Source organism: Nothobranchius furzeri, chromosome 9, assembly GCF_043380555.1.
Source record: "Nothobranchius furzeri strain GRZ-AD chromosome 9, NfurGRZ-RIMD1, whole genome shotgun sequence".
Classification (NCBI taxonomy): Eukaryota; Metazoa; Chordata; class Actinopteri; order Cyprinodontiformes; family Nothobranchiidae; genus Nothobranchius; species Nothobranchius furzeri.
This window is the reverse complement of record NC_091749.1, coordinates 55,456,526-55,528,614: the sequence shown is the minus strand read 5'-3', so window position 1 is coordinate 55,528,614 and position 72,089 is coordinate 55,456,526. Positions and strand designations below refer to the sequence as shown.

General features: G+C 41.6%; 1 protein-coding gene across 1 annotated transcript; it reads left to right on the top strand.

The window, feature by feature from the left end:
• The first annotated feature begins 12,396 nt into the window (after nucleotides 1-12,396).
• On the top strand, nucleotides 12,397-45,054 carry LOC107381287 (AN1-type zinc finger protein 3). The gene is made up of 6 exons (XM_015952882.3): nucleotides 12,397-12,707; nucleotides 25,574-25,614; nucleotides 26,098-26,280; nucleotides 29,905-29,970; nucleotides 31,125-31,340; nucleotides 44,690-45,054. The coding sequence occupies exons 1-6, from the start codon at nucleotides 12,625-12,627 to the stop codon at nucleotides 44,842-44,844; spliced, it is 744 nt and encodes a 247-aa protein (XP_015808368.3). The 5' UTR covers nucleotides 12,397-12,624; the 3' UTR covers nucleotides 44,845-45,054.
• Nucleotides 45,055-72,089: the final 27,035 nt, after the last annotated feature.

Here is a 72,089-nt window from a genome sequence, read left to right as displayed (position 1 = left end):
AAATTCCACTACCTCCGCTCCGCTGCGCTCCGCTCCGACACGAACGCCGGAGCAAAATCGGTCCCGTTCTAGTCAATCAGAGCAATTCCACTACTGCGGCCGTGCTCCGGCAGTGCAGCGCCGTGCGCCGCCCTCTGTTCCGGCGTCCGGCAAAAATAGAATCGATCCTATTTTTGCCGGACGCCGGAGCACCTCCGCAGTAAATGGACAAAAATCACAACGGCCCAACAGGAAAAGGAGCAAGTACAATTTCCGTTTTTCACAATAAATCGATAAACAAAAGGCGTTTTTTGTTTCATATGCACAGGTTTAACAACTTTTAACAACTATCAATGGCGGCTGAACTTTAAATGCACAAAAATAAGCCATAAATACAGTTTCTACGATCAAAGTAGTCACACTTTGTTGATCCAAACACTGCTGATGTCTCAACACAACTGATGGGCAGATTAAACAGTTCATGCCGATGCTTCTCCCACACAACGGGTGTTTGGATCTAACTTCCGCGTTTATTGCTCGGACTGTATCGCAAGATCTCGAAAGTCCCGCGCATGCTTGTTTGCCCCCCTCAGGTCTCCGCACCGGAGCGGAGCCGTCGTAGAGCGGGTACCAGTAAAAATTGAGTTCGGAAGCGAGCGGCTGCGGAAGGCGGGGGCGGACCGCAGCGGAGCGGAGCGGAGGTAGTGGAATTTGGGGGTTACGGTAATCATGGCAGGAGAGGAACACAGTCAGGCGGGCAGGGGCAGATCGTGACAGACCCCCCCCCCCCCCCCCCCCCCAAGGGCGAATACCAGATGCCCACAAGGCTACAGGAGACGGGGACTCGAAGACTGGACATGACAGGAATGAGACTTGGCTGGACGTGGAGACTTGGCTGGACGTGAAGACTTGGCTGGACGTGAAGACTTGGCTGGACGTGAAGACTTGACTGGACGTGAAGAGGCGTGGGACCCAGGCAGAGAACTGCAGGAGCAGGCGTGGGACCCAGCAGAGGCTGCAGCAGCACGAGACCTGCAGGCATAAGCCCCACAGCGTGGACCAGGAAGTGGATGAACGGCAGGAGCGACGCGAGGAAACCCAGCTCGGCGGCAGGTGCTCGACAACCGGTCTGAGCAGGTGCACAGCACGATTCGCTGAATCCCAGGCAGAGGCTTGGGTGCAGGGAAGCAGGAGAAGAGCGGGGAGACCAGCCCTACCACCCCGGAGAACGATGGCGTGCGTAGGGGGTGTAACTCCTTCAAAGCTCCAGGATCCGCGGCTTCCATGACACAAACGGGACGGGGGCAGAAAGCAGGAGAGGAGAAGGGCTCGACCACCGCAGGAAACGAACTGGATGCGCCGAAACCCACCCAGAGGTTTGACCACCCCGGAGAACAGGTAGGATGCGCCAACACCCTGGGCCAGAATCTCCTTCTGCTAAAGGGGGAAAAAAGTAAAAATAAATCCTCCAGGGAGATGTAGAAGAGCTCACCACGGGTCCAGGTTTGGTCAGTTCATTCTGTCACGGTGTAGGTGGTGGAGATGGCGGACCATGTGTGGATGAGCTGAGCAGGAGGTAAAAATCAGGCTTCAGTAAAAGTAAAAATGGTTTAATGGCAGGATGGGATGAACAGGAACACCAACAAACAACAACAATGAACTGACAAAGGACAGGGGCAAAACAGGCGATTTAAATACAGAGGGCTAATTAGGGAAACATGGGCAGGTAAATGAGGGACAGGTGAGAACAATAAGGGTAATCATGGCAGGAGAGGAACACAGTCAGGCGGGCAGGGGCAGATCGTGACAGAGGTGAGTCAGACTATATCTAGTCGGAACCTCTCAACCTCACACACCAACTCAGGCTCCTTCCCCACCAGAGAGGTGACATCCTATGTGCCAAGAGCCAGCTTCTGTAGCTGAGGATCAGACCGCCAAGGTCCCCGGCCTCGACTACCACCCATCACACACTGCACCCGACCCCTTTGGCCCCTCCCACGAGTGGTGAGCCCATGGGAAGGGGGACCCACGTTTCCTCTTTGGGCTGTGCCCGGCTGGGCTCCATGGGTGAAAGCCCGGACAGTTAAGTATAACTCTGGTTTTATTGGGCTATTAACATTTAAAGCTGGTGTGTCGTTTAGAATTGGGATTTTAAACCAAAACAGTATGTTATAACTGTAATTAAAAAAGCATTTTATTTTTTTCAGAAATTTCTGAATGGAAAATGTAAATGTACATGAACAAAAAATCTGAAATTGCAGAGATCAAGCATAACATGAATTACAACTAGGGCTGCAGCCAGGGTCCGAAATTAACACTCGCCACTCGCCAAATGCGAGCAAATTGCTCCATTTGGCAAGTAAATTTTTGAGCTCTACCTGCCACCTGGCTGCAACTTTTGTAATCGAGTACTCTAATAAATTACCCTTTTGTGTTTTTAAACCATTATATCAAATAGCATGTTATAAAATATGAAAGACCTCTTAAAATGAGCACGTAATTGCCAGTTATTCTTCAAGTATTATTCAAAATTAGTTTTCAAAATTTCAGACAAAAACGAGGAGGATACCTGTTTAAGTAGTGCTGCGAGCGGCTGCGGCCCAAGCAGCACCAGAACCGCTCACGGCGCATGCGCAAACATGGCTCGCCAGCTGTTTCCCTATTAACACACGTCCGTTTTCATTTCACACAATAACAAGGATTGTCAAGAAAGCATGTTTGCCGTGGTTATGTAAACTTATATTGATCACAAAACATTTACTTTTTTCGTTTTCCTCTCATAAATACCTGTGTCCTCCTGCAGCAATCCCAAGGGACAACAGACATCAATAACAACACAATAAAAAGTCAGACGTGTTGTAAGAACTGCTATTTTTAGCACATTTTTAAGTCCGACGTGTTGCTACCAGATGCACAGTGTGAGCTGAAACTGAGTGCTACAAACTAAAAAGTCGCACAGTGTCCGCAGAATATATAGAAATACAGGCCAAAATGCATTATCTTATAGAGGCTCCGAGTCCGCTTGCAGAAGTGACATTTACATGTGGATGTTTCCTGGTCAGGTGCTGCAGCATCGAGGATGTGGTGTTGTGGTAGGCTAAATCCATTTTACAGTATTTACACTGGACTACGTTTTCCACCTTGGTCCCACACCTTTGACATTTTCTGTCTTTTTCGCATTCCACCAGGGTCCACGTTATATTCGCTACTCGCGTGTGCCGTTTAGTGCAGTGTGTATGTGCGTCACTTATTTCAGTCCAGGTGAAACATGACCCATGGGCGATTGCAAAGCCATGAACTAATTAAACATGAATTAAACGAAGCCTCGAAGCAGAGAATTAGATTTAAGGCTTTTTTGTACTTGAATTATTCGAGGTCCTCAAGGAATGGTTTCAGCCCTAATTACAACCTTGTAATGATTTATTTACATGTACAACTTTCAGTGTCTGAGTTTTCGTGGCTATTGTCTGTCAATATTCAGGTGTTTTAAGCTGTTGTGGTATTCTGCAGAGCAGTTCTTGTCCTGCTGCAGACTAAACTCTTTCTTGCACTCTTAGCACATCCAGGGAGTGGTTGGTTTTTTTTTGCACAGTGTCCCTGTTTCACCTCTGACTTGCCCTCTGTGCTTTGTCCATTCCTTCTCCACTGGTCCAGGGGACAGGGATGTGACCTTGAGTGGAGGTCACTGGAGCAGGTACGCAGATAGGGTGGGGGATGGGGGGGATCTGTCCCCCCAAGATTCAGATAGACTCCTATCCTTTATTTTCGTAAACCATTGGATGAAATTACACAAACGTACTGAGCTCTCGCTCTTGCAATTGTTTGTGTATGTGTACGTGCATGCATGTGTGTGTATGTGTTTGGGGGAGGGTACATTGGAACTTTGTCCTCCCCAGTTTGAAAATCCTATTTGCGCCCTTGCAGGGTTTTCATCCTGTTCACACTGCTGCTCCTGGAATGGTTGATGTCTCATGGCCTCCTTCTGCTACTTGTTGCTGATTTGTTGTGGAGCTGGTGGTGAGAGGTAGCTGATAGCCAGGGGTTCTTCTGGGGATAAATCTGGGTGTCATGGGTCAACGGTACCCGAGTCTGACTTTGTTGTCCAGGAGTCCAGAAGATGTGGAGCGTCTCCAGCAGCATCCTGTCTCTGATATTGCCTATTGCTGGTGATGGTGGATGGCTCTTCATCAGAAGAATCTCTAAAATTATAAATACATCAGATTTAGATAAAACATACTCAAGTGGTAAATACTAGAAAATGAAAATTGTAAAAAAAATAAAAATACAGAAGTAAAGCTAGAAATATATTTGAACTGTAGCTAAACTTACTGCAGTTGCGATGGCAAACCATCTTCATCCACACCTGAATCCTCAACCACAGATGTACACGGACCTTTTGTTTTCCTGGAAGTAGCAGTAATAGTATTTAATAGTATAGTAATAGTATTAGCAGAAACACTAGACAACAGGAACGGGAATGTGTTTAATGCAGAGATACTGCATCTGGAATAGAAAAACAATGTGGGCACATCTTGCTCCTCATCAACAACTTTTGAGGGAAGTTTCCTCTTTCTAGAAGTTTTCCTGGTTTCTGGTTTATTTACAAAAACAAATCTAACGTATAAAATAATAAAAAGCCTCAGTGAAAAACGAAGCTGAAAAAAGACAAAACTACGGGTGACCGAACGAGTACAAAAAACGGCAAAGCAATGTCAAATATAACTAAATATAATCTAGAATTACTAAATAAAAACATAAAGTAGGAAATTTACTGAAAATAATTCTTATTTACACCAGTAGAAGAGATAGAAATTGAAAATACGCATCCAAAACAATGCCTCCACTCCTCTAAGCACGGCACATGGCAGACTGTTTATTTCCTGGTTCTACGGCAAGGACTTGCGTAACATTACCGTAATGTATTGTATACCACTGGAAAGTACATCGTCTCAGCTTTCAGAATCTGTTGATTGTGCAAACTGATGAAGAGTAGTGATGTGACGTTCACGAACGAATCAAATCTTTTGAACGGGTTTTCAAAGTGAATGATGAGAGCCGAGTCCCTGCAGAGAGCCGTTCATCTTAACAAACCTCCCCGGAAGTCGGTCAAATTCACCCGCTCAAACCCCAACCACTGCTGTGATGGACGTAGGAGGAACCATAGACATGTATATAAACACGTGTTTGTATACATATTTATGGGAGGAAAGCTAACCAACCTCGTGCGCCCTCACGGACACTGCAGGAAGACGTCTTTTGAACGGCTCTTTGAGGTAAACGACCGACTAATGAACAGCTCCCATGAAAGAGCCATAAATCCCATCACTATTGAAGAGTTACGGTTAAGTATGAAAGCCAGTTTGTGTGGCCATCGACACAACCGCAGCAGCTTTGGGGGGCCCTAGTGGCTTGGGGGCCCTATGCAACAGCATAGGTTGCGCATACAGTAGGAAGAAACGGCCATGGTTATGATCTTTCCCCTCCTTGTCAAAACATTCTTCTTCATCTGTCAATGAGCTTTTATGCGTCTGAAAACAGCATATTGATAGAGAGACGCAACACCACTTAGCATCGTTTGACTGAGTTCAATCAACAAAACAAAGTCAATACATCACTGCATGCCCAAGTGTAGCAATACTCAAAATAATGTGGGAACAAAAGCACTTAAATAACGATGCATCAAAGGTTAAATCAGCTGTCTCCAAACTAATCGACTAGTTACACAACTCATCCATTAAAATCATGTGAAGGAACTAATAGACAGCCTGCCTATTCAGATCAATATTGCTGTTTTCACAGTTGACTGAACGATGTAATCTTGTTTTCTGACCAAACCTCTGACAATCAGCTTGTCCTCCAGTCGATAACAGGCAGCCTGCTATTCTGGGATGGCACTAAAAGATAACAAAGACTGGAGTTTATGGACCAGTGTGTACACATAGATTTCTCACACAATCCATCTCAAGCATCTGGCCAAGAGGCTCCTTCTCATATTAGAAGCATTGGATCAGCTCTCCCCACTGACACATGGACTAATGCAAGTGCAGTGGAATAATCAGGGTTCGCGGTACAGACTCTGATTTCTACTGTATCTATAAATAAAGACATCTCACTGGTTACGTAAGGACAGCGAGACGTGGGATATTGATTGGCTCTAACTGGGTTTCCTTAATCATGAGCTAAATTTACTTCAAAATTAACATTGTTAACATGAATGTGACTTTATGTTCTCCAGAAATGTGTTACATCTTTAGCTTTGCAGCTGAAACAGTTGTATGTAATCAACCAACGTTTATTTGCTCAACCGAAGTAAAACCAGTTTAGTAGGCATTTTCATGTCACATTCATTTTACATGACCCACAAGGGGACCAAAGTGTTTCACATTAATAGACAGATATTAAAAGTTTGCAAAACATAAACAAGCAACAACATTGAAAACAGAAACATAAGCTGATGTACTGAAGTTGAAGCAGATTTAAAAAAAAATTTAAACTCACATTTCATTGCATTCTTTCAAGGCTGCAGTCCTCCCTCTCATCATGAGTGACAATGTCCCTTGGTGAATAAAAGCCTGCCTTGTATGTCAGAAGAACACATCATTGCATAAGAAATAAGACCAACTTTGTTTGGATGATTATTCATTATTGTGGCAAGGCTTCTGGGTAATAAATGTTATTAGCTGGATAAGTTACCCTTGCACTGAGGTATAACCTTTAAGGATTATGCATCTGTGAAATGAGCAATGTAGCTAAAAGCGTTCACAGATTGCTCTCAGAAATGTTTAAAATCTCACAGCTATATTATCCAGTTGGTTACACTCTTATTTTGAGCTTCAGGTACTAACGGGTGTGCTCCAGTCACAGATGTACAATGTGAGTGACAGCTCCTAGACAGCTACTGTACTACAGGGACCAATGCCAATGTACTGGTTGACCAGGAATGGGATTCTGTTCCACAGTGATATGAGACCAGGCTGTTGTCCAGCATGAGGGACCAAGCTGTTGCAGCTGTATCGTTCTTCCACACACTGCTAAGGTCCCTGATAATATGAATAGAGTCAAAATGGCTGACATGTGGTGCTTTTTCCTGATTAATGTGGGAATGTGCAATCATTCAATCCACCCTGCAACTCAAAACAAGAATGAAAACCAACAGGAGAGTTTAGTTGCATTGCTCATTCCACATTTGGATGGACCTTACAAATTACTCCTATAGAAGTGACTGATCAGGCTTTCCAAAGATTTTGAATTTGTGGCATATAAGATGGCCTGTGTTTGATAAAGTGCTTTGCAACAAAACTAGTCATTCACCCACACGCACGCACACACACACGCACGCACACACACACACACACACACACACACACACACACACACACACACACACACACACGCACACGCACACGCACACGCACACACACACACACACACACACACACACACACACACACACACACACACACAGGTGATGATGAGCTACAAGAAAGAGGCAAGACTGCCAAGCACAGGCGCCACAGTCCCTCCGATCAACACTAGCAGACAAGGTGGGTTAAAGCAGCTAGACGGAGAATCTCTCTTATCCGATGGCACCATCTAGTGGCTGACAAGCATTTCACACAAAAAGTCTGTTGATTCGTTTTGTTAAGGTGGCAACTTCACGTTTATGAACATGATTCTGTAGTTGACAAACAGAGCTAAAACATGTTGTTTTACAAGTATTATGCTCATGTCATGTTGTGTTCTCATATATTTATATTTTAAAGGCTTACTTGTCCGTGAAAAGTTCATCAACTCTGCATCAGCTGAAGTACTTCCTTAAATTTGAAGCACGTAAGCAGTAGTCAAACACCATTGGTTAGTTCTGATCGGCGCTCAGTTTCCTATTGCACGAAGCTCTGCGGGGCAGGGGGCGTGCTTAGCAAAAAAATAAGAAGACATATTGGTTACATCATATCACAGTACATGATAAGATAATCACTTTTACAGATTTCTGAAAAATCAGTCATCATTTCTGAAAGGGGAAAACTCCAGAAAAATATTTTAAATGTCTTGCCCAAGGACACAACAACTAGAATAGACAGGGCTCGAACCTGCAACCCTCCAGTTACACTTATCTCCTCTACAATCATCACCTAGTAAGGTAAAAGGCAAATAAAAAAGCATTTACATGTAATTTAACTTCTGTGGTCCAGAAAGTGGAGTTTTTAACCCATGTTTGATCCAATGTCTAATTAATCCCTTAGGTTTTTACTTTAGTTGCAGAAGAGAGGGTATTCGATATACAAGGCAGAGGGGGTCTGTCTTTGAAGTGGTGTTCTCCAAGTCCCCAGAGGACAAAAGAAGCTTTAGGCTGGACTCAGGCTGTGGTGGAAAGAAACAACCACTTTTCTATGAGAGGGACCAAAGCTGGAGTATTGTGTGGTTATGTTTGCTCTCTGAACTGCCTCCATTATCTAAAGAAAGAAAAAAATATATGTATTATGTCCTAAGGCCACAAAATGTCACCAGAAAAATGACCAAAAGTTGGCCTTGATAGAGACTAATAATAAAAAAGAAGTCTGCTAGTATTGTTCCACCAAATCTGAAATAATAAACTAAAAAACTGATTCTTGAAATCCTCTGCGGTATGCTCCCTCCTCATGTCTAACGAGCTGATGAACTAGCTTCATTTTACCCAGTGCCTATTTCTCCATCCCTGCAGACAGAAGATTCTTCTTGGCAGGTCTTACTTAGGGGAACCCAAATCTCCAGGCTGCAAAATAAAGAGCTGCTTTCTCCTGAAAGTCATTTTGAGGTGAGAAACAGAATCCAGGGGTGTTCTTTCTTTTGGTGTAAACAGCACCATCAATATTTGTGACCATTATACCACCCTACTCTCACAGCTCAAACCAGACGGACTGCAGTCATCAGTAACATCACCAAAACCTTGGTTTCTAACTGTTCTGCAGACAGATTTGTTGAAGCATTTACAAAAGATGAAAAACGAAAGTGTTTACGTATCTTAAATTAATTTGAAGCAGTCTGAACCTTTTAACTATCTCATGGCAGAAGTGGTTAATACATAAACAGCGCACTTTGACAACAACAAAACAATTACAGATTACAGAAACACGTTACAGATCCAATGACATGATGCAGGTAAAAGATTCTGAGCATAATGAGCATTAAACATCTTCTGCATGTTGAAGAAAACAATAAGCCTTCACACCATAATGCATAAGTCCCTGTACCTCCAGCTGCATGCTATCAATAGGCTATACTACAATTGAATAAAACCCAATATTTAAACAAATGCATATACACATGCAGCTCACTTTGATAATCATAGATTTTAAAGAAAAGTGGATTGAATTTTGATAAAGGACTTCAAATTGTAGTTCAGCTCTTCTAAAGTGGATTGTATAAAAGGTTACAAACAATGAAAGGCGCAGTATGTAATAATTTGGTGAGAATTTTACAGTGAGAAAATCCTAAAGCGTCTAATGCTTTAGTCATTTTAGAAGGAAGATTATACCGAAATATATTTTATATCTAACTGGCTGTGGGGATTACATAAGTAGTGTTTACCATCAGTGAGTGTGGGGTTGCTGTGTCTCCTGCGAGCTAATACCGCCGTGTTGACTATTGTAATTTGACGACGACCATCAAAAAAAGCTCCTGAGTTTTTTTAAGTAGTTGCAGTAACCAAATTTTACCACAGGATATAATGTTTACTTGATTTCTACAAAATGCTCTACAAACAACCACAGTTCAGAGAAAAAGAGATTCACTCTGACCAGCTAAAAAAGCTAGCACAGAACCGGTTTAATACTAAATTAACTATAATCTGAAAATGCCTTTAAAGGGTAACTGCTCAGTTTTGGCTTGCTTTGGCACCCCCTAGTGTCCATTTGCAGAACCAAATTCAAATCTCCTCGCTGTGTGTTTGGCTTTTTAACACCTTAATCTAACAGCTGAAATGCCTCCCAGCCTTTCTTAGTGTCTACAGGAGTGGTTCATCACTAAATTGAACAAATTAGCTGTGTTCATGATCTAAAACATGCAGGAAACACGTTGGAAGCAGACTGCAGCGCCAGGTATGTCAGCTCAAATATTTCTAAGTACCAACAGAGCGACCCACCAGTCTGAATTTCCAAGTGGAATATTCTGGCCACAGGGGGCGGTAGGAGCTGGGTGATCTTTCATTAACCCTGTAAAGGATGATTTTGGCACATATTTGCACAAGAAAATGATTTTAAAATATTAAAAAGTTGCTAAGTATCCCTTTAAAAGCACACAAAGGCTTTTAAAATTATAATAAATCTCAACACTGACATCGACGTCACATTACACAATTACTTTCTGAAAGAAATATGGAATTCTGACTGAAAGTGTTGCAAACCTTTTGCTAAGTCCTGCTGTAAAAAAACACAGTTGCATGTAAACAACAGTGAATTTGCAGTGTATAGGGCGCCTAAGTCACGTCCATCTATTTCCGGACCATGCGTCGAAGAACGTCAAAGAACGAAAAATTAATGCAAGTCAATGGGGCTAAAAATGCTATTTCCCAGTCCCGTTTGTTATGTGCCTTGGAGTTCACATATTATGTCCATTAATTTTAAAGACGCATTATGATGCCTAGAATGTGCTTCTTTTTGAACGGGGTGAAAAGTTATTTTAGGTTTTGTGTGAAAATACATCAGGACTACAAATGAGCATCACCAAATTGTCTTATAACCAGACACGGAGAAAAGCAGAGGTAAAGTGGCTTTAAGTTCGGCTGACTTCAAATCCTTCCTTCAGGAGGAAAGAACAACCTGGCCGTGTGGTAGCCACTCTAGGGGAGAGGAGATTCTCCGGTGCTGTCATATGTGCAACGTACCGACATCTGATTTGTAGTCATGCTAATTATGAACTTTTACAAGCTGATAAATCTCAAAGTACGTGACTGGCGTGGTCGAAACACACTCCACTTACTTTTTATTTAAATTGAAGTACAGCATATGTGTGATTCAGGGCGTAAGGCAAAACGGATTAGAAAATAGCTCTTTTAGTCCCTTTGACTTGAATGAACTTTTTGAGTTTCCTGTGACCTATGAGGTGACTGGAAAGGGAGGAGACTAGGCTCCTTGTAGATTTATAAAACACATATATGAAATTTTGAAAATTGAAGGATTTTAATGGTAGAAATTCACTTTGGAAAATGTCCCACTATGACTAACCAAGCCATTCAGAATTAATCTTCATTTTTTTCAGACTGAGCCTTTTAAAGCAGCTATCTTTAAGAAATATTAGATCAACTGTTCGTAACTTTACCAACACAGTCACTTCAAAAGATACGAGCTGTCACATCAAATGTGGAGAGACTTAAAAGTCATAAATAAGTCATGCATAAAACATAAATAAGCTTATTGTTGAAATAATCACAAAAAGTTGAATTAAATTCCATTCATTAATGATGTATATGCCAGCTTGAATTCTGAGATCAGTGAGGCATTTGGGTGGAGTAAAATGTTTGAGTTGAGATTAAGTAATTTTGAAAGATCAAACAACCACTCGATGGATTTAATCAGTTATACAAACCACCCAAACTAACACTGAGGTTTACACAAGCGATTTTTAATCAAGATAACAGAAAGTAATATTTGCAAAAATCAGTTTAGAAGTTTAAGGCACTCCTTTTAACTTGTATTTTTTATTTGACACAGTATGTTTGATTTTACAGTGTATCTGTCATAACCACAAAAGCTAAACTCCTCCATCTTTTCAGATAGAAAATAATACAAGCTTTACCTTATTTGCATACGTTTGTGAGAATAAGCATGACAACAAAGTCTTAATTTTCGTTATAGATTTTGATTTATAACATTTAAGGATATCGTTATTTTTATAATAAAAGTTTAATAAGGCTTTCAAAATATAACATAAAATGTGGTTAGTGCCACTTCTCATTCAGACAATAAAAACACGCCGAAATGCGAAAAAATAAAATAAAATTTAAGCTTTTTAAACATGTATTTTTCTATACCTTCAATTCGGCTTTTCATTGGACAATTAAAAAATGGTCATAATGTCAAGTAAACGTGAATGTCTTACAAAAACATAATGATATTGTTGAAAAATGTTCCCCTACTCTCACTTTTTCTCGGGAGCGAGATTCCTTATCACGAAAACGAGGGATGTCAGTTTAATCTTTTGCTCGGATCATACCATTTCTTAACTCCACCTCGAACTAAAAAACATTACAGGGATTGCTAGAGAATTAAAGTAACACGTTATCCTCTAAAACGGATTTAATTTTTGATAGCAGAATTAATGCAAACTGTTGAGGACAAACACATCAGTCAAGGTTTAATTTTTTATTCCACCGCGAACCCCTCCTCTGCATTCCAGTGGTTTGCTCTTCACTCCAGCTGATCGGCCCAGTGTCCCCCGGTGGCTCTGACCGTCGTGTGTTTTTGACGCTTTCAACGTTTACTTTAGCTGCTTTTATTTCACTATTCCGTGGCCGCTCGTGACGGCAAACAGTCCTTTCAAAAACGGAACCCGTAAGGATTAATCTGGACCCAGTTTGGACTTCTGAAGCCAAGGTGATCTGAATACAGAGGCCTTCACTCCATCCACGGATTCACCTGCTACGCGGACAGCTCGTCACGGCACACCGACATGGGGGACACGGGAAGTGAAGGCAGCAAGCCTTCGACCAACGTCAACGTTATACCTCCACGCTGTCCCTGTGGCTTTTGGGGGTAAGACAAAGAAAATTAGTCGGACGGCCTGCTGTCAAATTCTCTTTCCTTTACCAACAGTTAGCAGAGTCGTTAGCAGCTAGCATTCGCAGCCCTAACAGGGATGAGCTGCTTTTCTTGTCATTACCCCCCTCCCCATTGTTTTGTACCATTAGCTTGTTGCTAACACCAGCTGGCCTTGGTAACCTTATCCTGTAACAGAGGCAGCTAATAGGAGTGCGATGAAACCTTGCAGGTGACGTGACAGCTGTGGCATCGTTAATATATTGAAACCTAATAAGCACTATACATTTATATTATAAATGAGGGAAAATCGAGTGAACGAAAACAGCATTTATTTAGTTAGCTCAGCTAAGATATGCTCATTGGCTAAATACTCATGGATGTAATTTAAATTTTTCTGGAATTCGTCTGGAAAAACATCTCCTTTTGCCCCCCTTTATTTGACTTTCTGCCCCCTTTATTTTGGTCCAAGATCATTACTGGGCTGGCCCTATTAAAAACGTTCTACACCCCTGCTTAGTTGACTTAATGAAGTGTTTTTAAGCCAGTATAAAAATGACTGAAACACATATGTACATATTTGGCATCATTGGCCAATATCTTTGATTTAATTGATTTGTTAAGAACATCAAGATGCATTACAGTGAACATTATAATAAAGTAAAGTTTTCTAGTGCAGAGAGGAGACAACCCAAAGAAGCACTGATTTGATCTCATTTCAGAGAAAAATAGAACAGATCAGATGCACCTAATAAATAAAATTACTAACAAACTCAGGAATCTGTTTCTTTGCTTCATTGTTCTGGTGCTGAAAATATCACTAATCTGGATCAAAGGAGATACACAGATGAATGCACCTTATTATTTGGAAATGAGTGGGTGTGGATTACATCAATACATTATTTTAAATCTGGAATTGATATGGATTGATCAGAAGTTGCTATGTGTATTGTTTATTTGAAAACTATTTACAGAGCAGCCTCAGAGTTGAGATAAAATATTTTTTATCACAATATTAAATGAACTATTTTTCAGTAATAAACTAATTTGTCAATAAAATCAGAACATTAATATTTAAGTGCATCTGAACTCATGCAGTATGAACTAGGAAATATGAAATACTAGAACCAGACACAACTTTTTAATTTTTTTATTTTAATTTGATTAAACAGATTCTCTCCTAATGCTGTTGGCATTTTCCCTACACACAGTTAAACAAAACAATGTTGATTAAAGTGTGTGTGTGTGTGTGTGTGTGTGTGAGAGAGAGAGAGAGAGAGAGAGAGAGAGAGAGAGAGAGAGAGAGAGAGAGAGAGAGAGAGAGAGAGAGAGAGAGAGAGAGAGAGAGAGAGAGAGAGAGAGAGAGAGAGAGAGAGAGAGAGAGAGAGAGAGAGAGAATAATTTTTAAAAACCCGTCCAGATTGGAGGCAGTGACCGACGCATGCACGAGCCGTTTCCAGCTCTGTCTTGTCAAATGCACCACGTACGTTACGAAAAAGTAACTTTAAATCTTCAACCGAAAAAGAGGCGAGCTGAAGAAAACCTAGAGAGAACTGAAGAAATGTGAGCAACAGTGAAGCAAGCAGAGAGATCCGTTACTGTCTGTTTGTGTGTGTGGATGCATGGGCCGGACTAAGCTCCTGGCTGCAGAGTTTTGTGTAGGGAGGGGTGGGCGCTCTATGTGACTGGCCAATCACAGAGCATGACGCCCAATGAGGATTTTCCTTCAGCACGATTACAGATATTTACGAGTTTTACTCATTTCATGCTCGTATTCGTCAAAAATGCTTTATCCGTAACGGATACTCGTCTGAAACGAGTATCCGGCTCATCCCTAGCTGTAACCACCCTGCCCTGCCTCTTCCTCCGTGCTGCCTGCCGGCTGTGATCACAAGCAACAACAGAGTAGTTCCCACTGCTTCTTTGGGAAACAGTGCAAAAAATAAAAATAAAAAATCAATAAAACTTGGGATCTTGTAGGCGTGGCGCTGGGATTTCAGCTGTGGCGGGCCGCTACGGCTACGCCTATGTAAGGGAAACACTGATGTAATTGCATCTATTGAAGATCACATGGGTCATGCACAGTGGAGCTATTAGTTATTAGGGCAAACACAGCTGAAATCTAACAGTATTGGCTCATATCAGTGATTATCCTTAATGACTCAGTCTCTGGTTGCTCTTTTATGAGTATTATTTTCGGTCTACAGTCGCCGTAACCCACGCCTTACTTATGGGCCATTCCCATCTGTACCTGGTCGGCCCAGCCCGGATAGCATAGCTTTCTTTCATATCTTGGTGGCCTGCCTTTTTTCAGGGTTCAACGAGACTGTTTTTCAGCCCTCTTTCTGAGGTGGTCTGCTTCAGGCTGACCAGGGCCAACACACCCACTGCTGACTGATAAGCCGGCTTATCAGTCAGCAAATTCACACCTTCCATTAGAGCAAGCCTCTGATTGGTGGGTAGAATCAGCCCACATTGGGCTTGCTCAATTCATTATCATTCATTATCAAGCTGATTACCTAGAAGCTGAAAATGTCTCTGACTGCATTCCTTGCATACCTAAGCAAGGATGTGTGGAATCAACCGGGCCAGGCTGGGGCCGACTGGAGCTATCCGGGCAGGGCCGACCAGGTACAGATGGGAATGGCCCAAAACTCTCCACTTTTTCAACAGAATCGCTCGTAACGGAGTATTTACTAGCATAGCAAACCAGAGCGGAAAAAAACCGGAACAACATTCCTCTCCCGTTGAGCCCGCCTTCAAAATAAAATGGTAACCCCTTAGTTTACTATTCAAACCCTTGCAATATGTTTGAGGTAATTTGGCCACTCCAACTTTCTGTAGATGTTTCCTCATTACACAGGGGAGGGAGGGGTTTGACTCGTCTCTGCACAAGCAGGATGGAAAACAGAACTCCGTTGGCGTTGAACGTCCCCAAATAATTAAAAACCAGGACACCAAATGCTAAATTTAGAGCAGCACGTTTACCCGGAGGCTCTCAGATTGAGCAAACTTGTGAGAATGTATGTAATTGCCGTTAAGAGACGGAGCAACATGTCGCTAGCATAGCGGCTAATCGCTAGCATAGCGGCTAATCGCTAGCATAGCAGCTTATCGCTAGCATAGCAGCTTATCGCTAGCATAGCAGTTTGACCAGTTATATCGATATAAAGATATAAAGTCATCTTATATCTTGTTTAAAAATTATACAGATATTTTAAAAATATCGATATATCGCCCAGCCCTAGTATTAAAGTAAAATAAATGTCATTTGACTGCAATGTTTCAGATAATTTATTTAGTAAATGTTTTTCAGGATCTCGATACCAGTGGTTAACAATCTTGATCCTGGAGGGCCAGTATCCAGCATGTTTTAGTTGTTCCTCTGCTCCAGTGGCTGAATCACCTGTGCAGCAGATCATCAGGCTCAACAGAAACCTGTTAATCACCTGCCAATTGAAATCAGGTGTGTTGAAGCACAGTTAAAACTAGAGATGCACAATATATCGGCATCAATATCTGTATCGGCCGATATTAGTCATTTTTTAACATATCACTTTTGGTCCGATAAAGAAGACTGAGCTGATATTAACAACCAATGTCTTTTCATTTATTTATCTGTTTCAGAGAGGGGGTGATGTGTATTTGTTTACTCATGTAACAGTGACTGTAATCATCTCAGAAGCGTCAATGTTTGTGGTGTGTGTATATACTTATGTAAATTCAGCTTTAATAATTTTCAGTTGATACAAAATCTGCTTATTTTAGAAGCATTAATGTCAGTACATTGGTATCGGCAACACAACATCAGTTATTGGCCATAACAGTGATATTAATATCGGTATCGGCCCAAAAATTTCATATCGGTGCATCCCTCGTTTTAACTAGAATATTTCAACAGGAAATTTTTGGGTCAATATCAATATCTAATATTAATATCACTGTTTTGGTCACCAGTAAAGCTGGAGGAGAAGCGGTTGTTAATATTGGCCCAGTTTTACTAATCGGACCAATACCGATATGTTAAAAAATGACTTACATCGGCCAATATGATATTGATGCCGATATATTGTGCATCCCTAGTTGAAACTAAAACATGCTGGATACTGAACCTCCAGGACCAGGATTGAGAACCATTGCACTATACTAAAGAGGTATATCTGTTGATGCCAAATATATAAAAAGTGTCAAGTAAATTTTGTTCTATCTCAAGTTTTATTGCTCTTACATTTGTCTTAACATCAAGAAGACTTTTTTGTATCTGCCTGTTGGAGATCTTTCTAAGTTGAAAATACCTCAATTCAGTCAGGCAAATTTAATAAAAAGCTTCTAATTGGACAGGTTTTCTACAGCAGGTGGTCTACTAGTGGTTGTTGACATTGCTGTTACTTTATAAAATCCCTGCGTTTTAATGTTAGAAAATATGTGGTTAACTTGACCTTTTATTACAGGTTAGCGTTTTGCCAGGTTTCCTAGATTTTGGGGAATACAAAGATCAGTAGCATCCCTGATAAAACAATTCCTCATGCTCATATTTTCATTTTCTTGAATTATTAAGATAATTATAATAAATATTATGTCTTTAGTCACACACATTAACCTTATTAGATTTAACACAATGCAATATTCATCGTTCAATTTACAGCAACTCTGTAAATATCTACAGTAGGGCTGCACAATATATCGAAAAATTATCGTCATCGCCATAACAGGACGTGCGATAGGCCCATCGCAAAGCACGTCAAAAACGGCGATAAATGTTTGGTTCAAACATTTCCATCCGTGTCATACATCAACTTTTTGTAAACCAGCTCTGTTTTTTTACGCGGAAGTATTATTTGACCAATCAAATGTAGCCCTTCTGATATGCAGCCAGTCAGATGGGTCCGTTCACGTAATACGCCCGCCCCCTACGTAGACCCTTAGGATGGAACGCAACACCTGAACTGAGTTAGCGGCGCCATTCCCTTGTTCGTCATGCTGGCTCAGATTAACGAACGCACTTTGTACTGAGGTTTCTGGAATCAGCGCTGCTTTCAAACGTGAACGTGAGTCCGCTCGGTGTCGTTAAGCAGCTGATAATAACCGGGCTGACTCCGACACGTGCCGGTCAACCAACCCACCTCCCTCCATGTCGCTAGTGTTCCACCGGGTGGTGATGTTAGCCCCAGGCTTCGGTTAGCTTCCAGCTAAAAGGCTACAGCACTCTCCTCCCAGTCCCACCCTGCTAAAGAGGGCCTGGAAAAGTGCCACCACACATCAAAGTGATTTTTCCTTTATGAGCTTTTATAACCTTGTTCATCAGGATAGTTGATTTGCTGCTGCACATAAACTGTCAGTCAGAAGCTCTGCTAGCCGGTTGTCTTAGAGGAGCTAGTTCAATTTGTTAGCTTGTTATCAGAATCATAGTTGCAGTTTCATCACCTGAGCTGCTTTTTAAGATCTAGGTCAGGGGTGTCAAACTCATTTTAGCTCAGGGGCCACATTGAGGGAAATCTAGTCCCAAGTGGGCCGGACCGGTAAATTAAAAACAACTTCAGATTGTTTTCTTTGTTTTAATACAATCAATATAAAACAAAGCTGGAGCCTGAGGACAGTGTATCCAAAATAGTACAAGTACAACACCTAAAGTGAACTTGAAAATTAAAAAAAAAAAAATCAATAAATTAAAAAAACATTCCTTAGTGATTCAAAGAGCTTACAGATCACATGGCTAGATCAGTTTCATGCAGCACTTAAAGTATATTTGACTCATTTTACTTAACATCTTTTAGCTTTCATCAGCACATCAAAATCAGAAGTCACATCCTGAGTGGCGGCCAACTTCAGGATGTGATTCAAGTTCTTGTGTGAGCCTTGAGCGCAGCTTTGTTTTATTTATACTCATTACAGAGGAAACTTGCTCACAAAGATAAGTTTATTTTCACTCTACATTGTAAAGTATGAAAATAAAGTTTACACAACCATCTCGTGGGCTGGATTTAAACCACTTGCGGGCCGGATGCGGCCCGCGGGCCGCATGTTTGACACCCCTGATCTAGGTAAACTTGTTCAATTTGGGGTTAAAAACAAACGTTTTCACATATTTTCCATGTAGTTTTTTTTGCCAGTTCCTCTTTTGAAAGGTAGACAATTGTTTTTCTCTTTCCCTCAGAAAATCTTAATATTCTCCTAGTTTGGCCCAGCATAGTTCACTTCCCAATTACAGCAACAGCCTTATATCATAACCACATAAGTGGAGAAAATGTTCAGTAGTAATGAGAGAATTTGCTGTTGCATTTAAGTGATAACTATTATTTAACATTTAAACTTATTTTCTGATTTATTTATTCAAAAAAACCTGGTACGGGATGCTTTTCTGTATTTGGAGCATCAGGAAAAGTTTTATGGTAGAGGTGATGTTTTAAAGTCACTGAGAAACTGCATGCATGCAGTTTGTTGTTTTGCTGCTAATACAGTAGCAGGCGCAGCTGCATATTTTTGCAATAAGAATGTTACGTTGTAATGGAATTCATGCATTCTTCTTCCTGTGTTTGAAAAGATAAGATACCCTTTGTTTGGTTTAGTTGTTATTAGCCATTGTTGCTAACCCAGACATTCTAGTCGGTACTAGGGGTTGCATCGACTAGTCGACTTCACTGCTCTGTAGTGAATATCTTTCATAGACTAGTCACTGTTGCGTGATAATGACCGACAAGATGCAGTCCTCAGAAAAGACAGCAGGTGATGAGCCCCTGCGCGTCGGGAGGCGACACGCTGTGCCAGTGTCGGTGTCTGATGCCCTCGGTAAAATGGACATTTGACTGAATTGTGACCTTTACCCTCTTGCAATTTAACCTTCCCCTCACCCCCATCCTAACCTTAACCAGCTTGCACATGCAAAGCTCTGATCGTTGACACACTCCAGGCTTCTGCGTCCTGAGCACGGCCACAGTAACATTATGAAATAAGGTGTCGCCACCTCAAAAACAAATTTAACAAACAATCGTTCATGTTGGCTCATTTCCTTTTATGTTTTCTGTCATTTATTTGTGCCTGATGCTTTTCGCTGCTGTGCAGCCGGCGCACACACTGCTGTTTTTTTGGTCCGTAGTTCTTTTAGAACTGCAGTTCAAAGGTAACTCATAATATATGAAGCCAGGTAGCATTTTTTCTTTAGGACTGAGAGGAGATGCAGGAAGATAATAAACAGAGACAGGACAGAAAAATAGTCAAATAAAGTCGTTTTTGTACCTGGTGGTTGCAGCAAACAGACACCATTGAAGTTAATCAGAAGTGAGGAACAGAAAATGAAATTATTATTTTAATGTTTAGATCAGCAAGAACTCTGAGAGGCTGCAGGCGCATCAGTGAGTTTGCGACCGGTGCACAGGGGGAGGGGGGAGAGGGCTGAAGCAGGGGAACAGTAAAGATGCAGAAACTACCGTTGTTAAAAAGATGTTTTTAACTTTGAAAATGTGGGCGCAATTTTAATTGTCAAAAACTCCAGCGAACCAAACCGCTTCAGGTGTATGATGTCATCAACGACTAGTCAGTCGACTCGATTTTCATTACTTGACTGTCGACTTAAAAAAAATTAAGTCATGCAGCCCCCAGTCAGTACATCCCTCTAACTGGGGAGTGACCGCACATTGAAGAGACACTGATCTAAAGCTTCAGGCCCTGTCTGTGAAAACTCCAGAATACTGAAAGGTTCACAGTCATCCCTCTTGCATAGGCATACCTGCTGCAGGTTTACTCCTGTTGAAACAGTTGCAGGATCAGAAAATCACAGAAAGCCCTCAGGGAATGCTGCTCATTCTAGCCTTTGGTGAAGCAGCAGAACAATGGTTCAGCCTTCAGAGCCAAATCCAGACAACCATTCTGAGGCAAAGACTGAACTTTAGTTTCTGAAGAGGTCTTTTTTATGCTTTCATGTTTCAGTTCTGATATTTGTGATCTTATTCTTTTTTTTAATTTTACCTTTGTTGGAAGAGAATGGAAGTTTATGATAGATTTCTACTTATATGTACATTTTTGTCAAAACTGACTTGTGCTGCATACAAATGTAAACAGTCAGATGTCCTGTTGTAATGATTTAAAATGTTCAAAATGGCGTTAGTGTAGACCTTGGGTTTTTAATTAGTTTTTTGACTTCTGTGATTCTAGATCGATTTTATAGAGAACGCCATCATCATTTTAGTCCACACTAATTTTTATATTAGAAGGGTGGACTAGGTCCATAATCTTATGATCTTGTTCAATGAAACTGTTGGATAGTAATGCATGGTATAACCAGTATATGGTTGATATGATATAAATTTAGCCATAAGTAGAGATTTAGACTCCATCATCCAACCTCCATTTTGCATGAATGTTGTCAAGCTGCGTCAACTCTGGACGAAAGCAACAGCTGCTGCAGCGCAGAGCACGAGTGAAGACGTGCTTGCAAAGATGACGGGGTTACGTTAGTTAGACCTAGTTTGGGTTTAAGGAGTCGAATGGTGAGAAGAAAAACATCCTCAGTAAAATATGCTGGGTGACAAAGTCGTATCTGCGTTAATAGCTCGTTAACGTAAATTCCCTTATATGCTGTTCGTTTTTTTAACATGTGATTAACATTTCATCAGGTTTTCATCACATTTAGCTTGTATTTTATTTAAAGTATCTTAATCTTTATTCATTTCATGAGAATTTTTGTTTAGCATTGTTTGGAAAAAGAACCCTAATAACGTAAAAATACATTTTTTTGTGATTCTTCATTATACACAGAGCAAAAAGAGCTTGTTTTTACCTTAGTCAACATGTTTTGGCATCCACTGCTGATTTTGTCAGAGCAAATGCCGATGTGCGTGGCGTCCCTTCCTTTTATCTGCGATAAAAGGACGATATCGCCCTCTACTGCCTGCACCTTCTCCGTTGATGACAAAGTCCCATGAGTGTTCCGACGTGTAAACTTCTCTGTCGCCGTTCATGGTCCTGGGACTTGGTCTCTTCATTTCAATCGCTTCTTTGATCCATCTTTTGAAATTCTGTTGCTCTGTGTTTATTATCCATGTGCTGTCCCAGTCCATTGTATGATTTTCTTATGTCTAGTGGTCTGTTACGGCAGACTTTCTGCATCTTGATTTGTGTTGAACCACACCTTTAAGATCTTTAAAAACAGACTGAAAACACATTTTTAATCCTTACCTTTTATGCAAAATGCGTAATAACAGCTGATGTTATCATTTGTGTTTTATTGCTTTTAGTAATTATTTTAGATTTTGTTAATGCCAGTGTTGGATATGGCATGATTAATAAAATGTCTGTTTGACAGAAATATTTGTCATTGGAATTTTAGAGATTCAAATTGCGTCAAACTTTCTTGTGTCACTCTACTAAGGATGACATCTATTTTTATTTCTTATTACCAGCTGTAGACCAGCGATGAGAAAGTTACGAGAAGCTCTGATCAGGCTTCATTCAGGCTAATGAATGTAGATCAGGCTGTGTCATAGTTTCGTCATCCTTGTTCTTTTCTTAATGAATTTGCACTTGAATATATTTTTAAGGTTATTAACAGGACATGATTTGCTGTTTACACAGTTTGCTTTCAGTATGTGTCCTAGGATGATTTCTGGCCCTCATCTTAATTTGCTTGTTTCCTCTTTTCTTTTTCAAATCTGCACACTGACAGACATCCCTCAGGTTGACTGCAGCAGACCCTACATTTAGAAACGAGGACAAAGGTGTGCAACGAAGCACAGAAAATAAATAGAATGTGACTGATAGCAGCGACCGTCACACTCGGTGCACAGACAGTAAGGTTGTGAGCTGGAGAGGAAAGGAACAACAATTTTTCAGAGGAAAATCAGGCCCATCTGTTTCAAAGAGCTGTGCTTCTGAGATTGTACAGGCTTCGCTGATCACCACCATAACAATTATGTTATTTCAAAGAAGAATAAGTTAAGTATGTTTAGGAAACCGTAATAAAATTTTCATTGTCTGACTTGAATGGCTGAACAGCATCAAAGCTTTTGTAGTTGCTAAACGGGGCAAGGTAATTAAGTTTTCATTTATGGTTTGTGGCTAAAGCAACAGTTGGATTTGCTCATCCTCATTTAAGATGTGTGCAGTGCCAACACACATCCTGCATGGCTTTTCATTTTCATCGGAATAAAAGAGTTAATTAAACCACAGCTTCATCATACTGATTGCTCATTAGTTACTGATGGTTACATTTTCAGCTAATGTAGGTTTGTTTGACCATTGACTTGATGTACTGTATGTCCATTCAAGGTAACTGTGCAGTAATGAACAACATTAGGATTGTAGTTCTTGAAGGAAGAAAGTCAGTGTGTTTACTTCCACACAGGGCTGGGAGATATATCGATATTTTTAAAATATCGATATAAGTTTTATACAAGACGACTTTATATCTTTATATCGATATAATGGGTCAAACTGCAATGCTAGCGATTAGCCGCAATGCTAGCGACATGTTGCTCCGTCTCTAAGCGGTTATTACGTGTATTCTCACAAGTTTGCTCAATCTGAGAGCCTCTGTGTAAACGTGCTGCTCTAAACTTTGCATTTGGTGTTATGGTTTTTAATTATTTGGGGACGTTCAACGCCAACATAGTTCTGTTTTTCCATCCTGCTCGTGCGAAGCCGGAGAGACGAGTCAAACCCCTTCCTCCCCTGTTTAATGGGAAGCATCTATGGATAGCCGTGGTGACCAAATTACCTTTTTTGTGAGCAGATTATTAGATCTGAAAAGAGGGCTTTAAATGAACCTTTTTTATGTGATTGTAGGGTAAATACTGTAAATTAAAAAAAGGTATTTCCGGTCATGCAGTGTGTTTTTCTAGAACAAAAAGTGTGGAGTCTCAGTTCTTATTTTGTGTTTCTAAAGGTGGTACAACACCTCCTCCCAAATCGTCCCTTGAGTCCTGTTAGGGTCGTTGCTGTTCCGGTTCATCTGAGAGATGTTTTGGTCACATTCCTGAAGGTGCGAATTGCTGTGAAACTGGATTTCTCCCCTGAAATCTTACTAGGATTAGCGTGCCCTGGATGATTGAGTACCTTCACCAGCATGTTGCAGTTAAATTTACTTGATAGTTATAACAACATGGCAACAAGAGGATGAGCTCGTTTTTAAGTCAGTAACCGATTTAGTAAATTTAAGATGTTTTCTTATCAGGCAAACTGACAAAATATATTTGGTATATTAGCAACTTATTCATCATGCAGCCGTCGGCGAAACGTAGCGTCAAAAACAGGTAACAAAACCGTTTATGTGTTTTAAAAAAGAACGACAACATGGAACTTATTCATTTTCCTATTGATATTGGAAGCAAATCCAATAAAACAGATCAGATTGTGATTTTTATTTTATTAGATTTTTTTTTCATTTTTATGTGTTTCAGTAGTTTCCTCATCTTACTCTAATAAACAATACGTCTACCTTTAGTTATCTGCTTATGAAACTGTATCCCAGTCAGTGTAATTCCCAACCAGGATTCCTAATAGGGTCAGATGGACCCCGGGTGTTTTATTTTTTTCTTGATTTTCATAACCTTTTCTCAGTAACGTCACTAATACAGACGTGGCGAGTACTTCTGTAAGCATTTGAAGGGTCTTGGCCCAAATTATGCCCCTTGCAGTGTCGGTTGGGTCCAATGGACACCGTGTGCACTGTTTCGAGTTTTACTTGCCTTTCTCAGTTTCTTGACTACTCTTGTTGCAGCAAGCCCTCTCTTCATACCCTAGTGAACCAGACCAAATTCTTGATTTGCAAAGTTTGGTCTAGGAACGCTCCGTTGGAACCTCTGCGGTCCCTAGCAGCATTCTCGTGGGCCAATCACAGCTCTCTGTAGGGGTTTCAAGCCAATAGAGCGCTGTCTACAATGGTGTACCAATAATGGCACTCTATCCACTTTTAGGGATGCACCAAGTTAACCGATACCAATGCAGTTGCTTGAAAATGGCTTCACTGTAATTTGTCATTTCTGTTCACCTAATATTTTAGTTTTGTGATGATTTCCATTCATATATTTTACTTTGTATCTACCTCACAGTCTTTTCCTGTTGAAAGCAGAGAAGAAAATAAAATCTGTATTCCAAATCATTGCCTTTTTTTATATGTTAGAAGTATCTGTATTGGTAATCCGTATCGGCGAGTATTCAGATCCAAGTATCTGTATCGTATCGGTTTGGGAAAAAGAGACATCGTTGCATCCCTATCCACTTTGTGGGCCAATCAGGGCCCTCTATTCGTCTGATGGGCGGGATGATGCGACGGAATGTAACAAGATGGCGAGAGTTCGTTTGAAATGGCTTTTACATCAATTTTGGTCAATTAGGACTTGGGCTTTATTTGAATCAGGAGCAGATAGATGTATTTAAGTCCTTTGTTTAGAAGAAGGAGTTATTTTTCCCTTCTTCAACAGTGGACTTCCTTGTTTACTGACATCCGTTGTGGTGAGCATGTCACGTTGTGCGTTGCCAGTAGCATGTGGAGATTGTTTGAAAGACAACGGTAGAACCCACCCCACGACCGAGAACCGCCACTGAAGCGTTGCCAGACTAAATAATGTATTTATTTAGTCTAAATAATACATTTAAAAAAAATAAATATATTTATTTAGTCTGGCTTGCCAGGCTACTCTCTTCAGAGTTTTGACTGAAATATAATTTATTTATTGTCTATTTTATTTCCAACTCATCCACATTCCTAACAGCGTCCAATGGACCCCAGATGATTTTTTCAATTTGTGATGAGTGAGCACCACCTCAACCCTGCTCAACCATCCCCTGTCCTGGAGGGGTCATCCAATAGGGCAATGGGGGGGTTAATGTCTTTCTATCAGCAATTAACAGTTTTCTCTGTTTTTCTCCAGGTCAAGCAAAACTAAGAATCTCTGCTCCAAATGTTTTGCAGGTGAGTTGTTCAGATCAGTATATTTGATTTAAGTGTCTGACGTTTAACACAGAGCTGACACATCTTTAAATAAATGTCTTTATTTAATTAATATTTCAATTTTACTTTGCAAACAGCCATAAGATTTGTCTTTTGTTCTCGCACAGGAAGAAAAAAATGTAATCCAATGTGAAATGATTATGATCTCTGTCAACTGTCTTAATAAATGAAGATGCACAACACAAATCAGTGCTACAAGGCATTGAAGCAGATCATTTGCTTTCAGAATTAAATGAGCAGTCATCTACTGGACAGCTAAAATGAACAAACATGGATTATAATTACTTTCTCACTAGAAAAGAATAAAATAACATACATTATTTGCTGTATGCATTCCACCTTTTGCACAAGTTGCCTTTCATTTCATGTCCAGAAGTTGGTTGCTGATTTGGATTATGTAGACCAGAGGCGCTAAAGCACTACACTGTGTCGCTTTCTCTTCAGACATTCAGAATAAACAACCAAATGATGACTGTGCTCCAAAGACTTCTTCAAGCACCAGCAGCAGTCAAACAGACATCTTCTGTAATGAAACAAACAGCAGCATCAGTCAATCCCTGATGTCAATACCCAACACTTCAGAGGACTCTTTGCCAGGAGACACTGGAGAGGCCTCTGTTCAGAAAGGCAAGTTGAGTCTTAATGAGTGACGATTTATTTTCTTTCATAGAGATTGTATAAGAAGGTCTGCTTGGTTTTCAGTGGTTTTCTTGCACAAAGCTGAAAAGTCAAAGTGAGTCATGAAGAACACACCGTTATTACAGGTGCTGGCCAGTAAATTAGAATATCATCAAAAGGTTGAAAATATTTCAGTAATTCCATTCAAAACGTGAAACTTGTACATTATATTCATGCAATGCACACAGACCAATGTATTTCCGATGTTTATTACGTTTAATTTTGATATTTATAGGTGACAACCAATGAAAACATAAAATCTGGTATCTCAGAAAATTAGAATATTCTAAAGGCCAATGAAAAAATGTTTGTTTCTCTAATGTTGGCCAACTGAAAAGAATGAACATGAAAAGAATGTGCATGTATAGCACTCAATACTTAGTCGGGGCTCCTTTTGCCTCAATAACTGCAGTAATGCGGCGTGGCATGGACTCGATCAGTCTGTGGCACTGCTCAGGTGTTATGAGAGCCCAGGTTGCTCTGATAGTCGTCTTCAGCTCCTCTGCATTGTTGGGTCTAGCGTATTGCATCCTCCGCTTCACAATACCCCATAGATTTTCTATGGGGTTAAGGTCAGGCGAGTTTGCTGGCCAATCAAGGACAGGGATACCATGGTCCTTGAACCAGGTGCTGGTGGTTTTGGCACTGTGTGCAGGTGCCAAGTCCTGTTGAAAGGTGAAGTCTGCATCCCCATAAAGTTGGTCAGCAGCAGGAAGCATGAAGTGCTCTAAAACTTCCTGGTAGACGGCTGCATTGACCCTGGACCTCAGGAAACAGAGTGGGCCAACACCGGCAGATGACATGGCACCCCACACCATCACTGACGGTGGAAACTTTACACTGGACCTCATGCAACGTGGATTCTGTGCTTCTCCGCTCTTCCTCCAGACTCTGGGTCCTTGATTTCCAAAGGAAATGCAGAACTTGCTTTCATCAGAAAACATAACTTTGGACCACTCAGCATCAGTCCAGTCCTTTTTGTCCTTGGCCCAGGCGAGACGCTTCTTGCGCTGTTTCATGTTCAAGAGTGGCTTGACACACGGAATGCGACACCTGAATCCCATGTCTTTCATGAGTCTCCTCGTGGTGGTTCTTGAAGCGCTGACTCCAGCTGCAGTCCACTCTTTGTGGATCTCCCCCACATTTTTGAATGGGTTTGTCGTCACAATTCTCTGCAGGGTGCGGTTATCCCTAGAGCTTGTACACTTTTTTCTACCACATTTTTTCCATCCCTTCGCCTGTCTGTTAATGTGCTTGGACACAGAGCTCTGCGAACAGCCAGCTTCTTTAGCAATCACCTTTTGTGTCTTGCCCTCCTTGTGCAAGGTGTCAATGATTGTCTTTTGGACAGCTGTTAAGTCAGAAGTCTTCCCCATGATTGTGGTGCTTTCAAAACAAGACTGAGGGACCTTTTAAAGGCCTTTGCAGGTGTTTTGAGTAAATCAGCTGATTAGAGTGGCAGCAGGTGTCTTCTATATTCAGCCTTTTCAGAATATTCTAATTTTTTGAGATACCAAATTTGGAGTTTTCATTAGTTGTCACTTATGAATATCAAATTTAAATGTAATGAACATTGGAAATACATTGGTCTGTGTGCATTGCATGAATATAATGTACAAGTTTCACGTTTTGAATGGAATTACTGAAATATTTTCAACCTTTTGATGATATTCTAATTTACTGGCCAGCACCTGTAGAGTATTTCTGTAGGCTGTAGTTGAATACTTCTAGAGATCTGCTAGCTGAAGCAGTTTACGATACTAAAGGATGCCATGACTGGAGCAAAGGCTCGAAGAGGACACCTACAACTGCCCTGGCATCTGTCATCTCTATACAGTGACACATTTATTTGTAGACGCCTATTCAGCACAGGACAAAATAAAAGACCAAATTGATGTGTGGAGGTGTTAAAAAAATCTACTAACCTTGTCCATTGTTAAAGTGAGGGGTATATTTGAATGCACCTAATTTAATTTCTTTTAAGCAGCATATGCCTTACAAGTAATGTATGAACGTCTCAAAAACGGGTAAAATGAAAGCATTTGATTCGTTTTGTAATGCCTTTTTTTTCTTCCACAAAGTCAGGGCCCCGTCCATTAAGGCAGTGCACTATATGAATGATAAAATAAAAGTTTAATGGTAGCAGTGTTTTTCCAGCCACACCAGGGGGGGGGGGTATGTGTCTCCTGTCTTCTGTGAGACAGGATTTTTGAGCTGTGATGCTGGAGTTTCAGTCGTGGCTAGAACACTGGGTTCCGTCTGGAACGATGGTCTGGACCGCACGCTGGGTGTTGTGCTAACCTGCAGGGAATATCGATGACAAAGTTATAGATACATTCACTAAGGGCCACCAGAAATGTTGCTGGGTTTTTTGCTAGGCACTTTTGGGGAAAGGAAAATCACAAAGGACTTGGAAACGTGTTTAGAAATTGCGACAAAGTTGCTAAGTTTGCAACACTGTGTGGAAGGAGCGCTTTGCAACTCGCAGCGCAAGAGTAACCCACCAAGGAGCAGCAAATATTCCACAATTTCTTTTTAATGATCGTGCCGAGCCCAGAGCGTTAAAATTCAAGTAACCGACCAGCCCTACTTGAACATATGCTTGCATCATGTACCGGTTTTTGTTAGGGCCACATAAAAGCCAAAGAGTAGAAAAGATGATGAAGCATTTCTTGCCTTTGGCTTCACCTGCACAACATTTAGCCACATCCTACCTGTGTGAGGTGCTTCTGCTGTGGCCTCATTCAAAACCCACAGGGGCTGCCTCAAGACTTCATCTGCAGCAGCAAGGAGGCTCACACCAGTCACTGTTGCAAAATAAATCTTTACATTTTTATTTATTGTTTTCCTCTCAAAGTACTTTTCATGCTTTTAAACTCATTTTGCAGTGGGGCATGGGCACGTTCTTTTAAAACAGACAAAAGGATTGGGTCAGAAATGCGTTATAACACAGATGTTCAAAAAGATGTTTTATGCTGTCAGTCTGGTGAAACTGTGTTCTATCATAGTGTTTACTGACATCTAAAATACATTTATTGATCAAATCACCTGTGTGCCAGTTACTGTTGTCAGAATTAGGTGGGTCATATCACAGATTTCTAATGTAAACTCTGTCCTGCTGTCTTTTTTCTTGCTGCACACATAGAAACTGTAATCTTCCATTCAGATATCCATCATAGTTGCTGTGAGAAAAAAAACTAAGCAACAACATCACAGCATAATTTTGGATTCCTCACAGTCGAATCATGTTTTTTTCATCCTGGTTCTGTGTGGGGAAATGGAATCAGAGTATCTGAGCAACCATGATCAGAAATTCCCACAACTTTTGTCTTTAGGCTTCCTTGACTTCATGCTGGCCCTAACAAGTGTCCCACATGTCTTTCAGCTTTGGGTTATTCATTCAGTATAAAAAAACAGAATGGGTACTTTTTGTCTTTTAACCAATTGAGAGCTTTTTAATAGGAGATTATTCACTGGAAAGGTGATCTGATGTGGGACATTCAAGTCTGAGGAGGAAGAGAATTCATATTGTGTCATATTTTCTCAAACTTCTGACTTTGTCTGTTTTTCCAGGCGTATGCAGCACAGACACAGCCTTGGGTTCCCTCTCCACTCCCACAAAGCGTTCGTATGAATCCGGTAAGCCCCGGCTCTACCAGGAGTTTTCAATATTTTATATTTTTTATTCCTCACCTGTTTATTCTCAAATGTGAGAGACCGTTTGAGGAGTTGTAGATGGATACAAAGTCCTAGAGCTAATGAATATAAATTCTGCTCGTGCTACAAGTCTTTTGTGCTGGACAGAATTCAGAAGCTTCAGTTATAAACCACAATCATTTTGTTTAAGTGACTGAAATGTACCAAGTTAACAAAAGTCTGTTGAGAAGGAAGCTTTGCTATTGTTGAACATGTGCTCGCTCACATTCTCGCATACATGAGGGATCGATGAGGCAGGCTGGTGGGACATGGGGGCGGGGGGTTATCTGACTGCCAAGCATGGCCTAGTTCTCAGAGATTTATTGAGCGCTGATCTGCATTTTGGCAAAGCTGGGGAAAAAGTCTGCTGGATTGATGAGAAAAGCTGAGTTGAAATTCTAGCCAGCCAGCCGAAGCTTGCTACAGGCTCCTACTGTCCCTGATACAGACGTGTAATCTAAAGCAGGAGACCTATTCATATCGCTGTCTCTTTTTCTGTTTCTTTTTTATTCATTAAATACAAAAACAAAGGAAATGTTTTGACCCAGTGTGTCATCCTCTTCTGTCTCCCAGTTGTGGACTGGGCCATGCATGTTTTGTTCTTTTAAGGTTGACCATCCTGGAGTTTTTTTTTTCCCCCTTCTTAATATTCATTTCAAAGCTGCAGCTCTGGATTCACAGGAAATAAATGCTAGCTTGATGGTCATGTGGGCAGAAGGCGCTAAATTGATAGCTAAAGTAAATTCTCAGCAGTTTTTGAAGGTTAATTAACTTTCACACGGGTTAATCTGTAACAGAAAACTGATTTGTAGGTTGCAATTATTTTTCTATTATTATCTAAATGACGTTTTTGTCAATTAGTGGGGTAAAATCAGATATGTAGGAGACTTAAACAGCATTTTAATAGACTAGTCCAACTTCACTAGAACCTGAATGCATAAGCAAGATGTCCACTTTCAAGACATCAAACAGTATGTCTAGTTTATCCAGCTAATGGGGAATCGTGTTCTACCTGATAGAGGATCTATAAAACCTCAGTTGTGCAAAGTTGTGGCCGTAACGTTTTTCCTGTTTCTTATGTGCTTGTGTGTTTCCAGCCTCAGAGTCAGAAAGTGACGTTTCACCAGAGAAGCGGGTGCGAGTGAGTGAGGTCCCAGAACCTGAGGAGTGTTCATCAGCATCGTCATCTTTGTCAGCATCATCACTGCTACCTTCGTCTCGCGGCGGCTCTAAGCAGCGGAGCCGCAAACGGTGCCATAGCTGCCAAACTAAACTGGAGCTGGTACAGCAAGAACTGGGCTCCTGTCGCTGTGGTATGAAAACACTTTTGCACTCTTAAAGTTTATACTCGCGTGGAAAGGCCTTTATGCTAGCAAATTATGCCTATTTATGTAATAAATCATTTTTATATTAGTATAAATAGCTCTACAGTATAGATCCAAAAATACATACATGCTAATTTGGTCATATCTTTAAACAAAAAAGAGGAGGTTCCCTGTTGCCCTAGATATTTATTTTTCTGCCTTTTCTGCTTTTATTTAGCCTTTAGGGACTATTGCAGTAATCCCAAATGTTTTTTTTATTGCACATAAAACATAAGCCAATTACCACAAGCACTAATGCAGTTTTAAACCAATACTTGGCTTGCTAATCAACTTGTTTGCATACAAATTAAAGTGCTTTAAAAGGCAAAGCTCTTCGTTGCTTAAAGACCAATCTGCTTAAACCAACACAATAATGCCTAAATTGCAAATTGACTCCCCCCTCTCTTTTATTTTTTTCTCCAGGCGCCAATGCATGTGTTATCCATCCTTAACACTCTAATGCGTGCTATCAAAATATACCTTTCACACACCAAAAGGGGAAATGGGGGGCAATTATAGTCATTTCTGTCTATCGTGGTAATTGCAGATTATTTTGCTAATGGTCCTGCAGAATGTTCCACAGTGTAACGCAAGAAGATTTGATAATGAGTTGAAAGCATGAATGCTTTTCAAATTGTAAATGGGGTAGAAAAAGGCAGCTCCTGCAGAGAATCTGATCCAGTGATGTAACACTCAGTTGGCAATGGCATCTGCTCTTACACGATGCCTCTAAGATCCATCTTTCTAGGGATCGACACAAGGTGAAGGCACTGAGATTAAGCTGCTAATTAAGGCATTTGTTCTGACATATAGACTCAAAAATAGCAGGACCTGAACCACTGCTGTTTTCAATCACTATGCCAGCACTGGTCCAAGAATCTCAATTAGAATTAGAAATTAGAATACAAGTCATTTTAATCATTTAAAATTGCGCAGAACAAAAGCATAGTAGTAAACCTTAGGAAGGTACATACGTGTTCATTTGATGTCTGTATTTTTCTGTTTCTCTGTTGTTTGTCCAGCCTTTTGTGTTATTAATTTTCAAAGTTTAGTTTATTTTTCCTAAAAAAAACATATCCACGGGCTTAATTTATAAGCTACTTGTTGGTCAGAAGTAGCTGCTAGCTAGCAGGCTAATGCAGAGTTAACCTGTTGTCTCAGGAGAGTGAAAATGTCAGCCGTTTGGATGCATTTTAAACCGGACAGCAAAGGCATTGCAGCAGCCACTTAGTGTTGGGCATGTTGGACAGTTTGCGTGGCAGAAAAGACAGAGCTTCGAAGGTGATACAGTGTCCTAAAAGCTAGGTGAAACTCAAAATTAGAATATTGTCCAAAAGTGAATTTATTTCACTTATTCAAATTAAAAGGTGAAACCTAATATATGAGATAGACTCATTACATGCCAAGCCAATACATTCAAGCCTTTTTAATAATGGTGATGATTATGGCTTACAGTTTATGAAAACCCCAAAATTCAAAATCTGAGACAATTAGAGTATCGTGAAAAGGTTCAATATTCTAGACTCAATGTCACTCTAATCAATCCAAAAGGGTTCAAAGGAGGAGAACTGGACTTCTTTGGTTTCTTGAAGACGTTTTGCTTCTCATCTGAGGAGCTTTGTCAGTTCTGACTGGAATATGGGAGAGTCAAGTTTATAACCTGTAGCTGTCTATTGTTATTTAATGAGCAGAAACTACTGTGGGTACTTCTCCTCTCTACCACCGATGAGTTGTTAGCCTCTAAATAGTGGCGTAGCATTTTTAAGAAGTCCAGTTGCCTTCATTTAAACCCTTTTGGATTACCATGCTCTTGTAACGGAATAGAGTGATGTAACTATCTAGAGTTGTATTTTAATACACTGTAAGTAGTTCACTTTTTATAATCAGAAGAATAGGCTGTTTTTATCATCAGGGAGTTTAATTAAACACTCTGTATTGACTTTGAGACAAGAAAAGAGAGAGAGATGGGATCGTTTGAGAATCTTTAATTTCGTAATTATAAATTCTAAACAATCTACCAGGACTAACTCTGTGATGGATGAAAATGGATGTGGATGTTGTGTTGGTGCGTGTGTGTGTGTGTGGTTGGTTCAGACTCCTTAGGCTGACGTCATTGAATCTGGTAGTCTTTGTTATGACTAGATATCACGAGGCTTATAAAGTGATGACATGAGCTGCTATTTTGCCGTGTACGTCCCCAGTGGGGGGCCTCCCAGGTAGATCAGGAAATGCCAGGTCCAAGAACCTCGGATGTGTACTGGAGCTGTCGGAGCAGCGGTCGCAGCACGTCAAAGCCCGTCTGAAGGGTTGACCCCGGTACCGATCGGCAGCGTCAGCAGGTGCTCTTATTTTGAAAGGATGTCGTCTGGTTGTTAAACGACGAAAATCTCCAACTTCACAGTTCTTAGTTTAAAGAAGAAAACACATCTGGCCAGGCTGTGCTTTTCTTTAGGATGACGGTGACTAGAACTGAAGTCAATATAACTGAGTAAAGACAGTTTCTCCTTACAACCATGACCTAGATGACCTTCACCAGCACTCTCTAATGAGCTAATTACTCCAAAACACCTGCAAAGGGTTCCTGAGCTTCTAGATGGTTTCTCAGTCTAAGTCAAATTGCTGACATAAATGGATGTTTGCACCATATTCTAATTTTTCATATTTTGTTGTACTTGTGCTTCTTATTCTCCACGCTGAGTTCACTGCTGCAACGTGGACATGGGTCTGGCATGAGTTACTGACATAGCTCTACAGGTGTTAAGTAGGAAAGAGCTGGCCAGCTCTAATGTACCTGCTGTGTCACAGGAACCTTACATCGCTCATTACAGCCACATTGTGGAAGAAAATTACTTAAAATAAAATCAACAATGCTACTTTTAAATATATTCATAATATTAACATGTTTCTTATAAATGTACTTCTTAAATGAGACAAATACATTAGGACATGCCATAAATACAGAAAGAAACGCATGAAAAATGTACCGTATTTTCCAGAGTATAAGTCTCCCCGGAGTATAAGTTGCACCGGCCATAACGTGTATAATGAAGAAGAAAAAAACATGTATAAGTCACACTGGACTATAAGTCACATTTTGGGGGGAAATTTTATTATTTTTCTTACAAAATCTGAGACCAAGCATTTCACATTGCAAGACAAGTACCGGTAACAATAACAGAATAAACAACGCGGGTGCATCAGCGCGCCACGGTCTCCAGCAGAGGATGGCGGTGTTTGAAACCCTCCTAGTGGGACAGGGGAGCTCATTCCTGGGTCGGAGCCGGCCCGCAGCAGGTGATGGTGGGGCAGAGGAGCTGAAACCTGGGCCGGATCCAGTGCACAACGGCGCGCAACAGGCTCCAGCAGGGGATGGCTGTGTGTTTTTTATTCACAGCGGGGCAGGGGAGCTCATTCCTGGTCTGGCGCCGGCCCGCAGTAGCACAGTATAGCCTACATAATTTGGTATATAAGTCACTCCGGAGTATAAGTTGCAGGACCGGCCAGACTATGAAAAAAAGTGCGACTTATAGTCCGGAAAATACGGTAATCAGAACATCTACAAAGCAACAGTAAATGGTTCCAAATGTAACAGTATTTTATGCATAGAGCCTGTTGAGATCTATCTAAACCAGTGGTATCCAGTCCTGGTCCTGGAAGGCTCCTACCCAGCATCTTTTAATGGCTTTCTTGCTACCATTCCATGATAAACCTGTAAAACATGCAGGAATGTGACTAGAATTGCTCACTGATCTAAATGAAACCTGGCAGCAAGGTTTGTGCAGTGGTGCAATGGTTCATATTGTTGACTCACAGCAAGATGATCTTGGTTTGAATTAGGACCGGCTTTTGGGAAAATTCTACAAATATTTAGAGTTCTCTGACTTCTTCCCACAATCTGAAATGTTCATGTTTGGTTGGTATTCATACATTTTTCTTAAGCCCGGATTTCACTGAGCTGTGATCATGGCGACTGGCTGTAGAGAGAAAATATCAGCTTTTGAATTGGAATCCCTCTGATTTAGAACACACAGCATTTTGCACATAGAGCCCACGACATTATTGCATATTGATCCAGTGGCGGTTCTACATGGAATTACTCCCTGGGCGAGGCCCCCTTTGAGCGCCCCCCCCCAACCGCCCCCACCACCACCACCACACCACCCCACCTGCACGAACACACACGTTTTCTACAAACAGGCATGTTTTATTAGAACGACTACTGAACATTCATTTTTCTAAGTTGCACATATTTACATTAATTACTATGAAGTTGTCAGAATGTAAAGCACTATACATTATATACTGTATCAAAATATATAGAATCAAATATACAAAAACAACTAAACTAACTAAATATTAAGAATACATGCACATAATATATAATAAATATTCTAAATAGCAAAAATATTTCACACATAACAAACTAAAGATAATCACTATACAGCACTGCACTTACAACAGAAAACACAAACTAAAATTAAAACCTAACCTTGATGCAACATCATCAATAATGTCATCATATGAAATCTGCTCCCCTACTGAGTGATTGATACTAATCAGAGCCAGGTTAGTGAGCCGCCCCTGAAACATAGGTGACCTCAGGTATGACTTGATCAAGTTTTGAAAAGCTCCTCTCAGCTTGAGCCACAGTGACTGGCAGAGCAGTCCAAAAGTTGGGGTAGATCTCCAATAGATCTTTATCATGATCCATAATATTTTACAATTGCCTCTGAAATTGTAATTTAAACTGACATAAAAAACTGTACTCCTCCTTGAACCGTCACCTTATCGTGGTGGAGGAGTTTGAGTGCCCTAATGATCCTAGGAGCTATGTTGTCTGGGGCACTTAGTGCCCCTGGTAGGGTCTCCCATGACAAATTGGTCTTAGGTGAAGGGTGAGACAAAGAACGGTTCGAAGGATCTTTCATGGCGGTTAAAATGAAGAGTCGGAGTACCCGGCCCGGAGGGTTACCGGGGTCCCACCCTGGAGCCAGGCCTGGGGTTGGGGCCCGTGAGCGAGCGCCTGGTGGCCGGGCTTTCGCCCATGGGGCCCGGCCGGGCCCAGCCCGAACCGGATACATGGGCTCGTCCAACTGTGGACCCACCACCCGCAGGAGGAACATGAAGGGTCCGGTGCAATGCGAATCGGGTGGCAGACCAAGGCGGGAGCCTTGGCGGTCCAATCCCCGGACAAGAAAACTAGTTTTTGGGACATGGAACGTCACCTCGCTGGCGGGGAAGGAGCCGGAGCTTGTGGCAGAGGTTGAGCGGTACCGGCTAGATATAGTCGGACTCACCTCGACACATTGCATTGGCTCTGGAACCCGAGACCTGGAGAGGGGTTGGACACTCTACTTTGCTGGAGTTGCTCCGGGTGAGAGGCGGAGGGCTGGGGTTGGCTTTTTGTTAGCTCCGAGACTCTCTGCCTGTGTGTTGGGGTTTACCCCGGGGGACAAGAGGGTAGCTTCCTTGCGCCTTCGGGTCGGGGAACGGGTCCTGACTGTTGTTTGTGCTTATGGGCCAAATATCAGTTCAGAGTACCCACCCTTTTTGGAGTCCCTGGGACGAGTGCTAGATAGTGCTCCATCAGGGGACTCCATTGTCCTGCTGGGGGACTTCAATGCTCACGTGGGCAATGACAGCTTGACCTGGAGGGGTGTGATTGGGAGGAACGGCCCACCTAATCTGAACTCGAGCGGTGTTTTGTTATTGGACTTCTGTGCAAGCCGCAGTTTGGCCATAACGAACACCATGTTCGAACATAAGGATGCCCACCGGTACACTTGGTACCAGGGCAGCCTAGGTCACAGGTCGATGATAGATTTTGTAGTCGTATCATCTGACCTGCGGCCGTATGTTTTGGACACCCGAGTGAAGAGAGGGGCGGAGCTGTCAACTGATCACCACCTGGTGGTGAGTTGGATCAGATGGCAAGGGAACATGCCGCGTAGACCTGGCAGACCCAAACGCATAGTGAGGGTCTGCTGGGAACGCCTGGCAGAAGAACCTGTCAAGACGGTCTTCAACTCCCACCTCCGGCAGAGCTTTGACCACGTCCCGAGAGCAGTGGGGGACATTGAGTCCGAGTGGGCCTTGTTCCACTCTGCGATTGTCGAGGCGGCTGTTGCTAGCTGTGGCCGTAAGGTGGCCGGTGCCAGTCGTGGTGGCAACCCCCATACCCGCTGGTGGACACCAGAGGTTCGGGGAGCCGTCAGGCTGAAGAAGGAGGCCTACAGGGCGTGGCTGGTCTGTGGGTCTCCGGAGGCAGCAGACAGGTACCGGATAGCCAAGCGGGGTGCAGCAGTGGCAGTTGCCGAAGCAAAATCTCGGGCGTGGGAGGAGTTTGGTGAGGCCATGGAGAAAGACTATCGATCGGCTCCAAAGAGGTTCTGGCAAACTGTCCGGCGCCTCAGGAGAGGAAGGCAGCAACTCGCTCACACTGTTTACAGTGGGGATGGGGAGCTGCTGACGTCAACTGAGGCTATAGTCGGACGGTGGAAGGAATACTTTGAGGAGCTCCTCAATCCCACCAATGCGCATTCCGAGGAGGAACCAGAGCTGGGAGGCCTGGGGATGGACTGTCCGATCTCGGGGGCAGAAGTTGCTGAGGTAGTCAAACAACTACACAGCGGCGGAGCCCCGGGGGCGGATGAGGTTCGTCCTGGGTATCTCAAGGCTATGGATGTTGTAGGGCTGTCATGGTTGACACGTCTCTACAACATTGCGTGGTCATCGGGGGCAGTTCCTAGGGAGTGGCAGACCGGGGTGGTGGTCCCCATCTTTAAGAAGGGTGACCTGAGGGTGTGTTCCAACTATAGGGGGATCACACTCCTCAGCCTCCCTGGAAAGGTCTACGCCAAGGTACTGGAGAGGAGGGTCCGATCGATAGTTGAATCTCAGATAGAGGAGGAGCAATGTGGTTTTCGTCCTGGCCGTGGAACTGTGGACCAGCTCTATACCCTTGCAAGGGTGATGGAGGGGGCATGGGAGTTTGCCCAACCAATCCACATGTGTTTTGTGGATTTGGAGAAGGCTTATGACCGTGTCCCCAGGGGCACCCTGTGGGGGACACTCCAGGAGTATGGGGTGGGTGGCTTTCTGTTAAGGGCCATTCAGTCCCTTTACCAGAGGAGCGTGAGTTTGGTCCGCATAGCCGGTAGTAAGTCGGACCTGTTCCCAGTGAGGGTTGGACTCCGCCAGGGCTGCCCTTTGTCACCGGTTCTGTTCATCACTTTTATGGACAGAATTTCTAGACGCAGCCGTGGTGTGGAGTGTGTCGAGTTTGGTGGCAGGAGAATCTCGTCTCTGCTTTTTGCGGATGATGTGGTCCTCCTAGCTTCATCCAGCTCTGACCTTCAGCTCTTGCTGGGTAGGTTCGCGGCCGAATGTGAAGCGGCTGGGATGAGGATCAGCACCTCCAAATCTGAGACCATGGTTCTCGACCGGAAAAGGGTGGCTTGCCACCTCCGGGTTGGGGGAGAGGTCCTACCTCAAGTGGAGGAGTTTAAGTATCTCGGGGTCTTGTTCACGAGTGAGGGTAGGAGGGATCGGGAGATCGACAGGCGGATTGGTTCGGCGTCTGCAGTGATGCGGACGCTGAGCCGATCTGTCGTGGGGAAGAGGGAGCTGAGCCAGAAAGCCAGGCTCTCGATTTACCGGTCGATCTACGTCCCAATCCTCACCTATGGTCATGAGCTTTGGGTAATGACCGAAAGAACGAGATCGCGGATACAAGCGGCCGAAATGAGTTTCCTCCGTAGGGTGGCCGGGCTCAGCCTTAGAGATAGGGTGAGGAGCTCGGACATTCGGGAGGGACTCGGAGTAGAACCGCTGCTCCTCTGGATCGAAAGGAGCCAGTTGAGGTGGTTTGGGCATCTGGTCAGGATGCCTCCTGGACGCCTCCCCGGGGAGGTGTTTCGGGCATGTCCTGCCGGCAGAAGGCCCCCGGGTCGACCCAGGACACGTTGGAGAGGTTACATCTCCAATCTGGTCCGGGAACGCCTTGGGGTCCTGCCGGAGGAGCTGGTGGACAAGGCCGGGGAGAGGACGGCCTGGAGCTCCCTAGTTGGGATGCTGCCCCCGCGACCCGGACCCGGATAAGCGGAGGAAGACGAGACGAGACGAGACGAGATAAAAAAACTGTAGACTACCAAAAATGCCAACTTTTACAGAACAAACCAGGTAAAAAATAATCAGTGCAGCCATCTGCAATAAATAAACAGGATAGTTAGTGGTGACTGGGGAGTTTTCTTCTGCTTGTAGAGTTGATTTATTTATTATTATGTGAACTTGATCAACATGTGTTTGTTGTTGTTCAGGCAGGCCACGGGCTGCAGCGAGCATTTAACAAATCCTAGTTTGAATCAGTAAAAAACGCTTCAAGGAATTTATTCAAACCATTTGAATATTCGTTTCAATATTTCAGCCTATTAGCTCTGTTAGCAACTAGTTGACAGAATTTAACCGTTAAAATCCCAGTTAAGTGGTTCAAAAAATTGAAAACATGCATCATGGGAGCGAACATACCTTTATCTTTCTTCACTTTTTTTCTTTTTTATTCCTGAATCGGGCACCTGTTGGTTTTAGCCTTTTTATGTTCATCTCTTCTGTTTGGCTCTTGACTCAATAAGTTTCCTTTAGTCAGGACTAAACAATTTGACCTTGATGGGGGGGTGACCACAAAATCGTTTTGTTTTTCCTTTTTTTATTCGGCCATTTCACACAATTCAGAAACACCTGAAAGAATGATAGGCCTGTGTTTATGATATTATGAATGAAATGTGGAAGAACATCAAGATGTGATCGACTTTAGCCATGTTGATACAGTTGATTCAGCCCCTACCCTCTCAATTCATTTGGACCCACCAGAGGTGAATTCCCCCGCCGCACCCCTCCCCTTCCTCTTCTTCATACACACACACGGTGCACGGAGCGCCTGCAGCTGAAGGGGGCGCCAACTTGCTGTTTCCAATCCAGACACTGTCATATGACAGATAATAGAAAACCTCGGTGAGGCGCAGATTTCCTTTTTTTTTTTTTTTTTACTCAGCGCTTGTGCGCCCCTTTTGTGTCATGAAAAAATGCCGCCCCGGGCAACTGCCCTGTCTGCCCGTGCCTAAAACCGCTACTGTATTGATCAGAATAATTATGCAAAAATTCTTGTTGCAACTCAGGCATCTTAATATCAATTTACTCTCATTTTGTTCACAGTTTGGTCACCAACCGCTCTGAAAGTTGTCTTAAACTCCAATTTAAAAACTTTTTCTTGATGATGCAACACCTCTGGGAAAAGTCAGAGCCTCCTGCAAACATTTGAAGACATTTTGGAAAATCCTCAGTTTCATTTGCAAATTGTAGCTTTAGGCATAAACGAGAGAATGGATGTTTAAACGGGACCAAAAACAACCTCGCTAGTAAGGAGAAATTGTTGTATTTGTTTTAGCTTTCCAGTGATCTGTGTAGCTTTCCGGTGATCTGTGTAGCTTTCCAGTGATCTGTGTAGCTTTCCGGTGATCTGGGAATCAATATAGTACAAACAAATTAGATTCCATCCTTGTACAGTGAGAAAAAAAAAACAACAACAAATAAATGGAAAAAATTCAAGAAAGTTGCCAGCCTTGGCAAGTTGCCACATCAGGTTCACCTTAAGGTCAGAATATGCAACACGTGGAGAAATTGCAAAATGAACAGGAGCTACATCTCGAACTCTATAGGCCTCATTTGGCAGGTCAAATGTTAAAGCTTGCGTCAGTACAGATAAAAAAGCAGAGCATTGCAGTTTTGGCAGCCACAGGACCTGAGCATCTTGCGGGCTGGCCACGCCCCCGTCTGTATACCACAGTATTCTGGAGTCAAACGTTGATCCATCTGTGTGACAGCTGAAGCTTGCCTGAAACCAGGTTATGCAGCAGGACACAGATCTCCATCCAACCAACAAATCAAGAAAATGATGGCTGAAGAAGAAATAATTGTTACAACAGATTGATCAGAGTCCAGACCTCATCCTAATGAGCGCTGTAGAGACCTTAACAGAGCTGTGTGTAAACAAATATCACCAAACCTCAATAAATGGAAACATCAGTAAAAGAAGTGGGGATACTGATGGTGTCATTCAGAAGATTGTTGCTGCCACATCTGTTTTAAGCCACCAGGTTTATAGTTGGCCTTTTTAGGAGAGACAGTATAAGGTGTCGTATCACGATTTTTTGCAGATTTAAAAAAATCGGATCTTTCTTTTTCATTACGACTTTACAAATGTAGGCGTATCATTACATTAATAAGACCAGGTTGGACTAAATGACCGAAAATAAGATTGTTCCTGGTTGACTGACCTCCCTATTAAATAAAAAGAGGCTGTGGCTGCTGTTTTCTTGCCTTTGCATGTGCTGCTGCAGAAAACATCTCCCCCTAAACAAGTTCCTCTCTGTTGGGGACCGTCAGTGTTTTGCTCAGGCTGGTTTCACACAGTTTGTGTACTTGTTGCATGTGTGACACATCATGAATTTCATTTCTGCTTGTGTATTTACTGAGCCACGCGTCTCAGCCGTGACTCGAGCAGATCTGCAGCCACATACTATTCATGATTGTGGTGTGGTGCCTATGTTTTATGCATGACACAGGTGTCAAGGAGACAGTCCACAGCAAAATACAGAACTAAAATATTTCATGCTGATGAATTTGTCCTCAAATTGGCAACAACCCACCTTTCACCATAGTTTTGTTTGCATGCAATGTCAAACCTTCGTTTTTCACTGTCTGAAGCATGACAAAACTGAACATTTATGCATATTTATAAATGATAACAAAGACGAAATGCTATTTACTAACAATAAGCAGGCAGTAGCAGTAGTGAAGCAGTAACAGAAAGGTCAGCATGTTTAAAACACACATGCAGAGTGCAGGTAAACAAAATACAGGCACACACGATTGTAAAGGGGTCCAAGAATTCAAAACCACATTTACCTTGTTAATTGTAGGTAGGGTTGCAAGGATTAACTGGTTTGACTATTAACCACGGTGTGAAACGCCACCTGTAACACCTGGTGCTCCAGGGGACTGGGGAACCTGATGTTTGGCTGTCCGCCTGCAATTTCTCTTTGTTTATATGTAGCTTTAATTCAGCTGGCTCTGTTTTTATCCAAGTTGCTGCAGTAAACGGGGAGTATTAGTGGTGAAGTAGGACTTAATGGACTTAATGGGGCTAGATGATTTGCTGTAGCAAGGCCTAAAGGAAATAAGCTGAAAGACAATGTTTGTTTTTAAAGCGGCGTATCATGCAGCTCTGTCTTTTCCACCATGCAAAACATGCACACATTACAAGTAACCATTGTGCTGCCTTTGCTGTCCAGTAGGGCTGGGTAATAAATCGAAAATGTATTGTTATCGAAATATCTGACTCTTATCAAGAAATTTTCCCATGTCAATAAATTTGATAATAAAAAATGAAGATAGTCTGTGTAGGTTGGCAAAATTAATTTCCCTTTAAGAAGCTGTACCATCATGAGTCGTGTAAAAATGTGACTCAACGTAATACATGTGACAGCCCCATCTAGTGGACAGCTTTTGTTTCTGCACATACCTGTAGTTATCGTTCATTTATCGTTATCGAGGTGAAATCCTCAATATATCGGGATATTGATTTTAGGCCATATCGCCCAGCCGTACTGTCCGGTTTAAAATGCATCCAAACTGCAGATATTTATTACAACCCATGGTTGGTGTAAAAATATAGGATAATAGCATATCACAGAGGTTGTGTGCAAGCTGGTAAAAATCAAACAAATGTTTAATTATAAATAAGGATTTTAAAAACACAATGTTCCATTTCCTAAATGTTCTGTAAATACCAGTGCTGTAAAGGCTTGTTACAGCTTTAAAATGTGGATTCTCATTTAAAACGGTTATCTAAAAGCTCTCAAACATACCAAGACGAGGTCCACTGATCAGGATTTTAACCAAAGGTCCAGTTTGTGGCCCAGAGGAAGCCTTCACACATGATTCCTAATCTCTTTTAAAACTCTAAAAGCACACTTGCGTTCACACATTCAAACGATCGCTACTGAAACCACTATAAACCCTTCAAACACCCTTGGAGCAAACATTTAGACATGGACCTCTCTGAGGTCAGGAGATGGCGCCAAAGGAGTTACAAGCCTCCTAGGGCAAGGAGCCACCAGCCGTAACACATTTTTGCTCTCCTGAGGCAACATGTTCGCTCTGCATTAGCCTGCTAGCTAATTAGATTGGAGCATCCATTGCCACAGACAAACAATTTAGTCTGAGAAAAGCTGGTTTAACATGTCATTTACCCACACTCTTACATTTGGATGTCCCAACCCACTTCAACGTTTGCAATATACAAATGTTGGTCACGGTAATGCTAACCACAGATTGCTAGGCCGAGCTACTGCTAACCTCCTGTTGGACGTGAGGAAACCAAAAAAGAAGAATGCTGTAGCCCTACTTACGTCCCAACACCTCCCCCACCCCACCCCCAACAATACACAGCAGAAATTGGACGGACACAGCGCTTTTTAAGCCTGCTCCACCTGCTCCTGCTGCTTACCTGCCCCCCCACCCCCCCACCCCACCGCCATCTTGGCTAACACGGATGACACATGGCAGCAAAGCTTATCGCTGGCCTCTCCTCTGCTGATACAGATGAGAACTGGTAGCGAAGCAGTCCATTTGTGCACCCCCCGTTTCCTGTCCGTCTCTCATTTATACACATGCTTGTCGGAGGCTATTTAGAGGCTCAAAGAACAACTTCCAATTGAAACAGCAAACCCTTTTTAGGACGCCTTTAAAATGTTGCCACCTTTACATTTGGGACGTGTCTGAATTGATCAGTCTCTTGCATCAAGTCAGCAAAGAGCTTGGTGGTAAAGTTGATTTAATTTTATTTAGTGAATAATGTATTTTGTGTTGTTTAACCGTTTGCCCTACGTTCCCTTCTTATGTGCAGTTCAACGTAAGGTTTTAATCACCACTTATTGAATAGCAGCAGTATTTCTGTATGCATGGATGAATAAGTTTACAATGAAGTGAGCTATCAGCTGCCTCAGAGCCTTTCAAGCTTACGGTGGTGGCGGGACTTGTTAGAAGTGCTACAATGGAGACCACGTCAGTGAGAGATGCTAGTTTTCTGTAGAATAAAATCAGAAGCAATGGAGTAGGATAGATTTTACTATCTTTTATCTACTTTTATCTGTCATATACATTAGCATCTGTCCATGGTTATGTCTGCCACAGTCTTGTTTTGCTTCAATATTCTCCTTTTCTTTTTTCTACCACCTTAGGTTACGTCTTCTGTATGCTTCATCGTCTTCCTGAGCAACACGAGTGTCTCTTTGACCACCTGGGACACGGACGTCAGGAGGCCGTCCTCAAGATGGTGAAACTCGACCGTAAGGTGGGCCGATCCTGCCAGCGCATCGGAGAGGAGTGCTCCTGAGCGGCCATTCCCTCCAGGAAAATCCTCTGCGTTCAGATGGTCTCTCAGTGCAAACAGGGATATGATTTCCGCTTCTTATTTCGTACATGAGGTTTTTTATTTTTTATTTTTTTGCTGGAAACAAACCTGCCTTCTTTAAGTTTTAAGTTCAGCCAGCTCATTCTTTAGAATTTTGAACAATTCCCTCGTTTGTTTCCTGCTCCTGTTGGCTTGATCATATCCCTTCTGCTAAGATGCCTTTTGGAAAAACAAGCAAACCTAATACAGACGGAACAATCTAGAGTGAAGAAAATGATTTCTTCACTTCCTTGGGAGCTTTTAACGACAGAAGTCTGAATGGTGCGAAAGTGAGTAAAGCTTTGTCAAGAGAAAACACAATGCTTCATACAGTTGTTTGTTTTGGAAACCAGACTGTACTCTTTACCTCAGAAATAAAGGAACAACATGAAACTTAAAGAATGATTAGGAGGAGAAAAAGGAGAAGAATCGGTCATCCTTCTTGCACACTTTGGCTTTGGCGCTGTTTATAAGACTATTCTCTTTACCTCAAAATCCAGACCAGAGCTGCTTTGAACCCTGCGCCAAGAATGGACGTTGTGAGGCCAGCCAGCTCACCAGCCTCGTTTCATGTCTAACCTCCACCCCGGCCATCCAACGCTTTTAATCCGAAACCGTTAATCACCCACCTCAGGATTCTGAAGCTCCACATCCCTGGACCCTTCCTCTTCTGCTTCACGGATTCTATTCTATTTTTTTTTTTTGTTCTGATTGAAGGTTTTTCTGGAAAAGTGTCGTGACACTGATAGTCTATACTCAGAACTTGCAGCCTGGGTCAAACTCAAACACAGAGTCACCGTGCAGACAGGAACTGCTTGTCCTTGGATTCACACAACGACCTGTTGTCAATGTCAGGAAGGGACTGAAGATTTAATTAGCTTTTTGTTTTGCACCCACCCCTCCTTTTATTCACTTTAACCTTTAAAATGTAGGCATTTCCTCCACATCTGATTTCTTCATGAACACGTGTGGCTTGTGCATACTGGATGTACTGATGAACACATTTACAGATCGTTGGACTGTGTGCATTAATAATAACCAGGCTGGACGTGGAATGTTTGTAATGTTACATGTTAACTACACTTTTGCAAACACACGGCCTGACCTTTTGCGTTGTCCTACGTGCTCAGCTGCTGTTAAACCTGAGCACACACGTGTACAATGAAACATTGATGTATTCTCCTACCGTGGACAGGAGCAACTGTAGGTAAATAAGAGGCTCTTAAGGTCACCCCTTCAATGTTTCACAGCTTCACTGCTGATGTTAAAGCTAAAAGTCTTTATCCCCAATGTGTTTTTGTTCCCCACCAGCTTGATAATCATATGCATTTTCCTCATTTTCATTTTATTTCCCTTAATCCGTAGCTTTTCCTCCTCCTCTCACCCTCGCTGCCTCCTTTTTCATCCTTTGTTTTGAGGTAAAGAAGGAATTACAGCTGTGATGAGCATATAGTTACTTTTTGAAATATTTTCTTGGTGGACTTTGGAAAAAGAAAAAAAAAAGCTTGAATCTCGTGTATCTTAAAGAAAACCTTGTTTCGATTCCTTTAAGTTTCAGATTTACATTTAGGCACTGAGTTGTGTTTCTGGTTGTAACGCAGTTCTAAAAGTGGGAAAATGATTGTGTAAGATTATATATTTTGTTTCATTTGCTTTACTTTTGCTTTCCAACTCCTTTTCCTTTACTGAATAAAAATAAAACTGGGTTAGACAAAACATGGACATCTCTGGTGTACTCAGTAACATAGTTTATGGTAAAATAATTTCTATTTTTCCACGTTTCATCATTAGTCGGCATATTTTTAGGTTCTGCTTATTGTCATATTTTTTTTGTCAGTATGGGAACAATACATATCTGATATAGTATTGATTTAAAATGAATACATTTGTTTGTTGAGGTTAAGCCTTTCTTCAACATCCTGCTAGTTTTATATAAACATCAGGCTCATTTCCAGCGAGAGTTGGACTCTACCAAGTCTGCCCTTTGTCACCGATTCTGTTCATAACTTTCACGGATCGGATTTCTACGTGCAGCCAAGGTGTTGAGGGGATCCGTTTTGGTGGCCTGATGATCGGGTCTCTACTTTTGCAGATGATGTGGTCCTGTTGGCTTCATCAGTGATCGGACTTTAGCTAGAACAGTTTGCAGCTGGGATGAGGATCAGCACGTCAAAATTCAAGATCATCGTGTTGAATCGGAAAAGGGTAGAATGCCTTCTCCAAGTCAGGGATGAGATTCTGCCTCAAGTGGAGGAGTTTAAGTATCTCGGGGTCTTGTTCACAAATCAAGGAATAATCGAGCGTGAGAACGATGGGCGGATTGGTGCTGCGTCTGCAATGATGCGGGCGTTGCAGCGGTCTGTCGTGGTGAAGAGAGAGTTAAGCCAGAAGATTAAACACTTGTTTTACTGGTCGATCTACGTTCCTACCCTCACCTATGGTCACGAGCTTTGGCTAGTGACTGAAAGAATGAGATCGCAGGTACAAGTGGCCAAAATGAGGTTTGCAGGGATGTCAAAGTCAAATACACAGAGGGCCAAAAAAACAAATTGGCTATAAGCCGAGGGCCGGACTGGTTCAATGTTTATTAAAACATATTGAAAGGATTGCACATAGCCTATTGAACCAAGACCTAACACAGTGTATTATTTAATGATTAAATCAATAATCGGGAAAACATTTTTCAGCAGGCACACAGACAAGAACAAACTGCCTTCAAAGAAAAATCACATGTCCTGTACATTAAATTAATAAAGTAATAATTTCTCATGGCTCTGTCAGTAAGTTAAAAAGAAAAAATTTTCAACAGGCAAACAGCAAAAAAGCAATTTTCCTTCAAAAACAAAATATGTTCCTTATATCAAGAAAAATGCATAAATGAAACTGCATGCATTATAAACTGAAAATGTAATATTGTGCTGCTCTATTATCCTACCAATTACTGCTTCAAATAGTAAAATGAAAAAATATAGAATAAATCTATATAAAATAAAATTATTTCTACTGTGAAATTGGTATTTTTAACATGGGAGTCAATGAGGATTTGCTCGCTTCTGACACCAGCCCCCATGCAGTGGATGAGAGTGGAACTGCAATTTTTGGTACTTCTGGGTTGGGCCCAATTTTTCACCCGCATTGTGGGGGCCTGGTTCTAATACTAATCAAATACCATCCCGAGGGCCATAGATAATTCATTCGTGGGCCGGATTCGGCCCGTGGGCCTTGACTTTGACATGTGCGCTCTACAGGGTGTTTGAGCTCTCCCTTAGAGACAGGGTGAGAAGCTCGGCCATCTGGGAGGGGCTCACAGCAGATCTGCTGATCCTCCATATGGAAAAGAATGGGTGGAGGTGGCTTGAGCATCTGGTTAGGATGCCTCCTACATGCCTCCCTGGTGAGGTTTCCTAGGCATGTCCAATCTGGAGGAGACCTAAAGGAAGACCTAGGACACACTGGAGGTGCTATGTCTTAGCTGGGATTCCCACAGAGGAGCTGGCTCAAGTGGCTGGAGAGAGGGAGGTCTTGTTCTCCCTACTTAGGCTGCTGCCCGGGCCCCGTGACCTGACCTTGGAAAAGAGGAGGAAGATGAATGGATAAACTTCTGTTTAATACAGACACACAAGAGCTGCTACAAAGCACCTTTCACGGGGTTCATTCATGCTCATCTAGATGAAAACCATGTCCACTAATGGTTAAGTCAGCAGACCTCAGATTGCTGCGAACAGCTCCAGGTCAGATTTACACAATATCATTAGAATAGTTGAAACCATGTTCTGTTAGTGGAACTTGTTTCTTAAACTTAACTAAATGATATATTTTAAATGTTAAATGTAAACTTTGCATTTGAAACAGGTTGCACTTTTCCAAAAATAAGTGTCCGTGAACATTTGAACTGGAAATCTGCAGCAACTTCTAGAGAAGGTGTACGTAATACTTGCACATGCTAATGTAATGTTTCTTAAAATTCTAGATAAATCGTGTTAAAAAAATCATATTTCTATAATGGGGGATTTGCCTAAACATTTATTTTCAGATGGAAAGTACATATTTTCCTGCTTTCCTCCTTATTTTTCTTTTAACTGGCACATTTTCATTTGTAATCTTTTAAGCCCTCCTCAGGCTTTGTGAAGAGAGCCCCTCTTTGTTTTCTTAGTTGCCGTCTGCGCTCCTCTTTGTGTTTAATGTCGTCTCGATTATATTCTGACATCCCACTTGAAGAACTGTGCCAAAATTGGGTGGCAACAAGGAGCATGAGATCCGTGTTTGCAGGAGGCTGCCTGGTGTTAGAGAGGGATTTGGGGGATAAGACGTTGTGGCCGGTGGTTAGTAATCTTCTTACAGCTCCACAAACATAACAGCCTGCCATTCTTTCTGCCTTGATTGGCTACAATCAGCTATGCACACAATCTGTATATTGAACACTGACTTGTCAAATGCCATCTCAAGCTTCTCTCTCTCTGCCCTGTAATTTTTTAGGCTGCCATCACTTTCTCACTCTTTTGCTTTGCTTGTTTGCTTCTTCTTGCAAACTTAGCTTGAATCAGAAGAGAAAATTAAATAATGGTCTCACATCTACAGTAAAAGCAAAAGATGGTAAAGTAAACAGAAGATTGCTTTCCGTTTTAATGCATCACAGGATGTTTTCCAGTCAGAGCGCGTCTTAAACAATGTTGGATTAAGTTCACTTGTTCTTATTAAATTAAATGAGCACTCAGCAGTGTGAAAGCATGTCTGTAATTACATCGCATCCACTACATCCACTTAAGCACAGGGTTTCTCTGTCATCCAATAAGCTCCTAAATGACACAGATGTGGAAAACTAATCTTAGATTTCAATAATGCAACGAACTTATTTTAAAATAAGGAGTGTTAATGCTTCTGACTTCAGTGCTGTGCAGTGAAACTGAATGTGTATGGCTGAGACTGTGCTAAAAGGTGATGGAAATAGCGATGGAAATAACTTGACGTGCATTAAAGGGATTTGTATGATTCCTTATTTAAAAGAATAATATATAAATGTTAGGCTATTTAAAAATTCATTGGTATTATTTTTATGATAAAGGAAAAAGACGGTGAGTTACAATATTTAAGTTTAAGATTCCATGATTTAAACAAACGGGTTGCTTTATTACCACGGACTACTTGAATTTTTATAAAGTACATTTAAGATTGTTGAAATGGGGGATTGTGGAGGTTTTCGTTGTCATCTTACCTGCTGCAGACAACAGTTTGGAAAATCAGAGAAAGATTTCAGCCTTTTAAAACAACTCATATCATCAGGCTTTTTATCACAACAGCTGCGGAAGGGTTTACAACATCGCTTTTACGTCAGGAAAAATTCTTCAGATTCTTGGAAGGGACTTTCAATTTCAGGAAAGGTTACGATCTGGTGATATGTGTGGTGGATATTTAAATTTTTGGAGAATAATAGATTAGTTCTGTCTGGACTGATGAGCTAACTGCAGAGGCATTAACATTTTATTAGTGCAGATTCCACCCTGTAAAGGCGTGGTTGGCTGAAAAAAAATTTTTTTTTTCTGATTATAATTGGTCACTCTGAGTTTTTCATGCAGGCTGAACATGAAAACAGTCTCCTACATCTATCTCCTGCATTAGCTTCTGATAGAAAATAGAGGGTGTATTGCTAGGATTTGAAAATCCTCACATTCCTATGTCACACTGTGTAATTGCATTAATGGCCTCACCCATCTTGGCTTGCGCCCGCCCACAGGAAGACTTTTTTTTTGGTGATGGTGGCTTTGCAACATGGCTGAACATGCCATAACCGATCAGAAGCGAGGCGTGTGCATGTCATCAATAATGAGTAATCCTTCTGTTTTCAGCCCACCTCTGCGCCAGCAAACTTCTGCATTTCAGAACAGATGCATCATAGCTTTGTTTAATTGACTCATAAGGCATTGATTTACAATAGAGAACACTGCAAATGTATAGAATAAATGAATAAACCACACCTTTAACATTTTAGACCAGATCATGTGAATGCTATTTTATAAATGTTATGAACCTTTATGAATATTCATAACAGCAAATTTTGCATTTTAAATTGTGTATTGATATTTGGAGGGAAATGAAAAATGGATCCCTTTATCCGTCCTAAGTCCAATTTTGAACAGTAATACTTGTATTTATGTGATAAAATTGACAGTAATGCATATGCATTCTTGCCATGGTCAGAGAAGATAGAATGAGAGGTCAAGCATCAATGCCAGTTATGATGGGAAAACTGAAATGTTCTGATCAAGTGGATCCTTGGAGCCTTGCTGCAGGGTTCTGGACCAACTGAATGTGGTCAAGTGTTTTTTTTTTTTTGTTAAAACGTGAAACGTGTGTTACAGTAATCTAGACGGGAGGAGATAAAGGCATGAATAACCATTTCAAGTTCATGCCTTGATGCCAACCTTCGCAGTTTGGAGATATTCCTTGGACAAATGGTCAAGCAAGTACATTTTTCCATGTAAAAAGCAAACCTGTATATTTAGTATGGGGTGAGGTGCCGGCCGTGATAGAGAAGCGGCTTTACAAGAGTTTCATACAGAGGGAGAGTTTGTCATTGCTGGTGCAGAACATAAAGCTCCGGACAAAGTGAAATTACCAGAAAGCATCAGTTTGTATAGGACATGGAAAAAACACTTAAAATCTGATTTCTGAATATAATCGCTCACTCTGAGTTTTTCATGGAGGCAGAACATGAATATAGTCCCCTACACCTATGTGCTGTGTTAGCTTCTGAGAGGAAATCACAGTCAATGAGGCAGTTCTACACCGCTACCATCGAGTCCATCCTCACCTCATCCATCACCGTGTGGTATGCTGGAGCTACCACCAGGGACAAGAAGAGGCTGCAGCGTGTCGTGCGCTCTGCAGAGAAGGTCATTGGCTGCAAACTCCCCTCCATTCAAGATCTGTACACCTCTAGGACATTGAGGCGTGCAGGTCGGATAATAGCTGACTCGTCTCACCCTGGACACAGTCTCTCCGACTCGCTCCCATCTGGCAGAAGGCTCAGATCCATTTGGACCAGAACCTCTCGCCACAAAAACAGTTTCTTCCCCTCTGCTGTTGGACTTTTGAATGAACATCCTAGGGCAGCCCACTCAAGTTGATTGGTCCCAGTCACGTGACCCGATGCTGTGCTTGAACCATTCAACAAACACTCAGATTAATACCTACACGGAGTAGATAGCTGCTTCTCTAATTCTTGCCACGTTTTACATTAATAATTTTATCATGAGTGTTTTATTAGTTCTTATATTTGCTTATCTCTTAATTAATTTTTTTTCTATCTTACCTTCTGCACCAAAATACCGCAGCAATTTCCTAATGTTGTGACTTGGCACACATATGGCAATAAAAACTTCTGATTCTGATTCTGATTCTGAAATAGACGTTGAAACTTTAGGATTAGAAAATCCTGACAGATCTACGTCACACTGTCACTGAACATTCATGAACCGGGCTGTTGTTGGTTTAGTGCCAAGGAATCAGCAGAGAATGTCTCAGCTAGTAGGAGCTAACCGTTAGCATTAGCTACACCACCACACAGAAAAACTCCTACAGGCTTGTGTTATTTGTGAAGATAAAACATCCACTCTGTAAGACAGTGGTAGACTTGTGTTGCTTCAATGATTCAGAAGGTTTATTTGTCACATTCTCATTCACATAAATACAACTTGCAGTGAAATCCAGTGTGAGATGTGCAAATATAAGGAAATAAGACTCCAAAACCTGCCGTCTGAAGCTCAGTTGTGATGTGGCTCTCTTCTAAGTCCTGTAAATGGTGCTCTGGTGTATTTTTTTGCCAGAGTACGATTTACAAGACATTAATTCCTACTAGTGACCACTGCAAGTGTATCCATTAAACGAGTATTCAACACGTTTAAGAATGCAAAGCTAAAACTAATAATTTGAATTATCTATAGCTATTTACAGCTCAGAAAATCTTAATTGGTCACGTTTCAACAGACCTCCACTTCAAAATATTAGAACTTGCACTTAAAGTGGAGATTTTAACATTAAACAGTTCCTTCACCACATTAATGAAAATTAGGTAGCTCTTGTTGCTACCATCCTGATTTCTTTGCACATATCTTGGAGTTGGAAAACACGAGACAGCAGTATTTGACATAGACATTTGCTGAGTTCTGTGCTCTTTGACTGCCCTTCCATTTTAATATTCTTTGAGTGTAACTCTATATCTCTAGACATATGAGAAATAATCCCTTTTCATACCATAGCTAATGACTCCAGTATCATCCATTACCATTCCAACTACCAAAAACTGACAGTATTCTGCAGGGGCTTCCAGCAGGCCTTCTCCTGACATTTGGTCAGGTTTAAGAGGAAATTAGCTGCTATGGTGAAAGATTCAATCCCAATATAGCCGTTACTTTCTGATTGACTTTTTTTCCTTTTTGACCTTTAAGGAACAAGCTGACTGCACACTTCTCCTCATCTGCTGGCAGATTTCAACAGAGCTAGGCAAAGAGTGGTGGGATAGAGAACTTTAATAAAGAATTACCAGGGAATCTGTGGATTTGTAATGAAGTGAGAACCTGTAAAAGATGACGAGCAAGGAGAACCGATCTGTCATAAATCTTCGTAAATATGAGGTTAGTTTCCGAAAGCACTAGTTATTCAACCTGATTTATTTCAAATGTGATTGAAAGAAATGTGCACAACCACTGAATATTTTTGAAGGGGTGTCTCTAGAGAGCAGCATCGCACAATCTGACAAACAGTTTCAAGTCACTTGCGCCAGCTGTGAGTGAAGACCATTCGTTTTGAAGGATTGATTCTTCACTGACAGCACACTTCACTGATTTACCGGGTTTCTTTGGTTTGGAAATTCTTTAACATAGAGCAGATGTGTTGTTTGGTTCAGAAGGTGGCCTGTGGTGCCAGAAGGTCTGCCATCATTATATGGTGGCATGACATACTAGAGTGGAAAGTTCATGTATGTGTGCTGCACCACAGGCATAATCTCTGAGATGTAAGATAAGATATAAAGAAAAAGAAACAAAGAAAAACTTTTTTTATTCCTTATCTTGTTAGTTTTTGTTAGCTCTCATTGATCAACTACAGCCTTTGTTATCATTGACCACAATTTTCTCCTACATCGTACGACACAATTGGGCTCCAGATGGTCTCCATTGAAAAGGCAAATCTAGGAATCATACAGTTGGCTGCAGAGTTCCTCAAGGGTTGGTCATCAGTCCAAATCTTTTCACACTGTCTCTACTACCTCTAGGACAACTAAAAGTGGCTTCTTCAGTTTCTCCATCTACTTCAGCTTCAGCTATGCTCACACTCTGCCTGGAGGAGATAAAATCATGGATGGCCCCAAACTTTCTTCAGTGGAACAGCTCAAAAGCTATCGCCTTATTTTGATTGCCACCTCTATCAGCTCCAATCATCCTCTGTCACTGCCGTAACCTTCTCTGGACAACATAATCCTGTCTCTGCTGTGTTTGAAATGACACCCATCTCACCAGCTGCTTTTGTAAGACACACCGTGCCAGCAAATCGGTGAATACTGCTGACACAATGGCCCAATCCCAATACTCGCACTGTGCCCTACGGTCTTCTGTGAAGTGCACTTGGAGGAAGTGCTCATTAAGGCTTCGAGTGCATGGTACACAAGTGTGCAAATAATTTCCGAATTGGAACAGGGAGCATTAGCGTCATCGACTACGATGCATTCCGGGATGCTGATAGCTGTGCTATTTTTTATAAACCTTTATTAACAACTTTCAAACAACCAAACAATTATTTGAAATATTTACATTCATTGCTGCTTTGTCTACAACATCCAGAGCATCAATTAATTGTCTTAAAATGAACTACTTTCATTTAAAAATACATTTTTTTCAAAAAGGCGCTTGAGCCTTTCTTCTGTAGCAATGGACTGTGAGTAATATCCTGGGTAATACTCGCACCCCTGGCCAGGATCGCGCAACTGAAGGGCTTAAGTGTTGAAGTGCGGGTATTGGGATTGGGTCTATGTGTCTTATGAAAGCGCTGTGAGGCACCTCTACGCTTGGTAGTATTATTCCCACCACATTGGCCTTGTGAATGAAGAGTATGCCTTAGCGCAACAGAAGGAGGTGTCATGATCAGGTGTGGAATTACTGTTGAGCTCCGGCTGAGAACCATATTTAAAATAAAAGTGAACATGCGCAGTAAGTCTTGGTTTTGGAAACAGAATCAGCTGAGGTGTGAACCTGGAGCAATGCAGAGCTCCAGGAGCTTCTCTCCGTTAGAGCTGGAGCTCAGATCAACAGAACATTAATGGGAACTGTGATGGACAGACACACTAAAAACCTAAGGAGCTCAACTTCAATCGCAATAGAAAGCAAGTTATGTTCAAGCTAAAAGGAAGTCCACGGCAGAGCAGAGACCTCCCCACGCCCCCTTTATACCGCCATCGCGTAGTTTAGTTAAAAGAGCATGATCGCGCCACATTACCGGAATGGTCTGAACACTTAAATAAGCAAAGGCTCCCATGTGTCAGTTCAACTTTGCGGCGAATTGGCAGCTGTGTTTTATAAAAGCAGCCACCTTTGTTTTCCATCACCCGTCTTTGCAATAATCATTCTTTTGTCTCAAATGTATCACCAGCTTTATCCAGAGGTGTGACCAATTCACTACTTTGCAAGTCACAAGTCTTTCCAGTCAAGTCTCGAGTCAAGTCCAAGTCAAAGACAACCAAGTCCAAGTCGAGTCCAAAGTCAATGATCTGGAAGTCCAAGTCAAGTCCAAGTCCTTAACTTTAAAATTTCAAGTCATAATCAAGTCATCTGTCCAACTTCAGTTTAATGACAACGATAATAAATAAATTCCAGAAATAAAGCTTCTTAAAGCTTCATTTATTTGCTCAAACAAGCAGAACGTGCAACTAAAATGATTATAAACAAAGTGCAGCTTCATTCAGCACTAAATCAAACCCAGAACGAAGAATGATTCATGATTTGTGTCCATGTCGTGCCACTTTTGTTCTAAAATATCAAATATGCTTAAGTCATCATCAAGTCAACAGACGCAAGTTGATTCAAGTCGCAAGCCATTGGTGTTCAAGTCTGAGTCAAGTTGTAAGTCTTTATAGATTTTATCAAGTCGTCAGAAATCATTAAAGTAATGACTCGAGTCTGACTCCAGTCTAAGTCATGTGACCCGAGCCCACACCTCTGGCTTTATCTCCTTTAGGCTTGACTATAGTAACATACACTTTAGTAAATAATAACAAATTCCAGTCCACCCAGAACAGTCTCTGCTAGAATACAAGATATGTTTGGCCTGCTAGCCTACCTGTGTATCAGTGGTAATGCACCCGTCCCCCCGTCTTATGGAACAGCTTTCTCCACACGCAGCGACTCGCTGTCTTCGTTTGACAGCCACATTCCTTCTCTGTGTCCTCATGAATAAACTCACCACTATGGTAGACAGAGCTCTTTGCTGCGAAAGCATTCTTCTACGTTCTCATTTTCTTAAACATCACTTACTTTAATAAATAAAACCATTGCTTGCTTTAGTTCCATACTTTTGGCTCTATGCTATGATATAACCTTTCTTGTTTACTCCAAAAATGGGGAATCCAGGAGTTGTTGTTCCTCCGGTGATCTCAGCAATCTCCAGCAAATCCAGTTGTAGGACTTTGTAAGAAATGTTCTTTTTTAGGAATGTTTATACATCTGATCACCAGATGTAAAAGTTGCACCTGTTAACAGCTGGATGCTGCCTTTTCCAGCTGAGTTACCATCTTCCACCTGAGCAGAGTCGTTAAAGAGGCCGCTCCTTGAGAGCAGCTGCTTAAGGAGCTCATTATGTCCTCCAGGTCCTCTCACTGCCTCATGCAGGATTCAGTTCTCCAATCTCAAATCAAAGATCCTTTTAAAAAACATTTGAATTGCTGAGTATTCTTTCTCAACAGCAGGGCAGTCATGTTTACAGAGGGAAGGGACCACTGGCCCTTTGCAGAATAAACCAAAGTCCAAATCTAGTAAAGATCTGTGTGAATGTGTTGTAATTATACGTCCACAGACTCTCGGATATCTCAACACATTCCTGAAAGCACTGTGGGGATAATGAAACTTGTAATGTCCAGCCCCCCTTAACAACAGAGTTCTGACAGAATAAAATGCATTGAAGTTAAAATTACTGTTCTCCAACACCTGCTGTGATTATAGCTATTATAGCGCAGTAAAGACCCTGAGAAGTACCTGTTGTACCGACATAACTTCAAATTACCTGAAGCGTACTGTTTATCCAGTGTTACCTTGCTATCAGGGTCCATAAAATACAAACCAGATGCTTTATTTTTCGTAAAGATGCAAGACCTCTGGGCAAAGTGTCCGCTGTGCAGTGGTCTGGTTGTCTGCCTGCTTTGACAAAAAGAAAAGAAAAACTAACAACAAGTATATTGGTACTTAATCTCTGACATGTAAGATTCAAGAAAACTAGATGTACGATTCACACACACACACACACACACACACTCACGCACACACACACACACACACACACACACACACACACACACACACACACACACACACACACACACAGCATATATATACCTATGGTTACACTGTGATTTCTTAGTAAATATTCTATTTGGTGAGAGATAAACTTATTTATCCTAGTGAATCTATTATTAAACGGGTAAACTAGTTGTAGGACATTTAATGCCAAAGAAAGTAAAAAGTTATTATCAGGAGAGGGAGAATGTTTAAGTGGTTAGCAACAGTGTTCAAGCCGATGGCCCCCTCCATGAGGCCGCCACAGCTCAGCAGAACATCATTGTAGCTTCTTCTGGGGAGAAAAACGGAGAAAAAATAAAGTTAACAGCTGAAATTGCAGGAAATAATACAGTGAAAATGATTGAATCATGTTTAGAGAAGAAGCAGAATGAAAACATGTAGTTTTAACATAACTCATTTTTACAAACCAGAAAACCTCGCCTTTGCCATTCTTTCAGTGCATTTACCACGAGGCTTTCTTTTCTTTTTAGAGAACAGACACAAACGGAAAGCAGATCTTTGTTTTATCAATCAGGTTTACATCTGCTTGTTTCATTTGATTTCTTATACAGATTCTATACAGAGTTTGTAAAATTTCCGGTAAAGAACAAATGTAAACATCTCAAAGTGCATCAGTTTCTTCTGGGTTTCAAAAATACAGGCAGGATTTAGATGTTTCATTGTTATCCTAGTAAAGGAATACTTTGCAACTTTTTCATTATTTGAAATCCTTTTCGTGAGCCAGAATGTGCTAAAATGAGCCTTTACATGGTTGATAAAAGACCACCTGCCCCCATCACCTCCTGTGGCCAGAATATTCCACTTGCCACTTCAAACTGGCGGGCTGCTCTGTTAGGACTTAGGAAAAAACACAGCTGACATACCTGGAGGTGCAGTCTGGTTCCAGCACTTTATCCTGCATGTTTTAGATCATCAACACAGCTGATTTGTTTAAGTTAGTTATGAATCACTCCTGTAGACACTAAAGAAGGCTGGGGAGATGTTGCAGCTTTCAAATTAAGGTGTTAAATAGACAAATGCAGAGAGAGGAGATGGGTTTTGCTTTCGGTTTTACAAACAGACACTAGAGGTTGTCAAAAACAAGCCCAAACGGCTTAGTTCCCCTGTAAATGATGACAAATGTAAATGCACTCAGGACACTTAGATAGGACAAAAACAAATTCAAAACATTTTTTCTCTTATTTTTCAATTTCACATTGATTTTTGCTCCATCCAGTATTTAGAGAAAATAAGATCTCTAATAACTTGGATAATACCATAGTAATAACACAGATGTGTTGACACACCATCCTGCCCTCTTCTTTTTACATCCAACTGTTCATTTTCATCCCAGCTCGGGTCATGGAGGTAAAAAGTCCAGGAACCAGACATCCCTCTTCCGAGCGTCTCTCCTGCTCCTCCTGGGAGACCCGAGGCGTTCCTGGACCAGAAGGGATATGTAGTCCCCCCAGCAAGTTCTGGCTCTGCCTCGGGATATCTTATGTTAAAAAAACATTCACTTATCCACTTTTTTCTTTCTTTATTGTTTTTGCACATTTTTTATGTGTTTGTGTGTGTGTATCAGACAAAACCAAACTGACATTTGGAAAACAAAACCTTTCATTTTAAGCACAACTTTACTGTTGTGTTCAAAAAAAGAGCAGGTTCTCCAAATTGAAGCATTCTTATTTAAATTCTGGTTTGAAACCACAAAAATAAATAAATAAATAAAAAACAAAAAATAAATAAATAAAACTGCCTACCAGCAATGTGAAGAAACTACCTTCCTGTTGCTCTTTGTTTCCTTATGGAAGACCACAAAACACAAGTGTTGACACTGACATACTTCTCTCTCACACACATGCACACGAAGATGTGAAGGTTGTGAATAATAAGACATCAGTAATCACCCCAGGAATTCCTTAGCCTTTGAGAGCAGGATCCATTCCCATTTATGGCCCTCAATTATTGCCAAGATATAATAAAGTGCTTTTGCAAAACGCACCGTTGATCTCAATCAGATCAGAGTCTGGATATGTGAAAATTCTTTCCCTCGCTCTTTCCGACACAGACATGGTCCAGAAAGAGGAGGCATGACGAAGAAGAATGATAGAGACAAGATGTTGTCAGAGAGATAGAAAAAGAATAGAATATAGAGTTTAAAATACTTTAAGTGAATCTCCAGACTGATTCTTTTACTTCTAGACAGATAAATTACACAATATTTTACAAATCAATGAGAAGAAATACAGTATTTATTTTTGGATTGTTTTTGGTCACTTATCCATTCTCCAATCTTCAGACCTGTTGTGGTTTTTACCAGCTGCTTGAAAAACGAAAACACACACGTTTAGATTATTTTGTGCCGGCTTTTATGATCCCTTTTACGTTCTTGCAGGAAGACCTACATTTTGTCAAAACATTATTTAAGCCCTTGGAGAACAAATTCTCATCAAACTCTTTCTAGCCTTAACGTTTCCTGGAGTATCAGGATTAGTACCTTCATCCCTGGCTGAGGAGTTGGAAAAGGACACTTTTATTCCCTGTTATTTTGTCAAATAAATACGTAACCAAATACAATTGATTAGCAAATGTATTTCATGCTAACTATTGTTTTATAGTTCTGGCTTTGAAGCGTTATCTCATGGCTTTTTTAACACAGCTAAAGCAGTGTAGCCTTAGAGCCAGTGGCTTTCTGTGCTGCTGCGTTTCCACCCAAAGTTCTGCTGTCATTCATGACACCATTGCATTTTTCTGGAAAACATAAAACGTTAGGTGCACAAATAATGTTATTGTGAAAAGAAATGGAAAGAAAATAAAATTTCTTAGGAAGGAAAACACACAGACTCCACAAAATAGTGCAAACTGCAGATTGTTGTAAATACATTATTAATGAATATATTATTGTTGAATTACTGCAGGAGTGTGTCATGGTTGTAGATCTCAGTGACTGTTGGGAAATCTTAAATATTTAACAAACAAAAAGTAAAAAAAAAAAACTGAACAAGTTGAAGCTTGTATCAATTTTCGGACTGGTCTCAAAGATCATCTCTAGATTTTTTTCACATGAATGGGAATGAACAGCAGTGGCAGAGGAACTGAGTGCCTGTTGCAGGATCGAGCCCCGCTCAGTCTGTTGCAGTCGTGTCCTTGCTGGTTGTGGTCAGAGGGACTGTTCGGCATGCCTCGCTTCTGTCAGTGCGCCCCAGGGCAGCTGATCATCATCACCAGCGTGTGAAAGTGTGTGTGAATGGGCGAATGATGTGTTGTGAAGTGCGTTGGGGGGGGGGGGGGGGGTAGAACCTTAGAAGCTATACAAAAAGAAGCCAATTACCATTTACCGTTCACCATGTCACATAAAAGACTTCATCCTTTGGCTCATTCAGCTTCTTCAAAACAGTTTGTTGCCCATTCTCCTGCTGCCTTGATCCTGGTGATGCAGCTTCGTGCTTCTGTTGTTATAATCCAGTCTTTTTGGATTATTCATGATCTGTTTCACCTTTCATTAAACCTACTCAGAGTATTAAACTGACATATTTTCTCACATTATTAATACTTTTGATGAGCATGAAACTATAAATTTAAGAGACTTTTGTATAAAAAGTCTTCAGTTGACATCTGCAGCAGCTGCAAAAGCTTCATGACCAACTGCTTCATTTTTGCTACTCATTCTCATTTTACTCATTCTGCATTTATCTCACTTTACACCTGTATAGTGACAATAAAGGCACTCTATTCTATTCTATTCTATTCTATTCTTCTATATTATTTATATCTTTACACACACACACACACACACACACACACACACACACACACACACACACACACACACACACACACACACACACACACACACACACACACACACACACACACACACAAATTAGTATTCAAATTCTGCATCAACTATCTAACTGCGTTGGTGATATGTTATGGGAACTTTCATTACTTCATCATAGAGCTCAATAATTTAAAATAAAGTGGAAACATGTGTGTGTGTGTGTGTGTGTGTGTGTGTGTGTGTGTGTGTGTGTGGGTTTATGATAAAGATGAGAAAGGTTTACTAAAGATATGCTCAGTTCGTTGGCCAGGAAGCCCTGACAGCACAATCCCTTGGACCCCTCCCACCTCCTTCCCTGATTCCATTAACCAAGCAGCGATAAAATTTCCCTGTGAAACCCGGCACCATCACATCTGCTAGAGGCGCACAGACACATAAATTTGATGTGCTGCACAGTGTCTAATTGCTAATTGTTTTAACGTCACATTACAGACATTAGGTCCACACAGTTTGCAGAGGCCCGTGGCACATGTGGCTGAGTGAGGAAAGGAGATGGAAACTAATGTATTTATCCAGAGTGATCCATGAAGTTAGAAGTCCAGGTTTGGTTTCACAGAAGCAGCTGATTTATCTTGGTGTGTACGGCTATGCGATCGTACACAATGATTTGTTGTTCAAAATAAATATTTTTAATTGTGCATCTAAACACTCAAAAATAATCACAATATGCAATGGCACTCGATAAACTTTCTAGTAGACCTGTATTGATCCCGAGGAAGTGACTCAGCTCATGAGCCTTCCATGTGCCCTCAGTAACTCAATAACAAGCCTGCATGAAGTGAAACAACACAAAGAGCCCCAGAAACCGAGCCAGGGTTATTACCCACAGAACCTGTTTCTTTCCACTGCTGTTCCTCTCTTCCTAACCTTTGCTCATGGCTCAGACAGGTGCAGCAATAAGAAACGCAAACTAAAAATCTAATTCAGGCGTCATGTTGCACCAACGGAATGTTTTCACACATTTTGTTCTGTAACTGTAAATCAGAAGGTCGTCTGCAAAGTAATGAACACAGATGATAGTCAGATATAACATCATACGTCAAATCTGGTTAGAATAAATCTGGTACCTCACTTTTTGACAAAAACAACAACACTACTTACTTTATTGCTGAGGCCGTGTGACACAAAACCATGGCGGATTTACACGAGTACATTATGGAATTTTCTACCTTCTCCTCACTGTTATCAGATTTTTAGAGGAAGCACGTTTACCTTGGAACTAAATGAGTGCTCAAAAAGGAAAATAAGATTTCATCCTTCTACTGCGACCTGCATCTTGGTTGCTCCGTCTCCTGGCTGCACTCACACACCTGCCTCCATGTTGTCAGGTGAGGTCTGGTATGAGTGAAATCTGCTTTTAAATCAGTGACAGAGAAACACCAGCAGCTTTCTCTGCTACCTGATGTTCTGAGTAAAAGAAGAGAGGAGCTTGAATGGTCCAAACGATGGTCGATCACCTCATGGGATGCTTATATAAGAAAATGACCTAAAACAGTGGTTTTCAATCATATCTCGATGACAGGGGTTCTGTTGTCTCTACTGGGGATCCCCATGACATGGGGTCCCCCAAGGCTCAGTTCTTGGACAACTGGTCTTCAATCTCTACATGCTCCCCCTGGGTCAGTTCATATACAATAACAGCATTGCTCATCATAGTCATGCAGATGACTCAGACACTAACCCCAAAATTCCACTACCGCCGCTCTGCTCCGCCCCCGCCTTCCGCAGCCGCTCGCTTCCGAACTCAAATTATACTGTACCCGCTCTACAACGGCTCCGCTCCGGTGCGGAGACCTGAGGTGGGCAAACAGGCATGCGCGGGATTTTCGAGATCTTGCGATACAGTCCGAGCAATAAACGCGGAAGTTAGATCCAAACACCCGTTGTGTGGGAGAAGCATCGAAATGAACTGTTTAATCTGCCCATCATTTGTGTTGAGAGATCAGCAGTGTTTGGATCAACAAAGGGCGACTACTTTGATAGTGGAAACTGTATTTATGGCTTATTTTTGTGCATTTAAAGTTCAGCCGCCATTAATAGTTGTTAAAAGTTGTTAAACCTGTGCATATGAAACAAAAAACGCTTTTTGTTTATCGGTTTATTGTGAAATAACGGAAGTTGTGCTTGCTCCCTTTCCTGTTGGGCGGTTGTGGTTTCTGTCCATTTACTGCAGAGGTGCTCCGGCGTCTGGCAAAAATAGAATCGATCCTATTTTTGCCGGATGGCGGAACGGCGAGCGGCGCACTGCGCCGCACTGCCGCAGTAGTAGAACAGCTCTGATTGACTACAACGGGACCAATTTAGCTGCGGAGTTCGTGCCGGGGTGGAGCGGAGGTAGTGGAATTTTGGGGTAAGGCAATAACTAGATCAGCGTTTTATCATCTTTATCAAATAGCAAGACTTGGAGGTCCATGTCCCGACAGGATCTACAGAAACGCATTAATTCATTCACTTCCAGCAGGCTGGACTACTGCAATGGTCTTTTTGCTGATCTTCCTAAAAAAAAAAAACTGGGAAGCAACTGCAACTTATAGGACTTGTGATCGTGTTGTCATCACCGGCAAGGCCGCCCTGTTGGATTGCCTTGTTACTTGTGTCTTGTAACCTCAGACAACAGTGCGTTCAGTGTTGTACCTTCATTTAATCTATTATTCATGTGATCGGTTATTACTCAACCATGGTAATTCATTGATGTGTTGTGGGTTGCACCAGTGCAATAAATCGTGATCGGCAGGGAAAAGCGGGTTCAATTTTCACCGTTTTCCTTGGAGGCAAAACCACGGAGACCAAGTATCTGACATAACAAAGTCTTGTCGGCTCGCATAGTTTGCAGCTGTAAGACGACCAAACATCACCTTCCGGTCTTGATGAGCGTGTATACTTTGCATTTTAATTCTAGTAAGTTACAGCAGAAATATGTATTTTCATACATGATTTCTTTAGTTCAGGGCTATTCAATTCCTGGAGGGTCGGTATCCAGCACACCTGATTTCAATCTATAGGTGATTAACAGGCTTCTGAAGAGCCTGACGAGCTGCTGCACAGGTGATTCAACCGCTGAATAGAGTGTGTTGGAGCACAGAAACCGCTAAAATGTGCTGGATACTGGCCTTCCAGGCCTGGAACTGAATACCTCTGCTTTAGTTCAACCCAGTCATGCAATCCAACACACTTAATAATAATAATAATAATAATACATTTTATTTCAAAGCGCCTTTCAGGACACCCAAGGTCACTTTACACAAAAGTGTAAAGTGACTTAGGCTACACACCGGTAGGCTAATGTGGGTGCTCCGACACACAAACTTCTTCTGCTACACTTCTTCAATGGGATGACAATTTAAATTGTTTTACTGGAAAAAACAGTAAATTAAACGTTTACTTGTCATCCAGATGTTTACATCCCCTCTCACCACAAACAAGAAGCCGAAAAAGTTGATCGTGCAGAGCAGCGGCAGCAGCAAGTTGTCGTCAGTCCTCCAGTCATGGGTCTTTCATATGGATCCATAATGCAGATTATGTCCATGAGCTTTTTTCTGTCTTCAAGCAGAAGCAGACAGTTGTGGAATCAGAATTTTTGTGGTTCTGAAGGTAGTTGTAGTTTTTCCAGGATTCACCGTGGCTTTGCAGAGAGCACAAAACGCCACTCAACCTAGGCATGTCCTCAAATGCATGCACACAGGTTTATGATTGACACTTGTACATAAGCAGATGTCTAACGTTATTGGATGTGCTGAGCAGTGGTCAAGTCAAATTATGGGACAGGTAGCAGGCTTAACAAAATAATTTATGTGTTGCCTACATTGTATCACAGAACAGGGTCAAATTATAATTTAAGTTATAAAAAGTAAAGCCTGAAAGAGGGGTTAGGGCTTTCTGACTTAAAGGGATACTTTGTAACTTTTTCACATTCTAAAATAGATTTCTTGAGCCACAGTTTGCGAAAATGACCCTTTCCAGGGTTAATGAAAGGCCACCCAGCCCCTATCGCCCCCCTGTGGCCAGAATATTCCACTTGCAACTTGAGACTGGCGGGACGCTTTGTTGGGAAAAAAATGAGCGGACATAGCTGCACTGCAGTCTGCTTCCAGCACGTTTCCTGCATGTTTTAGATCATGAACAGCTGATTAGTTTAGTTTAGTGATGAATCACTCCTGCAGACACTAAGGACGGCTGGGGAGACGTTTCAGTGGTTAGATTGATTGAAGTGTTAAAAAGAAAAAAGCACAGCAAGGTGATAAATGTTGCTTTCAGTTCTACAAACAGACATTAGGGGGTGCTTAAAGCAAGCCAAAACCGCCCAGTTCACCTTCAATGGATCAACCAAATTATTGTTCTAATAAATTACAGATTATTTTGTCTTGTGATTCACTAAAACCTAAATAACTTTAAAAGAAAAACATTATTCATTTACTTTTCCTCTGTGATGTACAATTTGTCTGACTCCACTAAAAGTCAATATAAGCCAATGCTATGCATTGATTGGTTTAGTTTTACATGACATTTACATTTTGTAAAAAAAAAATAAAATAAAAGTAAAATAATTGTGGGACTTTCCGATTTGCTTCTTGACAAACGTGTTTTCCCTCACCAGTGAACATTTATCCTTCTTGGATGAAACAGAATACTTTCCAGTTCGAGTCAGCCCTGTGCTGAACTTATTGAAGAGTAAAAGTGCATGTGGTGCGTACTTCATTTAGAAGCAAACAGCAGCAGCTGGCAGAATGAGTTCGTGGGCTCAACTGTGTATGCATCATTTACAGGTCAGAGCCACAAAGAAAGACACTATTAAAGCAGACACCAACTTATTCAAAGCAGCAGCTCCGGCTCCTGGTGGATTCATCTCTGTTACTCTCCAGTCCTAATTGGAGAAAGAGACATCACGCTGTGATTGCTATTGGAAATTGAGACACTCGGTCGATTCCCATCATTCTCCCAGAGCTGATCAACGCCTGTGTGCGAAGATCTCATCTGATGCGTGCTTATTTATTGTAGCGCTCAATTAACACATGCTTGCTGCAATCTCCTGGGTGCTTTTACATGAGTTGTATTTATATTATCAGTCCACTCTTCTTTTCCATCCGGCAAGTTCATCTTCTGAGTTTAGGCTTCTGTTCAACATGAATATTGGCTGAAAACAGAATTTTTATTTTATTTTTTTACGTGTTTATCTGCTGTTGCTGTCTCCTGGGTACACCTTTATCATGTGCACACACACACACACACACACACACACACACACACACACACACACACACACACACACACACACACACACACCCACACACACACACACACACAACATAATAGAAAAATTCTACAAATGTATCACATAAATACATAGGCTTTGGATTTTTGCTCGGAAATGTATTAATATAGTTAAGATTTGGTCATTTGTGGTTTCTTTTATGTTACAACGAAACAGTAAGTAAGTAAATGTTATTTTTATTGCACTCATCACAGACAGAATCACAAAGTGCTTCACTAGATCAAAACATAAAGCTTCTACTGATAATGTTTATGTTTATTTATTTGGCAGATGCTTTTATCCAAAGCGACTTAAAATTTATAACCTATAGGGCATGTTGTGATCTGTGGGGGAAACCGGAGTACCCGGAGGAAACCCACGCATGCATGGGGAGAACATGCAACTCCACGCAGAAAGGCCGCAGCCGAGTTTCGAACCTGCAACCCTCGTGCCGCGAGGCAACAGTGCTAACCACTGTGCCACCATGCAGCCCAAGCATCCTGTTCGCTCATTTGTCAGTCAATAAAACCTCCTCTGATTGGTCCTTGTCCGACCGACAGCGTGCTCACCTGTGCATGGCACACGCATGAGCGCAAAATTTCACATGCACGTTTTTCACGTGTCGCTTAGCAGGAAGGGAGACCCGCGATTATCGCGCATGTCTTATTGAAAATGAATGGAGGAGAGGCGATGTCACTTCCCATGTTGAGCCCATTCTGATAACAACAAGATTCAGGATAACTCATGATGGCATTGATGACTGTTGACCAGCAATACTTTGAGTTTTCTTTCGAGGAGTTGAAAGAGGTGTGGTCTTTAATGTTGACTGACTTTATTCCACTCACTGCATCCCCTGATCAGCAGATTATTCTGCTTTTTCTGCATTTAATCCCAGCTCCCCTCCCCCGATTGTTGACATCGCCTCTTTGATGCGATACCTGGTGTCTTTTTGTCTTACATCATGGTTCATGATATGATATTTTTCCTGATACCCCACCCCTTTTTATCAGATGGCCTTTCTCTGATGCTTTTTTATCTAACATCTGACATTGTTTGGTCTGAAATCTAGACTTAGTTTCCTGAAACTAAAGAAAATCCTACCTCTTTTTAAAACAATCTTTAAGGACTAAAATAAGATGATGATGATTTTCTCAGCCGTTCTCACCAAATGTTGTCCTACTGCACGGTCGCTGCGGTTGCTGAACCAACATGGAACGTTGTTTATAACATCTTTATCAGACTTTCACCAAAAGGATTGCAGCATTTTACTAATTAAACGATCAGATAAATGAATGTAAATGTATACCTAAACTGTAGCAACGTGACACCTCTCTGTGTGTGTCAATGGGACTTTTCTGACTAAAGGCCTCAGACTGTTATTTTGTATTGATCATAGAATATCTGAATAATCAATTAGCTTGACCGCAAGAAGTAAGAGCAACAGTCTGAACAGAGATGTGGTCTGTGTCACTTCCTCTGGGTTATGTTACTTTCTAGACTTGGTGAGATCACTCAGTGTTGCTAACCTTCCTTATAACTGTGTGCATAATCAATTCTGTTTAACAAACATCTCAAATAATCATAAAAAACTAGGTCTAAATAATGCAGCTTGATCTGTTTCAAGAATAAATAATTTATTTCTCCCATAAATGTTCTTTTTGTCTTATTTATTGTTTAATTTTATTTAATTCCTTTCCATTTTCCAATAAGGAAGCATTTCCAGAGAGCATTTGTGCATCCAGCTGCAGCTCGACTATCAGGGAGATAACACACCTTTCTGTGAGGTAATTGACTGTGTGGATGACTATGGCAGGGATGCCATTGACTTGACTACCATCAATAGAGGCATTTTACAGAAAGCATGCCTCCTCTGAAAACCACACTCACACACACACACACACACACACACACACACACACACACACACACACACACACACACACACACACACACACATGCTTAGAGAGTGGTTGATGTAGTTGCTCATCTAAGGGAGTGGATTAGAGCCATTGTGTTTGTGGTGACTCTTTATTTATTTAAGGCTAAATCTGATTCACACACACTCGATGTTTAAGCAGCCGTACCACTTCAGGGGCAGCAGCACGCTGTGTGTTTTCAGGCTGGGATTGAGCTGATGCAGCTAGTGGTCTGTCTGTGAGGTCAAAAGATGAGGAACAACATGTCTGCCCAGATGATGATTTTCTGTGTAAATTCTGCTTTGTGGATACTCTGCCCTTTAGTGAGCTTATCTGAAGATCTGCTGGGTGGTCAGCCAGCCTTTCAGCGAGTGTGTGAGTATGTGTGTGTGGATAGCAGTGCTGCTCTCGGGTAGATGGGCAGAAGAATGCATGGCTAATCAGAATAATCAGTCTCTCTTCTCTGTCTTTCTCATGCTCTGCTCGTTATTATGCAGGATGCAAAGAGCTGACCCTCAACGTGCCACAGAACCGGGATTATCCCCTTAGGGTTCGGCGTTTCCAATTTACTGCTGTCTCTCTTCCTCCTCTGCACTGCTAACAGGGATATACGGGGCATCGCGGGTGTCGGAACAGACCTTTAATTGAAAGGGAGAGAAGAGTGTCGACTGCTTGTTTATTGCCGGAGAACAAGGGCAGTTTGAGAGGGCATCAGAAACAAGACAGGGGTGAGGCCATGGGCAGAAGAGAAGTGACTGCTTGGTTATCCCAGACCCTCAGCTGTCAGTGTGGGCAGAAAAAAGCAAACATTGTGAGGAATTGAACCCGATGCAGTCGCTCTGAGAATATCTTTTATCTTAGTGTAGAACCCCCCCCCCAAAAAAAAGGCAGTCTTTGTATTTCAGAAACGTTATCTTAACATCTCTGAGCAAAAGCACCGAGATCACTTGGTATTACTTTAACAGGAGTGTGCACGGTGCTGAAAGGTTGTAGTTTAAACCTTGATCTTTGTCTCAAAACCCACTTTTGATTCCAGCACTATCTATCTAGTGTAAGTTACGTTATAAAGCCTGACTCATTTTAAAGCATTTAGCAAATCTGGATGTACAGTGGTGTAGTTGGTAGCTGCGTAGCTTCGCAGCAAGAAGGCTACATGTTTGAATCCTGGCTGTATGGAGTTAGCATGTTCTCCCACGGCTTCTTGGAGTTTCTCTGGATAATCCGGATTTCTCCCACTGGCCAAAAGCACACTAACTTGTAGCTGCTATGAATAAACGTGTCTGCAGAATGATTAATTATAAAAGAAAGAGAGTTTTTAAAACGGCTTCTACAAAATTGATTTAAACCACAGGATATAAATATAACTTTGTCCTCAAGGATGAAGACTCCTTCACTTATTTTACACCTACATTTAATTTTCTCTGTTTCCTTTTTTCACTGGTTTAGCCAATACAAGGTGTGACGTGATGTCACTGGGAAGTCCTGAAGACGTGAATGCGCCCTCTGAAAGATGAGTGGATATTGAGCAGCTCCTTAATTGGCTTGATGGGTATCAGCTGTGTACTTTTTTAATGTGTGATGAAGACAAGAACTTGGAGGGGCATTTAGCATGTTTTCCACCTAATCATGTTGGGATATTTTCAAAACCAGGTGATTTTTTTATCGTGGTAAAAATCCGCTCTAAGTGTGAACTGAAAACTGGATTGGACCAGTCACCGTGGGTGGAGCCAAGTACCAAACCTAATGCTCTTTTGAGGTTAGCTGCCTATTTTTGTTCCTCTTCATGCAAAAACAGTCCATGCATCAATGATTTATTCTTTCCCCTTTCTTTTTCTATTATTTTATTTGCTTTATGCATTTTAGTATTTTATTATTGCTTAATTGTTTATTACTTTTATCGTTGCATTTGTAACAACAGGACAACAAAAGTACAGAAGATGGATGAAATAAACGATCGACATAAGGAGACGTGGAACATGAGTAGAAATGAGGAGTTTATACGCTGGATCATTCGTGAGATGGGATTGGACGAGAAGGCACGGGCAGTAGAGAGCAACATTGTCCACTACTGCCCACAGATAGACTGCGGACGTTATGCCGCCAACACCAGCGAGGCTTTGAAGATGGCGACTGTGTGATGCTGAAACTGTCAGCAATTCAAGGTAAACACTTTGCTACTTAGTGTTTCAAGCAAGAAAAAAACCAACGCGGATGTTTTTTTCTGAAATGTTAATCAATGCGTTGGTCACAGTTTGGTTGATTTCAAATGTGCTATAATAAAGCTGATTAGGATGATAGTCCCTATTATAGTCTGCTATTAAATAGTTCTGCTGAAGTTTTTCACCAATACTCCAGGATTCCCCTCTACAGTTGGATGACTGCAATGCAAATATGCTACTTCCACAAGCAGCCGTGGTTTTATATTAAAATAACAATAATAATATTAAGTCGACCAGAACTGTTTTATAGTGCAATCATGCTTTTATTACATATTATTGCATCAACCTGGTAGAAAGTTTTCACTTTATTTTAGGGCTTTTTGGAGTTTCAGACGCGATTACATCTACATCTACATCTGAATGAGGGAAAGACAGAGCTCATTGTTTTTCACCCCAACAGCAGGAATGTGGATCGTTATGCTGATCTTGGCCCTCTTTCTCCATACTCAAAACCAGTTGTTACCAGTTTGGGGGTGAAACTTGATGTAGGACTTAAATTTGATGCACACATCAATTCTGTGATCCGGTCCAGTTTCTTTCACCTGAGATGCCTTGCTAAAATCAAGCATATGCTGTCGAGAGCCCACCTGGAGCGGGTACTGCATGCCTTTGTAATTTCTCGGCTTGACTACTGCAACTCTCTATATGCAGGTTTGTGTCAGTCAACACTGCGTCGCCTACAGGTTGTGCAGAACAGCGCTGCCAGGTTCCTGACTGGGACCAGGAAATGGGACCACATCAGTCCAGTTCTGGCCTCCCTGCACTGGCTTCCGATTTCCTATCGCTCACAATTCAAAATACTCGTCTTTGTTTATCATTTCTTCCAGGGTGGTGCTCCCCCCTATCTGGCCACACTCCTGAACAGACATTCCCCATCACGCGCTCTGCGCTCCTCTGACCAAGGCCTGCTCGCTGTCCCTCGGTCTAGGCGTCGTACCCGTGGGGACCGGGCTTTCTCAGTCCTAGCACCATTACTCTGGAACCAGTTGCCACCCTCAGTTAGGCTGTCCCCTTCTCTGCCAGTCTTTAAGAATCACCTAAAAACACACCTCCTCCGCTTGGCGTTTCCAGAACATGCTTGATTATGGCCCTCTATTATGTTGAATCCATTCCACAGTTTTCATTGGTACTCTCAATCCATCCACTCAATCCAAATGTGTTTCACACATTTGGATTTTACCGGAATGTTTCATCTATCTTGTTATTTCCATTTTGTATTTTGTAATTTGTATTTTGTAATTTGAATTTCTTTTATTGTTGATTTATTCAGTATAATTACTTACAACTGTACCATGTTCAGCGCTTTGGGCTTCCTGACAGGGTTGCGGAAGGCGCTTTATAAATAAAGCTTTGATTGATTGATTTGATTATTGACCACAGTTTGGTCTCAGTTTGGGATTTAAAAATGGATCGAGAAGTAAAGTT

Excerpts from the sequence above, each read along its gene's own strand:
- LOC107381287 (XM_015952882.3), top strand. The coding sequence starts at position 12,625 with ATGGGGGACACGGGAAGTGAAGGCAGCAAGCCTTCGACCAACGTCAAC. Across the intron at positions 25,615-26,097 it reads CTGCTCCAAATGTTTTGCAG|ACATTCAGAATAAACAACCA; the intron begins GTGAGTTGTTCA and ends CTTTCTCTTCAG. Across the intron at positions 31,341-44,689 it reads ACTGGGCTCCTGTCGCTGTG|GTTACGTCTTCTGTATGCTT; the intron begins GTATGAAAACAC and ends CTACCACCTTAG.